This window comes from Malania oleifera, chromosome 9 (assembly GCF_029873635.1).
Source record: "Malania oleifera isolate guangnan ecotype guangnan chromosome 9, ASM2987363v1, whole genome shotgun sequence".
Lineage (NCBI taxonomy): Eukaryota > Viridiplantae > Streptophyta > Magnoliopsida > Santalales > Ximeniaceae > Malania > Malania oleifera.
In genome coordinates, this window is record NC_080425.1 from 64,361,438 (window position 1) to 64,433,526 (window position 72,089).

The window sequence follows — 72,089 nt, forward strand, 5'->3', positions numbered from 1 at the left end:
GGGTTCGATGTCATTATGGGGATGGATTGGTTGTCCTCCAGTTATGTTGTGATCGACTGTCATAGGAAGGTGGTAGTTTTCAGACCTTTTGGGAAGCAGGAATACGAATTCTTAGGATCGCGTGTGCGTCTAGCGCCACAAATTCTGGGCAGCACTACAGGCGAGGAGGCTACTCTTGGATGGATGTCAGGGGTACCTAGCTTGTGTGCAGGAACCGTCGTGGAATGAGTTGAGGTTCAAGGACATTTGGATAGTTAGCAAGTTTGCGGAGGATAGTCAGCAAGTTTTCGGATGTATTTCCAAATGATTTACATGATTTACCTCCAGATCGTGAGGTGGAGTTTACGATAGAGTTGCTGCCTGGCAAGGCACCAATCTCTAAAGCTCCGTACCAGATGGCTTCAGCAGAACTTCGAGAGTTGAAGGAGCAGTTGCAGGAATTATTGGACAGGGGATTCACTTGACCTAGTGTTTCACCCTAGGGAGCTCCAGTATTGTTTGTGAAAAAGAAGGACGGGTAGATGCGGATGTGCATTGACTACCGAGAGATTAACAAGGTAATTATGAAGAATCGCTATCCTTGACCTCATATAGATGATCTCTTTGACCAGTTGTAGGGGACGCGGGTCTTTTCGAAGATCGATTTGCGATCAAGATATCATCAAGTGAGGGTTAGAGTGGAGGATGTAGCAAAGACTGCTTTCTGAACCAGATATGGCCATTACGAGTTCTTAGTCATGCCTTTTGGGTTGACGAACGCTCCGGCAGTGTTCATGGATCTAATGAACAGGGTTTTCCATAAGTACCTGGATCAATTGGTGGTATTCATTGACGATTTTCTAGTATACTTGAGGAGTACGGAAGAGCACGTGGAACATTTGAGGTTAGTGTTAAAGATTCTGCTGGAGAAGAAGCTGTATGCTAAGCTGAAGAAATGTGAATTCTGGTTCAGTCAGATTGCGTTTTTAGGCCATGTGGTTACTAGGGATGGTATATCAGATGATCCTAGCAAGATTGAAGTTGTGGTCGACTGGGTAAGGCCGCAGGAGGTTTAGAGTTTTCTAGGACTGGAGGGTTACTATCGTTGGTTCATAGAGGGTTTCTTTAAACTGTCTGGACCTCTAACTCAATTGACTAGCAAAGGAGTACAGTTTGACTAAACTAGTGATTGCGAGCAGTGCTTTCAGGAGTTAAAGCACCGGCTGGTTACTGCTCCAGTGTTGACCATTCCTTCGGGGGATGGTGGGTTTGTGATTTATAGCGATCCGTCTCTGAAAGGCTTGGGATGTGTGCTTATGTAGCAGGGTAAGGTAGTAGCTTATGCCTCTCGGCAACTAAAGGAATATGAGAGGAATTACCCTACGTATGATCTAGAATTGGCTGCTGTTGTATATGCACTGAAGATCTGGCAACACTATCTGTATGGAGTGCAGTGTGAGATCTTCATTGACCATAAGAGTCTCAGGTATTTCTTCACACAGAAGGAGTTGAACATGAGACAGAGGCGGTGGCTAGAGTTGATTAAGAACTACGATTACACGATCAGTTATCACCCGAGGAAGGCTAATGTGGTAGCTGATGCGTTGAGTTGGAAGTCAGGACCTATGGCTGTATCTGCGATCGTAACTCAGTATCACATTAGACGGGATTTGGAGAGTTCTAGTATAGAGTTGGTGGTGGACGATCATTAGGCTTATCTTGCTGGTTTGGTGATCCAACCAACCTTGTTTGAGCGTATAAAAGTCACACAAGCTAGCGATGCAGAGTTGGCAGAGGTTATGGAAAAGGTACAGCAGGGACTGGTTACAGAGTTTAACATCTCTAAGGGAGGTGTGTTGAGGTTTGGGACCAGACTATGTGTTCCGAATGATGATGAGATCAGAAGGATGATTCTAGAGAAGGCGCATCATTCTCAGTATACGGTACATCCGGGTAGTACAAAGATGTATTGGGACTTGCGCGAGACCTTCTGGTGGTCTGGTATGAAGAGGCAGATTGCTCAGTTCGTGGAGCAGTGTCTGACATGTCAACAGGTGAAAGCTAAACATCAGAGGCCGGCAAGGCCGTTGCAGCCTTTGCCTATTCCGATGTAGAAATGGGAGCATATTTCCATGGATTTTGTGATCGGTTTGCCACCAACGCTTCACGGAACGAATGTTATTTGGGTGATCGTGGATAAATTGATGAAATCTGATCATTTCATACCGATGAAAGTTGGCTATCCTTTGAGTAGGCTAGCAGATTTGTATATGCATGAGATTGTGAGAATGCATGGAGTACTGGTGTCCATAGTATCAGATCGGGATCCGAGGTTTACTTCTCGATTCTAGATGAGCTTGCAGGAGGCATTGGGGATGAAGCTTACTTTCAGTACAGCGTTCCACCCCCAGACTGATGGACAGTCAAAGAAGACGATATAGATATTGGAAGATATGTTGCGAGCGTGTGTGTTAGACTTCGATGGTAGCTGGATACAGTTTATGCCATTTGTAGAGTTCGCTTATAATAATAGCTTCCAATCTAGTATCGGGATGACACCGTTCGAGGCTTTGTATGGTCGGAGGTGTCGATCGCCTTTGTGCTAGGATGAGGTTGGTGATTGTTAGGTGTTAGGACCTGAACTTGTGCAGCAGGTGTTTGAGAAGGTGGGTTTGATTCGGGAGAGGATTAGATCAGCTCAGAGTCGGAAAAAGAGTTATGCAAATGTTCGCCGTTGTGATTTAGAGTTCGAAGTGGGAGGTAAGGTATTTCTGCATATTGCTCCGATGAAAGGGGTGACGAGATTTGGCAGGAAGGGCAAGCTGAGCCCGAGGTATATTGGACCATTCGAGGTACTTGAGTGAGTGGGTCTAGTAGCCTATAGGATTGCCTTACTTCCAGCACTTTCGAGGGTCCACGATGTGTTTCACGTATCCATGTTGAGGAGGTACGTGTTGGATCCTTCACATGTTATTAATTACGATGAGTTGGAAATTGGGAATACTTTAGCATATGAGAAGATACCTATTTAGGTTCTGGACCATAAAGTTCAGAGGCTTCGTACCAAAGAAATACCGTTAGTGAAGGTATTGTGGTGAAACCACGAGGTAGAGGAAGCTTTTTGGGAACTGAAAACGGAAATACGCCGGAAGTATCCACAGTTATTTTGAGCACTTGTACATGATCCTACTGTGGGTTAGGATAGGTGGTTAGTCATCGGGAGTGTGTGTATTGTGAACTTCTGAGACAGTTGTATATGTAACCACGGTATTCCTTCGCCATAAGTGAGGGTATGTATGTGTATGAGTATGATGGGACTACGCTATAGTGGTCGCCAGTTTTCTCTAGAGTTGTGTCTACGTGTTTGATTGTATGAATGAGTTTGTAAATGAGAAATGGCAAATTTCGAGGATGAATTTTTTGTAAGGACGGGAGATTGTAAGAACCCGAACCGTGATAATTGGGTTTGAATAAATAAGAGAGGGACAAATTAGGAATTTGGCACATTTCGTCAACGAAGCCAAAATTCGTTGACGAAGCCTTTGTTCATCTCATCGACGAAATTCAGAGACTCGTTAATGAGGAGAAGCCGAGGAGTCTCGAAAAAATCGGTGATCTCAGATTCATCGACGAGGCCACCGATTCGTCAACAAAGTCAGTGAAAGATTTGTTGACGAGAATACCATTTCGTCGATGAATTGGGGCGGGTCAAAGGGCTATAAATAGAATTTTTCATTACTTCTTCATTAAGAAACTTCAATCCTATCTCTCTCTCTCTCTAGAACTCTCCCTACTCTCCCTCTCTCTAGATTTCTTCACCGATCATTGTTGGAAGGATTCTCTACAACTTCTACGGATCGAAATCTCATTTCAGAGATTTTCGGGTTTTGGCGAAAAATCGAGGTAAGGCTCGGTTTTCATTTCTGATTCGGTAGTTTTGTAGGTAACTATCTTGTGAGTATATTTTGTACTATGATTTGTAGGTTTTGGAAATCGGTTCGCTGTTTAGGGGCCTTGGAGTTTGGGATTTGTCATCGGGGAAAAGGTAAGGGGAAACTATGTTATATTGGTTATTTTTGAAATCGGACTCGGTGAAACTGTGGTTCACGGTCCTGTGTGTGTTTTGGCTACTCATTTGGGGGGATACAATGAGGAAAACTATGGGTTTTTCATTATTACAGTTTTGGGAAAAAGGGGGCGACGGGCTGCATCTCTAGTTTTGTTGAAAACCGAGGGTATATGTTGATTTATACTGTGATATTGGGATGGTCGTGCCTTGACTTTGTTTAAATTGTATTTTTTTGGAAAACCATGATTTAGATTACCAAATGGGTGTGGTTTGTTTGGTTATATGAGCATGCATGTGTGTGTGATATGTTGAAATGCTAGTAGGAACGCGGTTTTGAATTATTCCAAATACTGAGAATGTCTGGCTCTATATTCGAGGGCACATAAAATCACTGGCCATAGATTGGCAAGAGTTTCTAGCTCTATATCCGAGGGCGTGAGCCTATTCCGACATATCAGGGCGAAGGGTGTGGATCCACCAGTTATGCGCCGATACGATGCCATAGGAGTCGAGGTCTAGCCATGTGCCGATGGTGTCGTGTTCGCGGGTTGGCTACGGGCCAACGCCGTATGTTACGGGCCGGCTTCGAGCCGAAGGGTGTGACGACACCGGGCCGGCTTCGGGCCGAAGGGTGTGACAACACCAGGATTGCTGATCATGTGTATGTGTATGTGTATGGGTGCGTGTATGCACTGTGGAAATTAGTACTGGAATGCATTTAACTGCGTGTATGTTGTATCATAATAACACTCAAATGCCACACACCGATATAACATGCGTTCTTCCTTACTGAGAGGTGTCTCACCCCTGCTATACGTACATTTTTACAGGTCCTTCGAGTAACCGAAACTAGCTTCCCAGTGTAGGGAGCGTAGTGGTCGGTGTACTACGATTAGCGCTTGGGTAAGTGTTAGGACTGTATTTTTGGTGGGTTGCCATTTTGAGATGTTTTGGGCACCCGTATGTACGTTTTTTATAGAGCCTGTGTTCTGCTTTTGTATAGACTCTAGTATGGTACTGTACATATATATAGAATGACCTTTTTCTACTACGTATATGATTGTGTTTAGATGTGTTTAGGGTGCCTGGGAACCCCACGGGGTCGGACCCTCATCTATTGTACTATATCTTTGAATGTTTTATCGTATACAGGGATAAGTTAGATTACATTTTCACCCTTGGGTCCCATTTCGGGGTTCGGGGCATGACAAATACCTTTAACTATTTCTTTTTTAAAATTTTTTAAATGAAAACACTAGTAGTGACGGTTTCAAAACCGTCACTAATACCCCCTTATTAGTGATGATTCTCCCAAACCGTCACTAATACCCTTAACTATTTGTTTTTTAAAATTTTTTAAATGAAAACACTAGTAGTGATGGTTCAAAACCGTCAGTAATACCCTGAACTATTTCTTTTTTAAAATTTTTAAATGAAAACACTAATAGTGACGGTCTCAAAACCGTCACTAATACCCCCTTATTAGTGACGATTTGGGATAACCGTCACTAATACCCTTAACTATTTCTTTTTTAAATTTTTTTAAATAAAAACACTAATAGTGACAATTTCAAAACCGTTACTAATACCCTAGAGTCGTCGCTAATATTTTCCCGAAAAAATTTTAGTGCAAAAATTGTTTACCGCGCTTTTTTTTAGTAATGAAAGTATTAGTGACGGTTTTAAAACAGTCACTAATAGTGTCGTATTAGTGACAGCTTCTAAAACCGTCGCTAATGCTTAGACTATTAGTGACGGTTCTTAAAAACTGTCACTAATACCAACTTTTAGTGACGAAATTAAATTCGTCACTAATACTCTGGTCACTAAAAACCAGTTTTTTTGTAGTGTTAGTTCATCTCTCCTGATCTTAATTTAATGTTTAATCTTGCAACCTAGATACCTAACCTGACCATAGTTTACCATGACTTTCTTGAAATCGTCACCCCAAGAAAATCATACAAACCACCACGGAAGTCCTGCATCTAGACTACAAAATTAGACCTCAAATTCCCTTATCCTATACTTTAGTATTATTACTGCTGCATTCTAGAGTCTACAGAACTTAGCATCCTAGGCTCTAATACCAAGTTGTAACAACCTACTTATCTTATCATATAATAAAACATATTTAATAATAAAGTCAACCCAAACCCATGGGTAATGGGGACACGTCTGACATTCACAGCGGAAACCTAAGCAACGGTAAATGTAATCGACATTCATAAAGCCATAAAATACATAACACTAAAGTCAACTACATCTCAAAATACTGTGTTTATATACAATCTCCCAAAAATACAAAAATTATATACATATCTAGGAACTCACAATACAAATTTCCTGTTCCTAAATCAAAACTTACCCTCTTAGCGGGGTAGTATCAACTTATCTCAACGGTGGCCACGGTCGGCCAGTCTCTCTGGGTTTCTTGAAAATTGTTTAAGTTTAGGGGTAAGACACTTCTCAGTAAGGGAAATAAACCAAATACAGCTGTATGGAAACATGAACATATAATACTATAATAGATATACAATACATTTCATACGTTAGAAAACATTCATCATAACATACTAAATAATCATATACTTTCATAATTTCTAATAATTCATACTGATCATGAAATGTATGATATAACTAATAATAATGTGGTTTACCCAGGATGTATAGCTAGCTGATGTCATGTATTATCCCTCCATAACGGGTTGTGCAGCCTGAAGGCGGGACCCGACAATGACTGGCTGACCATTGCCGAGTAAAAAATGTCTGTAAGTACGATAGGTCCGCCACACCCTGGTCCGGACTGCCAGGTGGATGTATACAACTCTACACTGAAAGCCACATCGACTATCTATCTCCCACCCCCTCTACTAGTAGGAACGGTTAGCACAAGTCTGAATATAATAATCTGATCTGTATAGTTACGGTACCGTGCTCCGGTAACTGAACTGAACTATCATCCGAGTTCTGATAACATATAATACATGATAATATACTTGTCTAGCATAAATAGATTTATAGCATTTTCTGAAATAACGTACATACACATGGCCTTGCGCCAGTTTCTTTCATATCTACGACCTTGCGTCGAACATTCATAAATACAACCTTGCGCCGAAATCATACGTAAAACATGACTTTGCACCAGCTATCAATCACGGCCTTGCGTCGAGCATTTCATTCATATCATTCTGATTAAATAATTCATTTATCATGTATTTTAAAACCATAATGTATTGCATTATTGCATAGTTTCTGAAAACATACTTCATTCATAAAATTTGCCATAACATAATACTTTTCTTGTAAAATAATATTCATGCCACACAATGCTGAATAAAACCATACATTTCATTCTAAAATCGTATTTCCTGTATAACAGCAGTATTTTCCCAAATATGCATTTTCTCATTAAGATTCAAATATAATACATGCTTTCCTGAATATAATTCTATTAATCAATTAATAATAATTTTCATAGAAAAATAACTGCTTTAGTTTATTCCCTTACCTGATTACTTAAAAAAGAACCCCCCCCTAAAATATGCTAGTCCTGCCCCCGCAGGGTTCTCCATTCAATACCCTGAAAATGACAACTCTCAGAACTAAAATTCAATATTTCTCTGTGAATAACATTTCATGTAACTATGTGAAGAGTAAATTATAAATAAATAACCTTACCTTGATTCAAGGATAAATTTCAAACTAAGCCCACCGACGATCCACTCCAACAGATACGCAGAGAACTTCTCCAAAAGTATCGTGGTGGCTTCAGATCATCAAACCGGTGTAAATCCGTCCCAAAAACTTAGAGAGAAGGGAGGGAAAACGAAAAGGAGGAAGAGAGTGGGTTTTGGGTTGAATTTTCTGTGTAAAATCTAAGTTTAGAACTATTTATACACTGACCTTCTTCGACGAGCCACGTCACCTCTTTGACGAGGTCAAGAAGGCAAGTCGTCGATGAACTTCCCCCTCTCATCGATGAAGTTTAAAGTCGCCCAAAACATCCTCTCGGTATCTTCTCGTCGACGAAGCGTACCCTCGTCGACGATCCCACAATGCCACGTCATCGACGAAGTCTGCTGTTGCCCTCTTTTCTATTTTCATTTTCCTCTCTCTTTATTATTTAAATACCATTATTCTTTGGGTCATTACAGATATTGCAAATTCTTCTAAAGCCCTCTCTTGCTCAAACTTTTGCTTAAGAATACTACTGATATTATGCTGATCAAAAGCCTATGATTCTTGATTTGCTGCTGCGTTTCTCAATTCTAAGAAAGAACCTCCGATGATATTCATTCTTGAGCTTCATATTGTCTATTTGATATTTGATTAGAAGTATATTAGTGCTCTAACTTGTACTAATCAACTCTGTTTGAGAGTGTCTTTGTACACCAAGAATTTGTTCTTGTTCTTGTAGTTCTTTGACGATTCAAGGTTGGTTGGATTGTTGTACCGAGCGTGGGGTATCGCTTAAAGAGGGGGCTCTACCCTTAAGGAGATTGTAACAGTTTGTTCCACCCGGAAAGGAACGGTATAGTGGAATCCTTAGGTAGTCTTACACAAGGCAAGGACATAGGCTGGGTATAAGCCAAACCTTGTAAAACTCTCGGTCTCACTCTCTACTCTTTCTCTTTAAATTTCTGCATATATAAATTGTGTGGTGTGTCTTTGAGTGTAGGAAGCTAAAAGTTGAGATTGAGAAAAATTTTAATTTAGGGGAGTACGTTGATTAATCTTTTGCGAAAACCTTAAAGGGAGTATGTTGAGTAATTGTTTGTGGAAGCCTTGGTTAAAAGGAAGCAAATAAAATTTTAAACAGGGCTTTCATTCAAACTCTACTTTGTGTTTTTGTAAACGCTGAATATTGCAAAGCGTTGCAGCTTATACATTAGTATTTTGTTTGGTTGATTAATTGATTGTTTGGTTCATTGATTGTCATTGTACTGTGTTGATTTTGAATTATTGGGTTAGTCAAATTAAGAATTAAAATAATTTTTGTGTGTTTGTTGAATCTAATAAAGGTTGTGAATTTGTAAAAAGATTTAAAAAAAACTTTTAAAAAACCAATTCACCCTCTCTTAGAACTATACCTTAGTTTTCAACATCAAACAAATAACATTGTGAAATATTTTATGAGTATATAACAAGGAATAAATAAGGAATAACTATTCCTAAATTTAACCATGGGAACGTCTATTCATTTTTTATTGTATGTTGAATAAAATAATAAAGAACATACAAGGAGTAGCCATTACTTAAGTTTTCAAAATTTTTACTATATTTCATGTTGCTCCAAAGAATAACTATTTTGCGAATCAAACAAGCCGTTAAAAATTCACCTTGTTAAGAGTCTTGTAAAAGCTTTAAATAATAATGAAAATAAAAAATAAAATGTGTTGATTTTTAGAGTTTGTTATTGTAGGGATTTGGACTTGTTTTTTAGGAGAGGCGTTGAGGTGTGTTTTAACTACTCAAATTAATAAACTCGTGTTCTAAAAGCTTCACATTTGTAGAATATATGGCTGAATTAAGAAATTTAATTTTTCATTAAAACGATTCAGATAGTTTTAAATAGGAATTACATGAATTTTATTTGTAAATTAAAGATTAAGAAAACAAATCTTTCACGTGCATCCCACGTGCTTTCTCACTAGTGATCCAAAATGGTGCCGCTGCGGTCTGTTTCTTCGCACTAACAGCCTGCGAATTGGTTGGGCCGTTGAAGCCCAAAAGTAAAAGACACACAGGGCCCAAATGTTTTATTTCGTTTCAATGGGTGATTGGGTTGGACCGTACTCAGGCAGAGCTCATCGTTGTCCTTCTCTTTCCTTCTCTCTCTCTCTCTCTCTCTCTCTCCCTCCCTCTCTCCATTTCTTCAGTTCTCCTTCCGGCGGAGGCGTCGACTCTCGAACACATCTGGCAGCTCCACCTGACACCAGAGGCTGATCTGGTGATTTCTCCTTCTTCTTTCGTTTCATAAGGCTCTCTCTCTCTCCCTCTCTCTCTCTCTCTCTCTCTCTCTCTCTGTATGCGTCCTTGTGGGTTTATCTATCATTTGAATTCTCATTCTGTTTCACTGTTATTCTTCTCGAGTTTGCCATTTCTTGTAAGCATGAGTAACAACATTAAGAAATGCGCGAAACTATGAATTTTCTTTCACGTTGTTGTTTGTGAGCAGTTAAATAAGCTGTTGAATTGAGATATTAGGGTTTGCCGGGGGGTGTGTGTGTTTTTCTTTTACGGTTGTTGGATTTATTTGTCTGTGATATGCTTTTTAGTGTTGCTGACCTTTCATCCCTCTCCTTCGGTCTAATGTGGATGAGTTTTATTTATTACGGTGGTTTTTTTTTTTTCCTAAGAAAATGCTTTCTATTGGGATAATATTTGTTGGGAGAGCATTTTTTGTGCCTCATAATGTGTACAGACATTATTTATGACGTTTAACGAGTATATCTATATTTTCTTAAGTTACTTTTATCATGTTTAGGATCTTGGACTTTGATTTAGATTGCGTGGATTTAGATAAAATGCATTACAAAGCAGTACTAAATTTTGTGCAGGTCCATGCAAATCTAAATCTGATGCATGTATTCCATGTTCCCAAGCACAACCTCTACTAATTTAATAAGATCTCAAATTCCAATTTTGAGCCCCTCCAATGATCCCAGTAAAAAAATAATTGTGATTTGACAACATTTTCAATTTTTAAGTTATTTGAGTTTTAAGGACTGGTAAAAGTCGAGTATTCAAGAGTGGAATTGGTTGACTTTGCTTCATTGAGTTGTCTTTTAATTGTTTCCCTTTTCCTCCAGCTGTCTTCTTTTGTAAAGGTAGCATAGCTGTAAGAATCTTGTAATTTGCAATTCAAATCTTATGATTCATATCAAACCAATTCTAATCTAACTAGAGAATAAAAATACTAATGAATCCTTAGTGAGCCTATCAATTGACACTTTGAATTTAATGAGTCGATCTTTCACACAATTATGAACCTTATTAGAGAACCTAGTGGGTTAAAACCTCAAAATAGCCGTTCTTTTTTTTTTTTTTGAGACAATTGCCTTCCATTCATTCGCTATGTCGATTTTGATGTAGAAAAAGGGGAGAAAACTAGACTTTTTGTTTGCCTTACAAAACCATTCTTCACTCTTGGAGGAGTATAGTGTTCTACCATTGAAAAGAAAGGGTAGAACATTGGTTGGCTAAGGTGGTGCTTACATTTTGCTGTGGTGTTAAGAATCTTAAAAGGTCTGGCTGGCACTGTTTTTGTTTTTTGTTTTTGTTTGAAGTCATATTATGACTATGCACTGGTTTATATTGCCAGTTTTTTGTTTCTGTTGTGGTATTCTGTTGTTTTAAAAAGAAAATGAAAAGCATATTTTATGGTTTTCAGGTTGTTTTAGCAACAGGTTGCCACAATATTTTAATATCCATAATAAACTTTTGTGGACTAAATCATTCTTTTTATATTCAAGTTTTAATTAAAATAAAAATAAAATGACTGTGAATTTAAAATATAGTTGAAATTAAGATATCCATAAAATAAGATTGTCCTTATAGCACTAAACAAAAAGTTTTTAATTTATTATAATATTTTTAGTTTGTATTCTCTGTCTTTTTTATTATTTTAATTATATTTTTATTATCATTTGTATTTGTTTTTGGTTTTCATTTTTATAATTTTGGATACTAGAGAAACAGACAATCTCTAAGATTCATAGGTTGGTGATGTAGGACAAGAAGTAAGACCTTAGGAATATCCTTGCTGGAAAATAATTAAGTAGAGTTGGGTTAAGGAATTGTAGGGTTAAGTTAGTAGTTTATTATGTGTGTTCAATAGTAATTAGTATAGTATTATGTGTATTTGGGGGTTGTTTGTAATATTTGTGTAAAGTAGGGTTATATTTTTAATGTGATGTAGTTTTAGGGGTTTAAGTTTAATTTCATGTAAAAAGACTTTCTTATAAATAGTGTATGAAAGCCATATTGTAGACAGTTGTTGATGAATTTGAAGTGAAAGTGAGTCCCCTCCTGGGTATCTCCTCTCTCCTCCCTTCCCCTTCCTTCCTCTCTTCTAATTTCTCCATGGCTGCAAAACCTTGATACTGCCCCTGCATCATTAAACTCCTCAAGGTTTCCTTCCTTAAATCTAGACTCTAGGTTAACTTGAGGCTGGAGGAGCTGAACTGGCCTACTGGTCTGTTTTGGAGTTTGACTCATATTGTTAGGTTCTAGAGGAACCCCAGGAGTAGGAAGGATACCTTGGGCTGACCCTAGTGAATATGGGGAGTCATTAGGGTGCTTAACAGATGGCTCCATGTCTTCCTCAACAGGGCGTTTACCTAACATCTTCAAGACTTGGTCAAATTGTTGTGTGAGGTGCTCAAACTTTTGGTCCACAGACTCTTGAAGAGTGTCTAATTGGGTAGACAAGGACTGGGTGTCAGTGGGTGCAAGTTTGTTGGGGTCGGCCATTGAGAAATTAGAAGAGAGGAAGGAAGGGGAAGGGAGGAGAGAGGAGATACCTGGGTGGGGGGGGGGGGGGACTCACTTTCACTTCAATTCAATTCATCAACAACTGCCTACAACATGACTTTCATACACTATTTATAAGAAAGCCTCTTTACATGAAATTACACTTAAACCCCTAAAACTACATTACATTACAAATATACCACTAATTTACACAAAATATTACAAACAATCCCCAAATACACATAATCCTATTATTTTCCAGCACACACAAAATAAACTACTTAATAAACTACTAACTTAACCCCCGAACACACATAATAAACTACTTAATAACAATTCCTTAACCCAACACTTCTTAATTATTTTCCAGCATGAATAGACAAGAAGTAAGGCCTTGGGAATATCCTTGCTGGAAAATAATTAAGAAGAGTTGTGTTAAGGAATAGTGGGGTTAAGTTAGCAGTTTATTATTTGTGTTCAATATTAATTAGTATATGAATATAGGATTATGTATATTTGGGGGTTGTTTGTAATATTTTTGTAAAGTACGGGTATATTTGTAATGTAATGTAGTTTTAGGGGTTTAAGTGTAATTCATGTAAAGAGGCTTTCTTATAAATAGTTTATGAAAGCCATGTCGTAGGCAGTTGTTGATGAATTTGAATTGAAGTGAAAGTGAGTAACCCCCTGGTATCTCCTCGGCCCAAGTTTCATTGTTGCAGGTGCCTCACTGGCAGCACATGCGCCCCACGCGCCGGCGTCCTGCTACTAGGAAATTTCCATAGTTTTCTGCAATTTCCAGTATCACAAAAAATTGCCCAGCCACGATATTTTGGGTTTTCCCCACAAAATTTTGATCTGTAAGGAGATAATTTTGCTTGTGGATGCAACATATTGCATGCAAGGGTGATAATTTTGGCATGAAACCCTAGAAATTGTCTCTGGCAGCATTAAAAATCAGGTTTTGTTGCTGTAATATTTGAGTTTTCTTCGTGGATTTGTTTCATTTCAGGGGGACAATCAATATCAAGGTGAATTAAAGATAGTTTTTTATGAGAAATCGGGGGTAAGGTTTGTGGGAGATTATGTTAAAGGGATGTGATATATAGCTGCAGCATATGTATATGCATAATTCAACAACATGGTGAAAAATTATAGGAAAAAGGAATGTCATTTTCCAAACTTTGGGCCCAATTTCTAGCTTTTCAACGCCTTTCTCAAATGTTGAGAAAAGGTTTGCAAAATCATCATTGATGGAAGATGTCCAATGAATATGGTTTCCATAAATGGAGTCACTCTTATGCAGCTTCATTCGGAACCTCACCCTAAGCTTATGTGATGTATTGGGTTGATAACTCTATTGTACATGTTTATGAAAGATGTTTGGTTCCCATCCAAATGGGTGAATATTTGGCTAATGTTTGGTGTGATATCCTAGCTTTGAAGATTGGCCATGTACTCCTTGGTTGGATGATTTAGGTGTGAGTCAAGGACATGAGAACACATGTCTTTCACTATTATGGGAAGAAAATCGTTTTGAAGTCTGCTCTACCAATGAACTAAGATGAAGAATCAGTCATAAATAGTAAGCTTGAAGACACTACAAGAAAGGAAATCAATGTGTTTGAAGACATCCAAAGTCCTCCTATTGTAGAGTTTGTCATCCCCAATGAGTTCATTGACGCTGATTCTCAAGTCAAGTTTATGGTGCTGTCAATGGAATGTGGTTTCTTGCCTCATTCAAGTGTTGGCTTTCAAAAAGTCCAAGTTTGCTTCTCCCTTTTGATCCTCCAACATTTCAAAATTTGAGGCTGAATTTTTTCTAACTGGGGGAGAGTTGATGTAGGATAAGAAGTAAGACCTTGGGAAAATCCTTGTTGGAAAAATAATTAAGATGAGTTGGGTTAAGGAATTGTGGGGTTAATTTAGTCCTTTATTATGTGTGTGTAGTATTGATTAGTATAGGATTATGCGTATTTGGGGGTGTTTGTAATATTTTTGTAAAGTAGGGATATATTTGTGATATATTGTAGTTTTAGGGGTTTGAGAGTAATTTAATGTTAAAAGACTTTATTATAAATAGTGTATGAAAGCCATGTTGTAGGCAGTTGTTGATGAATTTAAATTGAAGTGAAAGTGAGTTCTCCATCCCCCACCCCGGGTATCTCCTCTCTCCTCCCTTCCCTTTCTTTCCTTTCTTCTAATTTCTCCATGGCTGCAGAACCTTGATGCTGCCCCTGCATCAGTTTTTGTTTTTTAGTAGTGTGTTTGATTATTTATTTTTTTACTAAAAAAACACTGGATGTATGCTATTTTTATTGTTGGTAAACACAAGAAGTTCAGTTGTTTATCATTTTTTTCTTGATTCCTTCCCTTAAACAATGTAAAGTTTATTTTTTTTCAAAAAAAAAAATTATTTTTCTTGAGTAATTCCCTTACTTTTTGTCATTTAGAGAATGCATACACATTAAAAACTATACTTTTTATCGTTACAATTTAAATGTATTTTGCTATTTTATTTGTTGTTTGTGTATCAATATATGCATGTCATCTGGAATTGACTTTGAAAACTTGTATTGAATCCAATGCAATTCAATTCTCAATTCCTAAAGTTGGATTTCATTTTGCAATTCTGATCTTGAGTTGACAACTATTTTGATATCATTTTCTCCTTGTTTTCATGTTCCCTTTTTCTTATTTTGGATCTATTATGAAAGCGGAAGGAGAAATTGAAGCATGGTTTTAAATTGCGGTAGCGGGTAGCGTAATGTAACGGTAATAGGTGTAATGGGAAGTGGGTGTAATGGCCATGAATTTTTTTGAAGCATTCACAACCTTGTGCATATTAGCATACTTGCATGTTTTAAGCTTTTAGCCCTTCTTAGAAAGAGTTTTAGTGTATTTCAGATCCTTTAGTTCGACTAAGTTATTTGGTAATGGCAACAAATTTACATTTGTTTTAAACCACCATTGATAGAAAAATTACGTGTGTGTGCGTATTAATACTTCTCATTCTTCTTAGCTGTGATAAATTCTTATGCGTGCTAAATTAATTAATAAAAAAAAATACATTATACACTCCATTATGTATTAGACACATAAGACATAAGAAATAATAAAAATATAAAATAGCTAGAAAAGAAAGAAGGTTGAAGTTGAAAAATATAGAACATAAATATCACATAACTAATATTATCAAAATAAAATATTTTCCTAACAAGTTAGTATTTTTAAATTGTTAATTAATGCATCTCTTGTAAGTATTTAAGAAGTAAATTTTGTATCATTGTCATCCTCATTATAATCTTTTCCCCCTCTCGCCACATGGTATAAGAATGATTTATGAAAGAGGGAAAAAGTGAGAAGAAAGAGTAAAAAATAAAATAAATTTTGTGATGTAACAGTCATGTGGCAGTTACATAACGGCTGTAGCGGCCTTTACGTAACGGTCGCAGTCCCTAACACAGCTACAGCCATGATTTTTCTTCCCACTGATTTCGCGGGTATGTAACGGCATCGGTAACCCAAAAAACCGTTACGTAACGGTTGTGGCCGTTATTTAAAACAATGAATTGAAGAGGTGTAATGCATAGAGTTAAAACCATGTGGGTAAAATGGAGGAGTGCTGCAAGCATGCTGGGTGATCGTAGAATACCATTAAAATTAGAAGAAATTTCTATAAAACATTAAAAGACCAACCATGCTGTATGAGTTAGAATGTTGGGCAACTAAGAATCAACATATTCAAAAAAGTAAAAGTTGCCGAAGTACAAATGTTAAGGTGGATGAGTAGTATAATGTTTAAGGGATAAATTAATGAATGAACACATCCGCAATAAGTTAAGTGTAGTGCTTGTAGAAGATAAAATAAGAATTGGACGGTTTAGATGGTTTGAACATTTGAAATGCAGGCCAAATAATGCACCAATGAGGAGGAGTGAGCTAGTTATTGTTAATGGTACATTGGTACTAGGAGTAGATATAGGCCTAAAATAACTTGCAATGAGGTAGTAAGGATTTAACAACTCTTAAATTAGTTGAAGAAAATGCCCTCAATCATGTGAATTGGCAGAAAATGATTCATATAGTCGACATGACATAGTGGGACTTAAAACTTCTTCTTGTTGTTGTAAAAACAAAGTAGTTGACATTGTTCATCTTGCATGCACTTGCAAGCCTCAATATGAAATTTTTGATCAAAGATCAGTTTTTTATTTGGAATCAAGGAACCACACTTTTTAATTTAAAATTATTTTCAATTTATCATTTTAAATATCCTAGTCTGTTCAAGAGTTATTTTCCCCCAATTTTTATTTATTGTGTATGTCATTGTGTCTGCAGCTCAAACCTTCCTCAGGTTGTTCTCAAGCCAAATTCTGCAATCAAGGATTCATGCCTCTTGGTTGACTTACTATTGTTATTTTTTAGTGAGTGTGCTTTTTGGGGGTGTTTAGGGGGAGGGAGGGATGGGGCAATAGCTAGTGAGCTGTGTTTGTTTCTTTTGTCTTGTTTAGAGTGGACAACAGTGGGCTGGTTAACCCCAAAGTTAGATTTGCAGCTTTGTGCTGAACTTGTAGACAATGAACTATGCTCAGTGTTGGTGGATTCTATTTTCCTGTTAGTCTTTTTAAAGCTTCTTGCATTGAAGTAGGCCAGGAAACTTTATGCTGCTGTCACATGTATTTCAGTGAATCTGTTGGTTTCCACAATAATGACTAGATGTGGTGAAGCATACTGTTTTGGGATGTCCTTTTGCATGCCCTAACTAGATTGAGAGCTATCTCATTTCAGCATTCTGTTTGAATTTTCCAAAACAAAATTCTCAATTTAAACTGGTCACCACAATTGTATCCTTTGCATGCTTTTTTCTCCTTGATATGCCATTTTATTTTTTGGTGCGGTGTGCTGTCAGCATGGCTTTATTTATTTTTTCATTTTTTTCTTCACTTATTTTTGATAGCAGATTACAATGTAATTGGAAATTTTGATTCTGGAATTCAAAATGTGGTTATATTTTTGATCATATTGTTTGTGAGCTGAGATATTTCAGCAAGTGTTTTCAATAACTGAAATTTTGTGAATGTCAGCTGATTTTGAAACCATGCTATGTCTCATTCCTTTTCCTAACTTTAGCCAATTCTTAGTCGACTTGCAGTCCTGTCAGAATTCTTGACTAATCAACTCCTGTAAAATGCACATATGATACTTAGGTTGGTACATTTTATAAAATATGGGCGTACAATTGTTGCTTCATGGAATATATATATATATATATATATATATTCTCAAAATATTGAAAATTTACTTAAAAGGTTAGAAGAATGATTTTTTGAAAAATTAATAATTTAGATTGAATTTCTTTTATTCAGTTTTGAATGTCACAGAAAAATTGCTGCTAGCGGCCAGTGCAGGATTTTTAGCTTGTCATGACAGTATGTTGATTGGAGGGACTTTCGGTGATTGAGTCCCAACTTTGTTACACAGCCAATTCATCCTACCTTGACTTCACTGTTAGTAGGTACCAATGGGGCTTGTAGACTTGTCATGCTAAACAACACATTAGCGCATCTCACTCCACTTTTGTTTCAGACCTCATTGCTTTTTTCATTTTAATAGGATTTTCACCGTGCACTCCAGAAATCACCAAAGCTTCTCCTACACCACTTTTATACAGAGCAAGGTTGTTAGAAATTAGAATTGGGATTCTATGTAGGATCATTGGGGTTCTGCAGGATTGGATTGTATGATCAGATTGAGGATGTACGGCTCTACTCATGATAATGATTAGCAAAATTGAGATTTGGATCGTAGGATCATATCCTAAATTGTTAGATCCTATTATGCAGATTTACTCAAACAATTCAGGTTGCATGCTGTATTGGGGTCATGTAGGGTGGGTAGAATTGTAGAATCGTGATTCCTCTTTGGGTTCTACCTATTCTACTTATTCAACTGAAACCCTTTTATGTTTTTGTGCTTTAAAAATAAGGCCCAAGTTGCATTTTAATTGGCCAAGAGTTTTCTATTGTTATAGAAGAGAGGTCTATTGTCCTATTTATCCAAATCTTCAAAATTAGGGCAGATAGCTCCTAGCATTTGTTCATAGAGTTCTCTCTATCAAGTGCTTGCGAAGATCTTTGGAGCTTGGTCCTTCTAACGTTTGATCAACACTAGATTACAATAATCAAATTTTTGTTAGTGTTCAACAAACTTTGCTGCTGTTGCAGTCTTGCAAAGAGCTCTGAAGTAGCAGTCTTGTCTAATGTCTTGATTAGCACCTGGTTATTCTTTGAAGATCGACAACCATGGAGCTCTTGAAGAGCTTCGAAACAGAGATCTCTTGAGTTTTGAAGAGCTTTGAAAGACCTTTCTTCTAAGTTCTCTCTTATTTTTTTTTGTTCAAAACCAAGCAAGCCTTGTTTCTGAGCACTGACAGGATAGCTTTTCTTTTTTGTCATCTTTTTCTTCTTCTTTCTTTCTCTTCTTCTTCTCTTTCCTTCTTGTTCTCCATCTTCTCTTATTCTTATGGTCTAAATTCTAAATTTTTGGTACTGCGATAAGTGACGAGTTATGCTCTAATTATAGTGATTGAAGCTTAGTAGCTTACTGCTTACAGCACAGCAGTTCATTCAACTTCATTGAATTAACTTTAATTTGTTACTTTTTTTGATTGCTTTCTTTGTTTTGTTGTGAGCTTGTGATTCCAAAATTTGCTTACTTACTAACCAAGTCCTTGGGCTTAAGGATTGTCATAAAATTCCACATGCTTGTATTTCTAACATTTATTTTATGTTAGCAAATTTCTCAGAATTGAGATCCTATGGAATGTGGAGTTCCAAAAGATCGGATTGTCGGGTCGGATGGAGTATCAAAATCCTATGGAGCGTTGGGGAGGGTCCAAAAGATCGGATTGTAGGGTCAGATCAGGTATCACAAATTTCTACTTGCAATGTAAAATAAATACTAAAAATATATGTATGTGGAATTTTTGACAATCTTTAAGCCTAAAAATTTGGACAGAAGTTGAATACATTTTAAGAAAGCAATCAAAGAAAGGAACTAACAAAATATGCATAATTCACTGAAGCTAAATGAACTGCTTCTCTTCTATTACAATTAGAGATATCATGCATCATAGTATCAAAAAGGCAGAATTCTGACCATAAGAAGAAGTTGAAGGAGGGAAGAAAAGAAGAGGAAGAAAAGAAAAAAAGAAGAAAAAGGAGAAAAGAAGAGCTCTTTGCTGACAGTGTTGCAGTGTTGAGAAACAAATTTTTCTTTTTGATTTTGAAGAAAAAATATGAGACAACTCAGAGAGGGAAGGTGTTTCAAAGCTCTTCAAAACTCAAGAGCTCTGTTGTTTGGCGACCATGGTTTTAAATCGCTGTAGCGGGTAGTGTAACGTAACGGTAACGGGTGTAACACGAAGCGGGAGTAGCGGATATTACATAATGGGAAGCGGGTGTAACGGCCATGAATTTTTTTGAAGCACTCACAACCTTGTGCATATTAGCATACTTGCACTTTTTAAGCTTTTAGCCCTTCTTAGAAATAGTTTTAGTGTATTTTGAATCCTTTAGTTCGACTAACTAAGTTTTTTGGTAAGGGCAACAAGTTTACATTTGTTTTAAACCAAAATTAATAGAAAAATTATGTGTGTGCATGCGAATTTATACTTCTCATTGTTCTTATCTATGATTTATTCTTATGTGTGCTAAATTAATTAATAAAACAAAATACATTATATTCATTAATCTATTAGATACATAAGATATACGAATAATACAAATTTAAAATAACTAGAAAAGAAAGAAGGTTGAAGTTGAAAAATATAGAACATAAATATTACATTACTAATATTATCAAAATAAAATATTTTCCTAACAAGTTAGTATTTTCAAATTGTTAATTAATGCATCTCTTGTGAGTGTTTAAAGAAATAGTAAATTTTGTATCATTTTCATTCTCATTATAATCTTTTCGCCCTCTCGCCACATGGTATATATTGAGAATGATTTATGAAAGAGGGAAAAAGTGAGAATTTAAAGTAAAAAATAAAATAAATATATATTGGCGTAACAGTCCTGTAGCGATTACGTGACGGCCGTAGCAGCCTTTATGTAATGGTCGTAGCGGCCTTTACGTAATGGTCATAGCGGCCTTTACGTAACGGTCGCGGTCCGTAACTACTGCTACAACCATGATTTTTTTTCCCACCGATTTCGTGGTGTGTAATGGTATCAGTAACCCAAAAAACCGTTACGTAACAGTTGCAGCCGTTATTTAAAACCATGTTGGTGACACTAGTAGGAAAGTCAAGATTGATAAAATAATACATGTGCAATCATATGTGTTTTTTGAAGCTGTGAATGTCTGCAAGCGTGCAACTTTAAAGAAGAATGTGCTATCTAGACTCTAAAGGTCCCTGCATGACTGCAACTTCAAAAAGGTTAATTGAACACCAAGAAATTGATTTTTATGATGTATTTGGTGCTGATCAGACACAAGAAGGATTGAACTCCAAAGCTTTCTCCAAGTTGCTGCCAATAGACATTTTTGAACAATTCCCATGTGTTATTTTTCCCTAATTTTGAAGATTTGGGCCAAATTGGCAAACAAAACTATCTTCTATTTCAAAAGAAAACCATTTGGGTCAATAAAAAAACATATTGCGCCGTATCTTGAAAGCTTAGAAACAGAGAAGGCCATTCTGGTTGAGTAAATAGAATCCGTAGGATCACAAATAGAATGGTGATTCTGATATTATCGATTCTACTGCAATTTTGTGGCAATTCTATCTGATTCTGATTCAGCGTGCGACCTAATTGTGATCAGGATTGCAATTTTGATAACCATGATATAGAGTCATAGAGAACAATACTGTCCTAGATCTTTCCGCCATTTAGCTCATTGAACCTTCCGACTTCACTCTATGGCTTGTGATAAAGAAGCATGTCTTAAATAATTCCTTTGAACTCATTTCATATATTCTGCTTCCTGATATCATTTTTTACATTACCAAATTCTTTTCTTACTCTTTCCATTCTCTGAATTACTCTTTCTGGAAACTGGCGTCCACCCTTCAAACTGAACTCCTTGATATCAATTTCTCCCTACTTATGAGCTTGAGCAAGCCTGCGTCTTCTTTAAGAGCTGTAGGGGAAAAAAGGTAATTACAGCCAAGTGGGCAGTTCGAGCAATGTTAGGGCTTATATTTTTTCCTTGCTCCACTGCTAGGTTTTCTAGAAGGGTGGGCTGTGCTTGTCACTTTAAAAAAAGTAGCATGCTTGCATGGTGTTCAGTAAAATTGCTTGATTTTATAATTCTTTTGGTTCCTGGAATGGAATAATCTGAGAGTAAAAGAAAGGACATGGTACAATCCAATATATAGTTTTTTGATAGGTTAAAGTGGTGAACGAAAGATTGTTTTGCAATATAGTTTTTTGACAGGCTAAAGTGTTGAACAAAAGATTGTTTTGCTTTGAGTTTTGTTGTTTAGACAATTGCCAATTCGTAGGCTGAAACAGCGAGGAGAATTGTCATACTCTGTTTGTAGTTTGTTGACATTGAATGGAGTCCTAATCTTAGAATAGTGTTGAAATCCATTTCTCTTCCCTTCTTATGTCATGGTAATAAAACTTAAAGAGGAATAGGGTTTTCTAGTTTGTTATTTCAAAAGTGGATGGCTGGAAATGGTGATTTGATGGGTTTGGATCCATTGATGATAGATTATAAAGTTTGATACGAAATTATAGTTTTTAAATGCATAAGATGCCCTAAGGCACAAAGGGCACTTAAAGCATAGTCTTTAGGTGCAAGTGTATGCCATTGCCTGAAGAATATTAGTTGGGCATCTATTAAAAATCTGTTTAAAATGCTTATATAAAAATGTTCAGTTTGCAGGAGAATTGTACTAATATTTATGTAAATGGTAGTTGCAGACTCTACCAAATGCTGAATGCTCTAATAGGTCAAAATAAAGTCAATATTCAATTATTGGGTTACCTTGTTGTTTTAGGATCTTAAGTTTATCTTTTTTTGTGGTTTTAGATAAAATTTATACTTTTTTGTCTTAGAATCTAGTGTATTTGACCAAAACTTGAATGTAGATCTGATGAAGCTTTTTTTAAGAATAATATTTTTTCATATATTTTGATCTTTTTAATTGTATTTTGGTGTGGAAAAAATTTAATTTTTCGGCTAAATTATTTATTTCTTTTTTCTCAAACTTGATTTTGAGGGGATGTCTTTAAATATATAGACATATTGTCTTAAAATTTTGACTCTGAGATTGTAAATTTTTTTTTTTCTTGGGGATATGATTTTTTTACATATTTTAATTGAAGTTCAATATGGGATAGTTCCTTGTGTTCATGTAAAAATTTTAACATGTAAATAAGTTTCTGATTATGCTGGAAGAGGATTCTGCTTGAAAGTAGTGATATGCATCAGGCCAAAGACATGCACCTGGGCACCTGGGCTTGTGTGGGCACAGGTTGCCTCGCCTGTGGTTACCCTAGGCACAATGCTTTGTGCTTGAGTGCACCATGTGCTGCAGATGTAGTTTTAACAACTATTTTCTTAGATTTGTTTATACTTTAGCTTGTTTTGTATTATAAATCTGGATATGGCTGAAACTTTATTCTTTTTAATTATACTTAAAAGCATTAATGTTCTGAAAAGAGGAAGGAAAACAAGCACATATTATGATGTGTTTCTCTGTGTGTATGTGTTTCATTTATTTACTCATTGAATTGAGATATATTATACATATTTTTTGTGAGTTCAAAACTATTTTTAAGACAAGGATAAATTTTTTTTTAAAGGTTGAGATGCTTGGCTTGAATTTAGATCATCTGATGATACTTGATAGGCCTGGTTGTCTTGGTGATTTTCCCAATTTATCTTTTTTTTTTTTTAATTTATTTATTTTTCCATTTTGTTTATTTGTGTTCAAAACTTGCAAAACTCTTCAATCTGTTTCATGCCCAAACTGTGCTTGCCCCATTGTTCCCCTGCGGTAAATTCCAACTATGTGCAGGACTTATAAGCTCTTCACCCCCAAACCAGAGGATGCAAAGGAACCACTCCAAGAATGATGCAGGGGCAGCATCAAGGTTCTGCAGCCATGGTGAAATTAGAAGAGAAGAAGGAAGGGGAAGGGAGGAAAGAGGAGATACCCAGGGGAAACTCACGTTCAACATTAATTCAAATTCATCAACAACTGCCTACAACATGGCTTCCACACACTATTTATAAGAAAGCCTCTGAACATATGAAATTATGCGCAATACCCCTAAAACTACATTACATTACAAACATACCCCTAGAATACACAATTACCACAAACAAGCCCCCAGCATAAATAATCCTAATACAAGCAACTACACACATACACTCAAAACAACTAAATAACTAAGCACATTTGGGTTTCAGACCCAATAAACCATTAACCCTATTCTTTGACATAGGCCTCTTAATTGGGTTCAAATGATCCATCCAAGTAGCCGCTTGTTGTCCTACATCAATTCCCTCCTTCCAAAAAGAACTCAACTCCATTGAGTTGGGGAAAGTACCAAGGAGTCCATCACCATGAATAGAATCATCTCGTCATAAGGAACCAATAGTATGCTTCAACATGGTGAGTGGAAGAATTTGTGACGACATCAACTTATACTTCTTTTTGTCAATGGAGAGAGAATAAGAATTCTCATATCCATCATGCTTCAGCTTCCTATCAAATGACCATGGTCGACCCAAAAGAATGTGACAAATTTTGAGAGGAAGGAGATCACATTGCACTGTCTCCATGACGGAACCAATCCTGAAGGTAAGTAGCGATCTTGGACCTTCAAGTTGGTATTATTCACCCAGGCAATTTTGTATGGTTTGGGATGAGGCTCAACTTCCAAATTTAACTTCACAGCTTCTTCAGAAACTACATTTGTGTTACTACCAGGATCAATAACCCAAGTACAAAGTTGTTTTTGGCATATTACTTGAGTTTGAAAGATGTTGGTCCGCCTCTAATCCTCTATGTCTTTAACCTTGTGCGAAGAGAGCATATGTCGAAGTATTAGGCAGTTTCTCAAATTGCCATCATCATCTAAGTCACTTGGCTACTTGAGTATCATCATCATCTTCTTCTTCTTCCTGTTCTGCCACAGCCATGAATTGGTTAGGACATTGTGCAGCTTGATATCCAAAACCTTGACATTTAAAGCATTTGAGTGATGATAAGCTCGGTATTAGTCTGAACACCTTTACCCAATTGCTCAATTGTCTTCTTTCGTACCACTCCACTAGTACTCTTTTCAAACCGAAGGGATGATGTAGCTGTAGGAGGATTGCGTTGCATGTCCTCCTCAATCTAAGTGGCAACCTGTGTTGCATCCCCAACTGTGATGAGACGACATGCAGCAAGTTTGGAGGCAATGGCTGGCTTCAACCCTTTTCTGTACAAAGCTATCATAACGTCCTCTTTCCATTCTATATTAACACAAGTAGCCAAATGATAGAATCTACTAGTGTACTCCATCACTTTCGTTTCTTCTTGCTTCAAATCAAAGAGCTGGAGATGAACAGGCTGCTGATAATTGGGAGGCACAAATTTTGTTCCTGCATGGCTCACTTCATCTCATCCCACATTGTAATCTCACCAAATCTCCTTCTAAAGATTTCCCTTTGTTTAATCCACCAAATTTAAGCAGTTCCCTTCAATTTTGATGAAGCAAAGTGCAAGTTTCTAGCTTCATTCATGTCATGCCGTCGGAAATAGTACTCCAAAGAATATACTGAATCATCAAATTCATCAGGAGAACCATCACCATTAAAATCAGAGACTTCTAGTTTAATTCCCTTACTCAAATGATTATTTTGGCATTCACACTACTCAAAAGCATGAGGGACAGCAGCCATTCCACCATCTTGTTTGGTAGGAAACTCAATGGGCCTTTTACCTAAGGCTGCAACTTCTGTTGTTAGCCTATTCTAAGCACCAGTAATAGTCTCCAAAGCATTTTCCATATTTTGTACCCTACCGGATAAGAACTCCACCTTTGCAGACAATTCAACTTTGGTCACCATGATGCACTTATATGAAGCAAATCACAAACTTCACTTTCATTTATTTAAGAACAATCTTAAAGTCACCTTTAATCTTGAGTATCATGCAAAAATGAATCAAATTCACTAGGAAAACTCACAAATAGCAGTAATAAAACCTGACTTTTGATGTGGGCAGCGACAATTTCTAGGATTTCATGCCAAATTATTGCACTTGTTTACACAATTTCAAGTTAGGAACCAAAATATCATGCTGCAAATCAAAATATCATGAGAAAACACCAATTTCTTCTGGCTGGGAACCAATTTCTTGTGATTCTGGCAGCAGGAGGGAAGTCCGGCAGAACGCCACTCGCAGTCTCCGGCACGTGGGGTGCATGGGCCGCCAGAAATGATGCTCTGATGATGAATTTCCAGGCGAGGGCAGATCAGGGGTTGGGGAATACAGTGGTGGTGGCTGTATGTCAAAATAATTCCAGAAATGGTTGATTGGCAGCTGGAGAAGTTTGGCTGGCGCATGGGGGTCCTCTGGTGGTCGGACGGTGATGAAATTTTGAGGGGAAAGGTTTCGGGGGGTTCTGTTTTTGGTGGTGTGGGTGGTGTTGCAGGATGGTGGCTGGAAGGTGGAGTTTGAGGAAATGGGGACACAGCTGGAATTTTCTGTGAAATTCTAAATCTGCAGAGCCGCTTTTGGTTTTTTTTTTTTTCAACTGAAATTTCAGAAAGGAAATGATGAGACGGGAGGGTAACCGAGAAGAAGAGATCAATGGAGAGATTGGAAGATGAAGAAGAAGAAAAGAGGAAGAAGATGGAAGAAACAGAGGGATTAATTGCTGGACAGAGACTGCTGCAAATAGAGGAGACCGCAACAGAATTTAGAAGTCAGAGAGTTGAGAGAATTATGGGAGAGAATTAAGAGGAGGAGAAGAAGAAAAGGAGAAGAGAAATAGGCAAGAAGAATAGGGCAGACTGCTGCTGGGCAGCAGGGAATTATATGGACAGGACACGAGATCAGAAACAGAGAAGAAAGAAGAAGAGAAGGGAGAAGAGGAAGAGAAAAGGAGAAGAGTGAGGGAGATTGGGTGGACTGAAATGAAAGAATGGAGATTGTGGCAGGGGCAGCATCAAGGTTCTGCAGCCATGGAGAAATTAGAAGAGAAGGGGAAGGGAGGAGAGAGGAGATACCCGGGGGAAACTCACATTCAACTTCAATTCAAATTCATCAACTGCCTACAACATGGATTTCACGCACTATTTATAAGAAAGCCTCTGAACATATGAAATTACACACATACCCCTAAAACTACATTACATTATTAACATACCCCTAGAATACACAATTACTACAAACAAGCCCCCAACATAAATAATCCTAATGCAAGCTACTACATGCTTAAACAACTAAATAGCTAAGCACATTTGGGTTTCAGACCCAATAAATCATTCACCCTATTCTTTGACATAGGCCTCGTAATGGGTTGAAATGATCCATCTAAATAGCCGCTTCTCATCCTACATCAAAGAATCTTACAGAATCTTTATAATTAGTGAAAACCTTGTACACATGATTTACAAAATCTTTCTTATTAGTCAAGACTTTGTAGTTAGGTTGAAACATTCTGCAACTATGATTAATTGGCACAAATACCAACTAGATTTAAATTTCATTGAAATAGAAAGATTGATGTGGCATGTAATGGATTGGATTGCAATTCAATAAAACACTTCATCACTGGACAAAAACTGGAAGTTAAACTAATATAGAACTCTTAGTACATGGGATGTGTGATGAAAATAAAACTTATTATATTGAAAATTTTCTAGTGAAGATAAGCCTTAATAGAAAACTTATCTTCAAAATCAAATGACTACAAATATGGATATGGAAGAACCTGAATCCTTTAAGTTACTGAATACCACTGTATTTGATCGTGGAAACTGATAGTAAATTGATTTTATTCTATTTTATTCACTTTCCAATTTGCATGAGTTACATTAGTTTGGGCTCTATTATCATTTTTAGTTTTGGCCTCAATTTCTCTAGTAAGGTAACCTTCCTTTTTTTTTTAATTATTATTATTTTTCACATTGACCATCAACAGACTCTGTAACTGCTGATTATCTGGGATTATTATTATTATTATTATTATTATTTTTTTTTTTTTTGTGCCCAGCATGTAAGTTGTTTTTACCTGCCAATCTCTCTTCACATTGAATCAGAATGGAGTTATGGTAGGCATGTGCTGAAAAAGGCAGTGCATGAAGGCATACTTATATTGAAAATATAGTGGCACATATATTTATGAGAGAATGATCAGATGCTTCCTAGACTTAGAGGAAATTATTGATAGTAGTGTAGGTTAATTTTGGAAAAGGGGAAAATTTAATGTTGCAATCTGTTAGATTGCCACTTCATCTACAAATTTGAGCTGTTAGGTTATGAGCTAACAATGTATACCAAGTTTTAACACTTCCCATAATGTGCAGTCTGATAGCACATAGAGAGGCAAACAAATGATAAATAACGCACGTTGCAAGGTATATAGTAGGTTTTAAACACCACAAAGGCAAGGTATACGGTAGGTTTTAAACACCACAAAGAAATGCAGGCAACAAAACTAGAACCCAGGACCTTCTGGAGTTCTGGTAACAACTTTGTTACATTACCACTTTGCCTATAAGTTGTTAGCTTGTGGGCCAACACCCAACAATGTATGTCAAGCTTACCTCCTATTTCCAGGTCTCGCAATCCGTACATGTTCACTTGATCCAATCCCCTGTGGTCAAGCTTCCTTCTTGTGCTTTCTTATCTTTTTTGTTTTCGATAGAAAAAGAAACATATTAATTGGGAAAAAGCAATATGCAAAAAAGTGGACAAGATATCCTCTTGAAGAGAGAAAATAGCTTTATTCTGCTGAAAATCCTCAAAACTTGTATCCTTAAAACAGCCTGCACTAAAAGCCCAAAGAGATGCTGCCAATTGAATTGTTTCCCAAAACAAAGTTGAAGACAGCTTTTTACCTGTGAGAACAAGCACATTCCTGTTTGCTTTTTATTTATTTTTTATAATTAAGTAGAAAGAAGAAAGAATTCAATACTGATAGGCAAAGCATACAATTTTGTGTTATTTGCTTCTGACCAAGCAGAATCACCTCCTTATGTTTTTCAGGTTCGTTGTTGAGGATTTGCCATATTATGGGTGAATCATTTACAATTCAGATTAGCAGCAACCTGGTCAATCGGCTTGTTGATGATGGTGAAAAGTTGAAAAGGAAGACAAAGAAATCTCAAGCGAAAATATCACGTGAAGTTCAAAAGTCCCCAGCTAATGTACGAAACAGGGAGGAAACGCACAAGGGGACTGCTGCTGCCGGATGGCCTATCCAGCCTCCATTGTTCCTGCCAGTACCTCCTTCGCCACATTCTGCTAATGAAGAGTTGGATGGAATCCGATCTGTCCTTCAGGAAAGTGAGAGAGTTTTGGAAAGGTTGCAGAAGCACGAGGGTGACATGGTACAGGAAGTAACACAAAGGGCCAAGGATCTCCATGATAAGGAGTTCAAGCTTCCTTACCATAAGCCAATGGCCTGCTTGGCCGAGAAAGATGCTTGCTTGGAGTGCTACAAAGAGAATGCCAACAATGCCCTAAAATGCGCCCCTCTGGTTAAAAATTTTGCAGATTGTGCTCGCAGAGTTAGGCAGCTGGTGGGATCCCCAGCAGTGGAGGCTTCATGAAAGATTTTTGTATTCCAAAAAAAAAAACAAAAAGGGCAGTGAAAGCTAATTGCTGGTCTGAGCGGCTCTTCAATTATTCTTGTGGTGCGAATAAGTTGAACACTAGTTGTTCTTGAGTTCCATCCTATCTGCTCTGATATTCTCATCCACACTGGTGTCAAATATTTTGTTCGTCTGCATCCCTACTGTCTTTGTTTGCCATGGATGCGAGTTCATGTTTTAGGCTTTTGTGTATAATGCTAAAAAGCAGAGATTCGTTGTTCTCTACTTTAAAATTTTCACTAGTAAGCATAAGAAGCTAAATAAATTTTAAGAAAGCAATAAAGGTAAGCAACTAACAAAATGAGCATAATTCATTGAAGCTAAATGGACTGGTTCTCTATTATTACTTTTATAATTATCTCGCGTGCTAGTATACAAAATTTAGAATTCTAACCATAAGGAGGAAAGTGCGTAGTAAAACCTAATTGTTGGTCTGAGCAACAATTCAATTTTTGTAGTACAAATAAATTGACCACTAGTTCTAAAGTTGCATGCCATCTGCTCTGATGTTGTTATACGCGCTGGTGTCTAATATTTTATTTTTCGGATCTCCCTGTGGTGCTTGTTCGCCATGGGTGTGATCATGTTTTACACTTGTGTGTATAATGCTAAAACTACAGTTTCCAAGTTCTCTATTTTAGAGAGGTTTAGACCAGCACTCTTGGAGAACAGACATGAACATTAGACTATCTTATTTATTTATTTATTTTTTAAAAAAGAAATCAAATTTTTTTGGAAGTGTAATTAAATAGAGATTGCTGTTGGTTCTCAATGGAGTGCTAATCCTGTGAGAATGGATTAAAAATTTGGATTTTACTGAAATTTTGAGGATCTCATGTACAAAAAAATTGATTTTGATTTAAAGACGAATCGGAAATTTATAAATTTTGGAAATTATGAATGAAATTTTGAAAAAAATCAATCGATGATTGTGAATAATTTTTTAGAAACTAATGAAAAATCTTATGGTTCTCTCTTTTTTCAGTTTTTAAAATTTTGGTTGAAAATTTGAAAATTACTTGAGCAAAATGAAAATTAACACCAATTTCTTTTCGAATTCTCCTGAAATATGAAATTTTTAGGAAAAATTTCTGAAAATTAAGACTATATGATGAGGATTGGAAGCATGATGTTCAAGCCTTGTGTTTGAAACTGTATTAATTTAGAGAAGATATAATATAAATTTGTATTGAATTCAAATTTCTTGTATTGAAAAACAATCTATGTTTCTACCCATAGTATTGTGGAGACATTTAAAGTTTTGAGGAGTTTTTATATTTACGGGGCCACCAAAAAATAAAAAAGAAAAGTGAATGGATCATGTGGCAGTTTTTTGACTTTTAATTTTTTCTGGTTGAACAATTTTGAGGATGCATAAGTAAATACATGAAATAGAATAAGTATCATGAAATATATTATAAAATGGAAAACTATTACAACCATGGTTGCTATATATGGTTGCTCTATCAGCATAGACCAACTTTAGAATATAACCATTCAAAGAATTAGCATGATAGGGTTGACAGATTGATGTCAATTGAATTTAAAAGTTCGAACTATCACCTACTTTAGATTTGAAGTAGTATAGGCCATTCTATAGATCTCCTCTGAAAATCTGCCAAATAAAAATATTTGATCTGCTCTGAAGAAGAATGCCAGTATGCATAAGATAAAGAAGAGAGGGACTTATCTCCCATTTAACATGGTTTTCAAGAGTAGGAATCCTATCTTGAATTCCAAGCTAGGCAATGAATGTATGTTTTGGAGTATATAATCTTTTTGTACCATATTGCATTAGCCCAAAAAGCAATATTTAGTTCCAAGAAACATCCATACTTATCTTACTGAGAAATAACCAATTCTATCAACATCCCAATGAACTCTAAGAATATAGAGACATCTTTATCGGACTAATATGATTAGGCATCCTTTAAAAAAAAAAAAAAGGATAGCAAGTCAGGAGAAAGGACAGACTACAATGGATCTATAGTACATAATCTTAACTTACATTTTTGTAAGAGACTAGTTCCTCTTTGCAAATCCTAAAGAAAACTAATCGAGGAATGCTTTAGAAGAAAAAACAGACTCATGAATGAATTGAAGACCAAATATTTGAATGCAATAAACCAAAAAATGCTAATTATTATAGGATTGAAAAGTTGACAAACCATTGCCTGCAAAGTGTTTGTAAATGCATGGATAAATTTATAATGGTTTCGCCTCGACTCTAGCACCCCTTAATTTGTTGGGAGCGAATACATGCAACCTATAGAAATTCTTTAACCCTTTGTTATGAGGATTCTTAGATTTGGATTTATGTAAATTTAGATAAGATGTAATACAAAATTGTATTGAATTTCATCCAAATCCATCCAAATTTAATCCAAACTCTGAAATTTATGCTCCAAAATGCAACATAAGAGAATAGATTCACATTATTCTGTAAACAAATGCCTTATTCCAATCTTCTATCTTTCTAAGGCCTAACCCCTTTTACAAAGAGGCCTACAAATATCTTCCTATTTACCTTTACAACAAGTTAAAACCCAATTATTCTTATGTCCTAGAAATGATTTAAACTTTTTTCTCTAGCTCTTCTAGGGACTTTCTTTTTAAATGCAAGTTCAAAACAACAATATGCACTTGTTGGCCCTAGAGTCGAGTCTAGGGGAGGGAGGGGGTGAATGGAGTTTTTTTGTGTGTGTGCATATTTTAGCTTTTCTATACAAAATAGTAAATATTTGTAAGATGCAAACAATTATATCACAATATAAATAATATAAACCATGCACAAAATATAAATTAAAGAGTATAGGGAAGAAAAGTTTGACAAATGATATTAACGTGGTTCAGCCCCTTGTCTACGTCCACGCCTTGAGACACACTCAAGGATTCCACAATCCATTATAAGCCTCCTTCACTGGCAGAGAAACCTTTACACATGGGAACAAATCATTTTGCTTACCTAGAACCTTTCAACAAGATTTACCAAGAACCCGTGCAATCTGGTTCACCAAGAACTTTCACACAGGAACCAATCCCTATTGGTCACAAAGAGCCCCAAACAAGGGAACCAATCCCTTAACCCTTGGTTCACAAAGAACCCTGCTTACAAGAAGAAAATGAAATAGAAACAAAACTCCTTAAATGAACAGATATTTAATATAATACAAACTTCACACAAATCTCTCAAGTAATGAATCAACACAAGATTTAGAGAGCAAGAGAGATTTTAAGCACTTAAGATGATGAACTAAATGCAAAGTACTTGTAAATGATATATATTACTAAAATCAAATGTTTAAACTAATCTTTGGACTTGTATTTATAGGAAAATGGACAAACTAGCCGTTATATGGCCGTTGGAAATTTAAAACAATTAAATATATTGAGAACTAGCCATTTTATGCCTGTTGGATTATGAGTCCCGACGCAGACTGTCGATGGTTTCCCCAAATTGTCAAAGGTTTCCTCCAAGCCAAAATCAATTTAGCTTAGTGTTTGAAACCGTCGAAGCACCTGGCTAAAAGCATCGATGGTTTTGCCCTGTTTCAATCCTTTGGGTGCTTAATCTTGATTTAAACTAATTCGGGACTAAGTATATAAAAGATTATAATATTAACAACGTTTAAAACTTGTCCCTTATGAAAACACATTCGAGTATAGGATATTTTCATGTAAATCATGATTTTGTCTTTTGAAAAACTCTTAAATATGAAGCTTATGATTTAGTGATATTCTATATGCCTCTATGTACCAGTATGCTCATGCAATTGCCCAAATCTTGCTAAATAAACTTGCTTGAATCAGAACTATATGAGTTACAATAAACACTACCTCGGACACTCCCCATTATGCATATGAATTTACATTTTCTTTGATGGCTATGCTCGAGTCTATTCGACTGATTGTCCACTTTGATCTTTCCTTCTTGAATGTCCACTCGATCTTTTCCTATGAGAATGTTCACTTGATCTTTGCACTAAAACTCATATCTGTGTGATTTCACTAATTATACCTGCCACGGCTTCGTATGAAAATATTAGTTTAACTTAAAACCACTAATGAGTTGTATCATCAAAATACGACAATTAGGATCATGTAACAACCAATCATTCCTTTTTGATGATGACAAACCATTGTTGTTCTCATAGGATATAATTGAAAGCTCTCCCTTAATTTATGCATACAATTTGAACAAGATGTAATTTTGCTCCCCCTTACTATATGCATATAAGAAATAAATAAATCATTTAATTTCATATTCATTGAAGCTATGCAATCTTTCAAACTAGAAAGTTCATTTTATATTAAAACAGAAAGAACAAATTAACTAAACTTTCATTAAAATAGATTAAGTAACAAATCTAAACTTTCATTAAAACCGTTTTAAGCAATACTATAGATTTGTACTTAATACACCCACCTATAGTTCCCATCCTACAACACCAACCTACTTCCCCCCCTCTGATCATCATAAAAAAGAGAGGAACTATTCTTTTAGCTTAAGAAGCTCTAGGTGATAGGAGACATGTTCTCTCGATTAACCACTAATGGGAAGAAACCATAATCTACGATTAATCTCCCTAAGATTCAATTTTATGTAGAAAATATGCTGACCATGCATATTCAATAAATTTTACCATCATATGTTCATATGACTAAGGAAGACATCTCATGTCCATAAGAGGTGGGTTTCTTGGGCATGCTTATGAGATTTTAATCAAAAGTAGATGACCTAAGTTGTTCATCTTAGAAATACAAGGTTTTTCAAAAGATTTCCATTGTAACCCCCAAATAGGCTAGTTAAGCCCTTAACCTTTTACTTTGGAATGATATCTTATGGTTTCATGCGGAGATTAATAACTCACTAAAGCAATTGACAATTTCATTCCTTTCTAGTCCTAAAGAACAAGTCTAAGTGTAGAGCTTGAGAGGGTGTGCATGCTATTTTATCACATAAGATATAGCCAATACTTTTAAAAGAAACCAATCAACAAAGATATATATAGTTAAAAGATCATATTTGATTTATCATTTAAACTCATCATATTGGCTTAATTTTTTAAAGTCCCCAACATAGTAGTCAAACAATTATTACGCATAAACTGAGATTTTACACCTTGAGTGCTATTGTGACAAGTGTTTCTAATTTTGCACTAAATAAATTCACTTAGTCGTCACAATCCCTTTTTACCTAGGTATGGTTAAATCTACCTAATTCCTATTAACTAATCCTGTTGGGCTTTTATAGAGCCTAGTTGTGTTTTAATTTGGATGACGACTCGACCTATATTTAATTAGAGATTTCTATCCTAAGGCTTAGTCCATGGGGTTCGGGGCCCCCGGGAAAATTTTGGAGCCCATTGGGAACGGAACCCTAAGCGCAACATATAAAAGGGATTACTTTCGAGTGATTAGTGTTGGCGTTGTTGTACCTGCGAGAGAGCGAGAGTGAGAGCATTGTATTGCCACACTCTCTGTGTTTTCTTCCTGATAATATTGAAATCCCTGCAACTCCGTGGACGTAAGCAAAATTACCAAACCATGTAAATATTGTCTTGTGCGTGTGATTGATTTTTTCTTTGGCGTTATTTTTCTCTATTTTTGTTTCTCACGGGTTTCAGGAATTTGTTCGTTATTCCCAACAAATCCTAGGTTCTAAGGAAGCAATATTCTAAAAATTATGTAATTCGTTTTGGCACCAATTCTTCCTTGGGTCCCAAGGGGTTTTTTTTTTTACTACCTATTCTAACTTTCTTTCTTTACCTCTAGCACCTCTAATGGGGCAAAAGTAACGAATATGACTTTTTCTTTCACAATATAAGCAAGTTTTGTTTGCATGTGAAGGTTTTGTCTTATTAACCCTATTTTTACTTGATGGGACATAACCATGTTATTTAAAAGAGGAGTCATAAATGTAAGAACCCAACTCGAGATAAGTGTATTAAATAAATAAGAAAATAGAAGGAAAATTTAAAAAGTAAAAATTTGTGGGGTTCATCAACAAAGTTTTTTGTGCAGCTCGGCGACGAAATTCAGTAGCTCGTCGACGAGGAGATACTGAGAGATTTTGGGAAATCTTGAAATCTCAGGCTCGTTGACGAGGCCACCTTGACTTCGACGAACTTCTTTCTGTGGCTCGTCAACGAGGATGCCGTCTTGTCGACGAGGCTGGTTGGGTCAAAGACTTATAAATATCTTTTAGCTTTACTCAATGAAGAAGAAAAAAACCTCTCTTTCTCTCTCTCTTTCTCTCTCTAGGATTTCAAACTATCTGTTGCCAAAATCAACGATCTTACGTTACCACGTGAATCAGGAGGAGAAGTTCTATGTTTATAATGGATCGAAAATTCGTTTCGCAAATTTTGGGGTTTTGACCCAAAATCGAGGTAAGAGCTCGATTTCATTTTCGTTTTTGTAGGTCTGTAGAGAATAGTATTGTAAGGAAGTATTGTTCTTCGTTGTTTAGGTTTTGGTGCTTCGGTTCGTAATTTTGGAGCCGTAGAGTTCGTATTTTGGTTTTTAGGTTAAATTAAGGGGATTCTGTTTATATAAGTTATTTTAGAAATCAAGATTGGTAAACATGTAGTTTATGATCGTATGTATATTTTGGCTACTTATTTGGGAAAATCTATCAAGTGAAAATGCAGAATTTTTGGGTTACAGTTTTGGAGAAAATTTGCGGGTTTTGGGTATCATCTCTATTTCTATTAAAAAATCATATGTTGTATAAAACTGTATTAATGAGATGACCATACCTGTATTTGTATTAAACTGTATTCTTGAATTGAAAACGATATGATTTGTTGTATACTCAAATAAGTGTGGAATGAACTGTTGTATGTAAAATATTCCAAGTTTTGTAAAACAACTGTGATGACTAATTACCGTTAGCTGGTGGGTATAGGAACATGAGTTCCAAAATTGTTCCAGGTTTTATGAAATTTGTCATGTCTCGGCTAATTACCATGGGCAAAAGCCATGTCTCGGCTAAATACCGTGGGCGAGAGTATCCGACTCTATATCTGAAGGTGTGAAATATCACCTGTTTGTTCCGGTTGGTCATCGATGGGTGTGAGTGGACACCGTATTAGTAATGATATCGTCGTGGGGCTTCATTTATTGCAGGGTATCGGGTACTTGAGTGTGACGACACTGACCGTATGTTTGGTATCGTATGTACTGGAATTGGATTGTGAAAGTATTGGAATTGTATCGTGTTATGTTTTATGTTGAAATAACAATTGTATGCCACACATTGATATAACATGTTTTCTTCCTTACTGAGAGGTGTCTCACCCCGAATATACAAATATTTTTTTCAGGTCCTTCGAGTAGCCAAAACTAGCATCCTAGCGTTCGGGAGCGTGGGTGTTGGTTAGCTACATATAGTACTTGAATAAGCACTGTTTTTGTAACTGGGTTGTCATTGCTGGGTTTTGTAGACACCCGAGGTATATACTGTATTTTGGAGCATAGACTCTAGTCATGTATAGACTTTGGTATGGTACGTTGTATGTGTTAGAAAGAACAACTTCGCTGCGTATTTGATGTGTATGGATATGTATGTGAATGTGTGTAGGGTGTACGTGTACCCCATAGGGTCGGGCCCTTATTCAATGTAGTATCATGTATGTTTTAATTGATATAAAGACATGTTAGGTTACTAAATTCACACTTGAGGCCCATTTGCAGGTTCGGGGTGTGACAATAACTCAAATTCCTTTTGTAAGGGCTATTTCTTTTTACTCCTAAGAATTTATTGGAATTTTCTTTTCCTCTAATAGTTTTACCATGATCTTCATCTTTCTTTTTGAAGAGAGTATTTTTTTAAAAAAAATATTTTCAATTTAAATTTTCAAATTTTCTACTTCTACTTGAAAAATTTCATGGCTTTTTGAGACATATTTAAGAACTCCTCATTTTTATTTTTAAGAAAATCATTTTCTTCTTTCAAAGGGGATTCCCTTTGTTTAAATAAAACAAGCTCATTCTCAAGATTTTTGTTCTCTATTTTAACCAAAACAAGCTCCTCAAATAATTTAGTGCACATATTTACTAATTCATCATACAAATGTTTTTAGGATCAAGTGCTACCGGTTCTTCTAAAACCAGTTGGTGGTAGAAGAGGTGCAACTCTATTTCCTTATACGGCAGCGTAGAGCCCCGCACTAAGTGTCAGACGGGCATGAGGGGTTGCACCATGGGGATGGTGCCAACGGGCTGGCTTGCCATGCCATTGCGATCCTTGGGTAGACTACTGGCCCCTATAAAGCCAACAATCTCCCCCCCCCCCCCGCCCCCAACAGCTACCTTGGGGCACTCGAACTTGTGGCCTCACTCTTATGCTAGTTTTCAGGATCAAGTGCTACTAGTTCTTCTAAAACCAATTGGTGGTAGAAGGGGCGCAACTCTATTTCCTTATACAACAGTGCAGAGCCCCGCACTAAGCGTCAGGTGGGCATAAGGGGTTGCACCATGGGGATGGTGCCAATGGGCTTGCCCGCCACACTATTGCGATCATTGGGTAGAGTACTGGCCCCCCCAATAAAGCCAACAACATTGAAAATTGAAAATTTTGACCTTGGATTGGTTGTAATTTGGCAACAAAGAAGAGGTATTTATGTACCCATGAATCAATCTTGCTTGAAATTTTATCAAGGATGATATCTATCATCATCACACACCACACACACACACACACACACACACACACACATAAGTTACTTAATAGGCAAGATACCTTCAACTACTCTAAAGCATTGAATAATGGTTGTAGACACTCTAGTTTGTCTAGGGCATCATATAAAAAAATTAAGAATTTTTGTAACCTGTTTTGATTTTCTAATTCTTAAAAAGACTCCAAAAATGGGTTTAAAGGGATTTTAATATTTTTGCAAATAGATGTGTTCTTAGGGGGTTAATAAAATTCCACTTTTTGAAATGAAACAATAAGGCTCTTGGGATCTAATGTCTTTCCTATCCTATGATAGGAGATCTTATGTAGGTCCCTTATTTTTCCTATTGTGGGTTTTCTTGTCCCTCATTCTACTAACTCATCAAACTCTCAAAGAAAGTGGACTTGCCTCTCAATTTCACTTCCATAGTCTCTTTTATCCTCCTAACTCATTGATACTTGGTAGTGGGATAATGTGCGATGGCCTATCCTCATTTGAGTACCATCTTTTGAATTTGAGGCAACCAGAGCTTTCAAATTCTCCCATTTTGGAGAATCACAAGCTCGATAACGACTGTTATAGATGAAACATCCAAACTTTTGAGGATTTTGGGAAGATCCCTTTATTTTTATTTTTTCTATCACCCTTTGATTTATCCCTTTTCTTCCCCTTCTCTTCCTTAGCCTTTCTTTTATCTTTGCCTTTCCTTGGATTGTCCTTTAAACCCTTGGTCTTAATGTTCTCTAAAATCAACCAATCCATTTGCTGCTACAATAGTTTTAGGGTGATCTTTCACCCTTTGTCCTTGAAGTTTTATATAAATCAATAGTTGTACAATGGACAGAAAGCTAAAAATTTTTTCTTCCTTTGACATATTCTTGACATCCAACCTCAAGGAAATAATTCCTTCAAAGAATTCTGCATATACAAGTCCATTTACTTCAATCATTTAAGGACATCTCTTGCAACCCAAATAGTATTACGAGGAAGGATTTGATCTTTCAATCATTCTTCAACGTCTCTTGCAAGTCTCAATTTTGAGGTTTGCTTGCATTTGCATTGTACTCAATCTGAGTGCACTACTATGCATGTTTTAGCTTTACCTAACTGATACATTGACATTGTTAAAACCATTTCATTCTTTTGGAATATGGGTTGCCTTGAAGTATTGCTCCATGTCCCATAAGATATTCTCAAGATTTTTTGCACTCCGACTTCCTTTAAAAGACTTTGGCTTGTCGATTTATATCTTATAGGATGCCTCACCACCACCTAAACTTGAGGAGATGGCTCTCTTCACAATAGTAATCTCACTATTAACAAAACCAAGTCAAGTTATTCATGATTTCAGTGAGGGTCATCATGTTATTTAACAAGGTCGACATCTTGTCTTTTTCGGCAGCCACAACATCAACATGACATTACATCATCTTAACCAATTCTTTGGTTAAACACTTGCACTATAGTATCAATGGAATTGCATCATCAGTCAGTGAAAACCCAAGGAAGTTCTCCAATTGAACCACTTTATCCTTCTAACCTAAGTCCTCTATTATCAAAATAGGCTCTAACAATTGTCACAAGGTCTAAGTTTCCATGTCTTCCCTTGACATTGTGATGGCACCAAATTTTACTTGACTAAACCAATGACATATATGATCTAGTTCATTGGCTTATCCTACAAGTCTATAAAGAAAGTTTAATATACTGAAGGAAACAAAGTTTATAAGAGTGACACCTCCCAAACTTTATTCTTATTTAAGATAAGGATTATCCACTCAAGACAAGTGTAGGAACACTATAGATGGATTCTGCCTCTAATGTCCCATGCCTCCTCTATGTGATTCTACAGTTGACTACCTCAACTGTCTAGGGTTAGCAGTGGACAACCCCAACTGCTTAGGTTGTTCTGAATGTAGCTAGAATTTGTCAGTAAGGAATAACCGACTATGTTTACAAATATGTGGTTAGGAACATTGCCATATGTAAACCCTTGAGTTATCCTTCAAACAAGCGTGCATGTGAGCCCCTATAATGAAAACCATCAGGTAGCGTCCTATTTCATCAACATGTCAACATTGTTGTCTTTGTCATTGATACTACAATCAGCATGTGGGTCAACCCCATGTGTCATGCATGATTTCTCTTTAATCATGTCTTATTCCACACATAAAAAACCACCATATATACATCATTGAGGCAGTTGCCTTAGGCCCATGTTAACCATTCGACAATTTCTACTCAAACTAGCCACTATATCAACTTTGCCCCGACTCTGTCCATCTTTGACCATCCTAAGTATGTTTGCTAACAACTTAGCATCCGTGTGATCTTTCCTTAGCAACATATATAGAGTTTTAATTCACCAAAAGCCATAAGATAACTTATGACAACCATCTTCTACTATTGCCTTGGCACATGAGTTAACAACGCCACATGCCTTGACATGTCAGTAGTGTTCAATGATCTTGTAATGGGATATTCAAAATCCACCCTTTATCATGATTAAATTGGCTGCTAGTGCCAAAACTTGGGCAAGGTCTTATGCTCATTTTTCTTTTTGGTCATGACAGTTATGGTAATTGGACAACAATTTTTCCTCTGAGAGTTACAATTGACCTCGCCCTCATAATCTAGGCACATGTGGAAGCTCCATCAAACCATCAACATGTGGTAGTTCCACAAAACCATTAATTTTTTTTTTTTTTTTTATCCCTTACATGGGATGCACATGTACGCTATATTTTTTTTCTCATGCATTTTCATTTTCCCCTCATCACAATCATATTCCGAATCTAGGCGGTAGACTCTTGATAGGATTTAGACTTTTGATGAACTCCCAAATTGGGACAGAGACTCTTAGGAAGACTAAAATGTAAAATGAATCCCAATGTTGGGCTAGCTTTCAGGTCCTATGGAGGATTGAAATGTGATATGATTCTCAAGGTGCAAACCCTTGAAAATATTAAAATATTTGATTAAAATATCATCAAAGAAACATGTTCCATATGTATAATTAATAATATGTTTTCATTAAAATTTTAAAATTAGTTAATTCTTTACCTTTTTTTTTTTTTTTTAATTTAATTAAATAATTTTTTTATGTGCAATATTTTTGTCTAGTCTACTATGAATATTTAGTATTCTATACAGTAGACTTCTATTTCAAAACATATATATATATATATATATATATATATATATAAATATTTTATATTTAGTATTCTTTACATTTTGTTTTTCTATTTTATAATTTAACTAAATAATTTTTTATGTGTAATGTTTTTGTATAGTCTACCATGAACATTTAGTATCCTATACAGTAGACTTCTATTTCAAAATATAAATATTTTATATTTATATAGGGCTTGAGTTACAGGATAGGAGGAAGCTCATTTCTCATCCCGTACCCTTCTGACCTAATTTAAGATTTGAATTTCAACTTCCAACATAGAAGTCCCAATCTTTAACAACTAGAATTGACACTAGGAAACGGTGTTGGAACTCTAATTGGGATTTTATTAGATCATTTGTATTGGTTTGGGAAAAAAAGGTAATACAAAATCAAATTGTATTGAATTTTATTAAAATTCGTGCAAATTCAAATTTAAGATCAAAAGTCAATCCATGCAACACAACTTTAATACAAAAAAATAATTACTTAAGAAAAATGTTTTGTAAAAATATATTTTATATAATTTATGAATATTGTATACAATATCTTTATTGAAATAGCTTTTATTCTTGAATTTTCATCCTTAATGTGTATTTTGGCTCCTCCCTACACATAAAATTCTGGTTTTATTCTTGAACATACCTATAATATAAGAAAGACATAATAGAGATGATCCATGTACACAATTTACGAACAAGTGTCATGATTTTATCTTATATTTGGAGAAGTCTTAAATTTAGATTTTATTATAATTGAATAAGATGTAATATAAAAATTTATTTAAATTTGTCTAAATCCACCCAAATCTAAATTTAATGTCTGAAATTCATGCTCTCAATTGCAGATTTAGTATTTGAATTCAATCAAAAAGTGAGTAAAAAGCTCAAACTAGCTTCTCGAAACCCATGATTTTGTTGTTTTGCATTGGATCCTTTTCAACACTATAGACACCCCATTTTGTCCGGGGCTTATATAGCAAAATTTATTTTTGGCTAGACTCTAGTGCCCATTTGGGTGTTTTTCTTAGTCCAATTTTTGGAATTTATGCGTAATTGTGTAAATATTCATTAATTCAATAAAATGATAAAATATAGAAAAAAAATTTGAATACAGAGAAAATGAAAAAAAAAAATATGAATACATTAAAAATAAAAAAAAAAGGAAAAAAGAAAAGAAAAGAAAGGAGAATCTAGTGGGCTAGCATCTTTAAACCTGCAAGCACAAAAGTTCAAAAAAAAAAAAAAATGGAATTAGACATGTGAGATTGCATAATTAACATGTGGGTAAAATTAGAATTTAATGCAAAGTAAATTAACCCATTCAATATAAATTTGATAGATTAGTTAAATTTTGATTAATCAAATCAAAATTAATGGAATGGTTCTGGCAGACCTATAAATATTGAACTTCAGAAAGGTAATAGACAGACACACAGATAGAGAAGGAAGAGATGAATTGCTCACTAAAAGTTTTAAAAGCGAGAATCGTGAAGAGAAGGCTAAGTGTTTAAAATTGAGAAGATGAAGAAAGATAAAAAATCAAGAGACTTGAATTGTAGAAGTGGTGAAAGATTGGTAGTGAAGAATTCAAAAGGTTTAAACAAAAGGAAGAGAAGATTGCAAAGTGAAGAATTTAGAAACAGATAGGTACTTGCTAATTTTTTATTTCAATTTCTTGAAATACTGAATTTTGAACTCAAGATTTTATAATTAGAGCTTCAATTCAAACAGAATAGGAATTGAAAATTTTCTTAGAATATTCCAAATAAGATTCGAGTATTTGACCCAAATTTGGAATACCTAGACTCGAATACCTAGATCCAAATAACCATACCCGATTACCCCAAATCCGACTTGGGGAGTCGGGTCAATTTGACATGGGTCCAAGACAGGTGACCTAAATACCTAGATTGTATTCAGATTGAATCCATGATCCAGGTCAAACTTGGACTTGGGTCCATTGATCTTTTGATTAGCAAAACACATATGATTATGGGCACTAGCCCAAATCCATATGAATCCAAGACCCAAGGTCCTATTGGGCCCAAATTAGTTTAAAGCCCAAAGTTTCAAACCAGGCACAATAAAATTTGTTAGGCTCAACCCAATTGATTAAGCCTCCATTGAACCCAAAGCCGATGCGCAAGAGAAACCTAAACTAAGCCCGAAGCCCAGTCAAATCCGAAAGCCTAGGCTTAGCTGGTTCTAGCCTAGCCTAACTAACCCAACCTAACTGAACCCCAAGACTCAATTAATCCACAATCCAATTAGGCCTCTCTTAGCCTAATTTCTCGGCCCAAATACATGCCCTAGTACCAACAACCAAGGCCTAGTTGGGCCTGATCCACCTAAATTCAATTGACCCAAGGCCCAAATTAGGCTTTACTCAGTTTGGTCCTAGCCCAACAAGCTTAAACCTAACCTGTAACTTAACTTAGGTTTAACCTAAAATACTAAGTTCCTAACCTAACTTTCTAACCCTAGTTCAGACTAAACTGAACCTCAATTTCCTTTTGTTGTTGTTGTTGTTTTTTTTTTTTTTTCCCCAGACAATGAAAAAAAATGTACAAAAAAAGAAAAAAAAAAAACCATAAAAAATCGGATCTTTACCTTTGGTTGGTCTATGTTTAGATATGGAAAATAACGGCAGAGAGCTTGAAGCTCTTTGCCATGGCGTGCATTATTTAACCTGCTAATGAGAAATAGAAGAAGGAGGTGATCGAGAATAGATCAAATAAAAAGAAAATAAAGAAAGAAAATTGAGAAGAATTGAAAAGGGGATGGGGAAGTTTACTTAGACTTGTTGTTGACAATGACTCTGGTTTTGGCTTGTGGTGAGAGAGAGAAAGAGCTTTGAGAGAGATAGAAGATAGTGAGAGAGAGAGAGAGAGAGAATAAATTGAAGAGAGAGAAGATGGAGAGATAGAGAAAGAATGAGAGGAGGATTGAAGAGCTAGAGAGGGAAAGAGAGTTCGGAAAGAGAGAGAAATCGAAGAACAGAGAGAAGGAAGTAGAATAGAGAGAAGCTCGAAGAGAGAAGCAGAGAGAGAGAGAGTAGATTGAAGAGAGAGAGAGAGAGAGAGAGAGTAAAGAGAAAAGAAAATAAAAAAAGGGGTTTTTATATTAATTAAGATTTCAAAATAAAAAAAAAAATAAATAAAATAAAAAAGTAATTAATGGGGCACATGGCGTGTCTAGGACCGTGCGCTTGGGCAGTGACATGGTGCGATCTTGATTGTCCAATGTGTGATTTTTCCAGACAGTCGGATCGCTGCCACGTTAACAATCCATGTCGCCACTGCTGGCTAACACGTGGCAGCCCGACTATACTTGGGTTAACTCGATTTGACTCGGGTCAATATGAGTTGATATGTTGACTCGATTCAAACTGGTCGAGCCGGTCTACTCCGTTCCGAACAACTGATTTATTTCTTTAATTTAAAAATTTACATTTAATTGATTTTTAATTTCTGAAAATTAGGAAAAAAAAGTAAAAAAGTAAAAAAAAAATTAGGAAAAATATAAAAAACAAATAAATAAATATTTGGATCATTTTGACTCAGACAATAGAAAAATGGAAAAAAAAATATTGAAAAAAAAATAAAATGGCAAAAAAGTCTTTAAAAATCATAGAGAATTGCAAAAAAAATTGTTGGAAAATTTTTAGAAAATTCTTGAAATATTTTGGAAAAACGTAAGAATGTTTTAAAGACTCGTTTTGCTTTGATTTGATGAATTTTTATTATTATTTGTATATAATATATTTTTTGTGTGTATCCCAATGCTTAAATAAAGAGTTAAGAGATGTTTCAGACCTTACATATATTAATTATGAGGGGAGTTTATCTAATAAGAACCTCTCTTTTAGAGGTCTCATTGGATATTACTAAATGACACATTATGTCACATTTTCTTTTAAAGTTGTAATATTTATTTGCTTTTTAAAGGAGTTTAATTAAAGACAACTAAATTTAGTTTAAGAATAGTTCATGATTAATTATGTACTATTAGTAGAATGAGCGTGTAAGAGGGTGCTGGTACCTTCCTCTCGCATAACTGAACTTTTAATCACAACTGTGGTAAAAGCAGATTAAAACTATTAGTTTCTTAACTTTATGATTAGTTTAGAAACCAATCAACGAGTAATAATTAACTGAATTAATCACACTTAGGTAAATAATAGGTCAATGAAGACTTCATTGAACCTCTCGTCATTTCGGACCCTTCTACCAGAGGTTGCGACAAATATAATCATAGAAAAAAATAAAAATAAAAACAAACATGTGTACCTGCAAAAGCACACACTCTTAAGGGCAAAGAAAAAAAAGACGATAACTTCCTTTTTGAGGAAAAAAAAAAAGAAAAGAAAAAAGTTCTTCACTAGGAAACAAAAATAAAAAGACGTATACCGAACCCAAATGATGGACGCCTTTATGCCCACGGCGCGTGATTATATATATATATATATATATATATACAAACCGTGTCAAATGGGATAAGTGATTTGATAGATATACAATTCAGCTTGAGTGGACTACAGATCGATTAAGCATGCAGGCGATTCATTCATCTAAATTAAGACCCACTAAGGCATTTTAAGTAACTTTCATGGTAAGCTTGAACGTGGAATTGGGGGTGTCCACAAAATGCTACCTACTCCATCGGCCGCACCGCAGCAACCTTTTCTTGACGCATGCAGATGGAGTTTTTTCTACCAAAATATTAAAAAAAAAAATACAAAAATACAAAAATATAGAAAATTTACAAAAAGATATACCTAACCAACTTTCAAAAAGTCGGTTTGGACTCTGTCCGCCGCACGGGAGCTCGACATTGAGAAATGTGTACTGTACATCGAATTGAACTCGACATCAAAAGGTGTGCGCCGTACACTGAACCGTACTCGACATCGGGATACATGCATTGTATATCGAGAAATGTGCATTGTACATCGAATCATATTTGACATCGAGAAATGCGCACTGACATAAAAAAACGTGAACCGAAGATCGAACCGTACCTCGACATTGAAAAACCCGAGTTGCACATCGAACCATACTCGACATCGGGTTACTTGCACCGTACATCAAACAGTACCCGGAAAAATATTAGCTACGTTTTTTTTAATATATAATTTTTTTTTAATTTTTTATTGGTAGTTTTAATTTATTTAATAAATAAATAAACAGAAGTTATTTTTAATATTTTTTTAAAAAATGAATAGAAATATAGTGAAATTACTTTATTTATTTATTTATTAAAATAAATTAAAACTACCAATAAAAAATTAAAAGAAAATTGATGTATTACGAATTTTGAATAAAAAAATAATTAATTTTATATATACAAAATAATAAAAATAATTACATTTATTAATTATTATAATTTAATTTTATTTCCCTCCTGCCATTCACCCCTCTCTCCAGCTGCTGAGTAGCGTGTCCCCCAACCCACCCACCCACCCACCCTCCCTTTGTTTTTTGACTTTTACTTCCCCTGACACCACACCCCTTAATGCCCTTCCACCTCTCTCCTCGGTTCCGTGCGGTTGACAGAGATGCTGACATTTTTTTCTAATTTTTAAAGCCCAAACTTGAAAAGTCTATTGGGTATATTTTTGTAAATTTTTCACATTTTCTATATTTTGGTGTTTTGTGTTTTTTATTTTTAATATTTTGATAAAAAAAACTCCTCAAAGATGATTCTATTAATTAATTAACTAAATAAAAGCCCTCAGTCAATTGACAACCCCTCCAAACTTGGCGGGCTTCTCTTTGCCCTCTTCTCCCAACACCTCACTTGTGCAGGCACAGCAGCTAGAGCTGTGGTCTTCAGCGTCCGTTAGTTATTTAATTAATTATTTTATTCGGGTTTAGCGAAACACTCGGCACTTCATCAACCATTATTCTATACCTTTGTTTATTTATTTACTTTTTTTGTTTAAAATTTGAGTGACAGTTCTAACATAAAAATTCAAATCTACCTTTCTCGCCACCACAATATTTTCTAAATCTAAGAAAACAAATGCATCAAACTATGAGCGAGTAGTTGCTCAAATCAAATAAAAGGGCATTTAGACTGGTTTATAAAATAAATGAGTGATTGTCAAGTTCTTTATTTTTTTATTTTATTTTTTGATTTTCCACAAATTGTTTGAGTAAACGAGTTGAGCGTCTCAGTAAGATAAAGATTTACTTCTCCAAATTTGTAAAAGTCCATTTATGGTTTTAATAGGCTCAACATTCAACCTTTATAGAAGTCAACTGACTAAAGATCTACATGCATAAGAGTGGTCCTAAAATAAGATTTACAAACCAATCAAATTGTTCACGATCGATCTGCTCATGAACTCATAAGAAAGTCATGTTCAATTTCATGTATTTGTATACATTTGTATTTGTATGTCTATTTAATAAATATGTTGAACCTCTCAATATGTCAAATTTAATTCATCTGTGTTGTGAAAAATTTTTGTATGGTTGTGTTTATTGGTTTAAGATCTTTTAGATGTTTGTTGATTAAATTATTTAAAGATTTGAATAAGAGTGGGGATAAAAAATGTTATTTACTAGCCATCACTTTGCTCTCTTTTGATCTTCATCTTTCACTCTTTTCTTATTCCTTAAATTTTCTACTTCAAGTGTAAGCAAACGAATTCAAATTCAAAATTTGCTATAGCTAGAGGATCTTGATGTGATAATATTGCTACCACCCCACTCCATATTTTTAAGATTTATTTTTACATTTAAATTTGGGCAAAAATAGTTTAACAGTGAATTAATTGACTAGGAATAGTGATATAAATGACAATAACAATAGTAATAATAATAATAATAATAAAAGTAAAAAAGCAACGGTTCAACTCATGCATCTCCAATGCCAGGCGTCAGCGAGAAAAATTCATATTCAAACTTAAATTTCCTCTTTGCCTTTTACTCAAGAGTATGCTCGTATAAGACTCCAACCTTCAGGCCAGACCTTTCATCCAACCTCTGAAGTCCAACAGACGGTTGCAGAAAACTTCCCTCACAGGCTGAACGATTGGCAAACTCACTGAAAAAGTTTGAATATTCTCACCTTACCCACATTATTTATAGCAAAGCCCATGCATGCATTTTCCTCACCTTCATCCCCTACTGATTCTTCTTCCATACTCTACAACACCAGTACTGAAACCATGTTGGGCTCAATTCGAGCAGATTTTGGCTCCAACAATAAAGACGTCATTCCCCAAGTAATCATCGGCGTTATTTCTGTCACTTTACTCTCCCTCATCTGGCTTCTCCCCAAGAAGTCCAAGAAGACTCAAACGGCGCCGTTGCCGCCGGGCCCCTACTGCCTGCCGTTGCTCGGCTACATTCCGTTCCTCGACACCCACCTCTGCCGCTGTTTCACCAACCTCGCCGCCGCCCACGGCCCCATCTTCAAGCTCTGGCTAGGGACCAAGATGTGCGTGGTCGTGAACTCGCCGGAGATGATGAGAGAGGTGATGCGAGACAAGGACCAGACGTTCGCCAACCGCGATCCTACCATCTCGCAGCGCATCTTCTCCCACGACGGCAATGACATCGCCTTTGCGCCCTACGGCGCCGACTGGCGGCTACTGCGGAAGGTGGTATTGGTTCCTTGCTTTTTTGCTACTTCAAGTCGAAATCGCTTATTTGTACTTCATTTTATAGAGTAAATTTTGTTTTTGATGACATGTCTCATCGAGAAATTATTAAATACGTCGAGTGTATACATATATTTTATTAAAACAAACAAATTTTATATACATGGTGAAAAAAATTATATTAAATCCAATTAATATTTTTTTTTCTGTTCAATTAGTTTATTAATTTATTGTAATTATTTTTCCGCAGGTGTTCGTGAGGGAGCTCCTGAGCAACGCCAACCTCGACGACTCCTACGCGCTGCGGCGGCGGGAGGTGAGGAACGCCGCAAGGACAGTATACGGGAAGGCGGGGGCGCCAGTTGATATTGGGGAGTTGGCGTTCCTGACGTCGTTCGACGCGGTGACGAGCATGCTGTGGGGCGGAACCCTGGGCGCGGAGGAGGGGAAAAGTTTCGGGTCGGAGTTTCGGGAGGTGGTGATGGGGATCGTGGGGCTGGTGACTAAGCCGAACGTGTCGGACTTTTTTCCGGCACTGGCGAGGTTGGATTTGCAGGGTATAGAGAAGGAGATGAGGAAGATAATGTCGCATATCGACAGGATCTTCGATTTTGCGCTGGACAGAAGGGTTAAAATGGATATGGGGAAGCGAAGAGAGGGTAATGGTGGAGAGGATGGAGGGAAGGATTTCTTGCAGTTCCTGGTAGAACTTAGAGAGCAGGAGCGTGCTACTGGTGAATCCATTACGCTCATGCAAACCAAGGCCATGCTCTGGGTAAGTTTAGTTTTGCAAGCACGCTGATGATCATTCCTATTTAATCATTACCAATCAAAGGTTATCTTCTTTTTGTTTGAGTTTTTTTAACTGTTATGAAAATATAAGGTGACAATCTCAATTGCATGTGCGTTCTACTGCACACGTCCATTCCCTCTACAATTAATGATTAAAAATCTAAAATTTTGAAATGTTTGTGAGAATTGTTATCATAGGCAATATATATTATTTATTAGTGTATATATTTAAAAAATAATAATATTAGCATCAATAATTAATTAACATAAACTACAGTAAGTAATTATTTCTAGATATTGATTACTTTTTCTCGTGTTGGTTAGAAATTTAAATTGTCCTAGAAAAAGTACATCTAACATTCTTACTATTTTTTCCATTTTAAAAAAATATATTCAAATTTAAAGATTTCTAACAAAGAAATTTTAAACTTTAACATAAGAATTTTTCCAGAATTACTTTTTCAATGAGAAAATTTTGAATTTTAATTAATAGAATATTTTAAAGATTTTTCGAGAGTTACTTTCTAGCTTGAGGATTTTAATTTTAATTAGTATAATCTTTACACAATATTTTACGAAATTTTTTGCTATGTACGTGGATATGGCAGGACATCGTGGCAGCCGGGACCGACACAACAGCAACGACGGTAGAATGGGCCATGGCCGAAGTGATGAACCACCCAGAGATCCTACAGAAAGTGCACGAAGAACTTGCGAGCGTGGTGGGTCCCAACAACGCAGTCGAAGAGTCTCATCTGTCCAAATTAACATACCTAAACGCCGTCGTTAAAGAGACTCTCCGGCTGCACCCGGCGTTCCCCTTCCTGATCCCACACAGCCCCAGCGAGACCACCGTCGTGGGCGGCTACACCATCCCCAAGGGCACTCGGGTCTTCATCAACGTCTGGGCCGTCCAGAGGGATCCGAAAATTTGGCCTGACCCGTTGGAGTTCCGGCCCGATAGGTTCTTGGGCAGTGACGCCGGCAGAATGGACTACTTGGGCAAGAACTACCATTATCTGCCGTTTGGGTCGGGTTTGCGGATATGCGCCGGGCTTCCACTGGCAGAGAGGATGACCATGCACTTGGTGGCTTCGTTCTTGCACTTGTTCCAGTGGAGGTTGCCAGAGGATGCATTGAAGATCGATTTCGAAGAGAAGTTTGGGATTGTGATGAAGAAAGCAATTCCTCTGGTCGCAATTCCGACGCCCAAATTCTCTAATTCGGAGCTCTATGAGTAGTAATTGGAACGGCAAAAGAAGAATATTATTATTTACGTTGTGTGACTTTAGTTTTTCATGTGCCGGCGTTGTGTGATAAAATTAAATAACAAAGGCTTTTGCCTGTTAACCATGATTATAAGCATGTAATCTCAATATAATTGCTGCCAATTGTATGAATGAGAAAGTAGTTGTGGGTGGTGTTTTCTCTCATTCATTGGAGTGTTCGTTAAGCCTTGGCTCACTGCATAACATATTGATGCTAAATCTTTCCAGATTGAATGAGTCGGGTTTCAGTAAACCAAAAGCAATCAAACAGAGATCACCAATCTCTTTGGGAGTTTCAGCACATATAATTTGAATTTAGAGCACTTTCAAATTTCAATTTCCCGTTCTACACTCATACTTTTATTAGAATAGGAGCATATCCCTAACTCATTTAATCTTGTCTTATTGAGAATAAGATAAATGTATTGTGCAAACATCCCTTATTGAATAATAAATGAAACTCTTTTTTTTTTTTTGGCATTGGTTTTTCGTGAGGTTTGACAAAAAGATAATGATATTCCTTGAGATGATAAAAGATTTAAGGCTCTCTCCTAAGATTTCAAGAATTCTACGGAATCTCCCTTGACATTGCCAGGACGATACAAATTTTTTCTTCTATTTTGTAAAAAGAAAATTTTTTTAGGAGCGATATTTTATTTTTTGGAAAATCTTAGGGGATGTTTGTGTTATTTTTGAAACCTCTAAGGAGGTCTGTGACATTTTTGAAACCTCAAGGGAGGTCTCTATCTTTTTTCCAAACCGTAACTCAGGAGAGGTGAGTGGCTCTTACCTTTTTTTTTTTCCCTTTCTAGAAGGATTTTTAGAAAAGTGATTGTTAGGGCAATCCCTATCCCTTTTGCTTATAAAAAAAAAAAAAGAAACATTCTCAAGGAGTCTCAAGTTCATTCTATTGAAAGCATATGACACACATACATGTTAGAAAGAAGGAGGTTCTATTCCTTAGGGAATTCATGTATATACGTTAGTTGAAAGCTAAGGAAAAGAGGGAGGCTTTGAAGATTCTTCAAGTTTGTCACTACTAGTGTTTAATAATTTTTTTTTTATTTTTTTAAATAAAAGAAATATTAGTGACGGTTCCTAAATCTGTGTCTAATAATTGACTAATAGTGACGGATCTTTAAATTTGTCACTAATATTGTAAAATAAATTTTTTAAAATTTTTTTTAAGTAAAAGAATTACTAGTGACGGTTCTCTAAACCATCACTAATAAGACACTAATAGTGATAAATATGCAGAACCGTCACTAATACTTTGAAATTTTTTTTATTTATTAATACAATAATAATAGTGACGGTTTATTAACCGTCACTAATAAGTCCCTTTTACTGACACATTGAAATTGTCACTAATACCTCAAGAATCGTTGCTAATATTTTCTTGTGATAGTTTTCGTGCAAAAAGTGGTTTCCTACGCTTGTTTGAGCGAGAGAAACTTGTTTTTAATGAAAGAGATATTAGTGAATGATGAAATTTCGTCACTAAAAGTTTAATATTAGTGAAGGATGAAATTTCGTCACTAATACCTGAACTATTAGTGACTGTTTTAGAAAACTGTCACTAATACTAAACTTTTGGTGAAGAAATTTCATCCTTCACTAATGCTTCTGTCACTAAAATCCAATTTTCTTATAGTGGTATGATTTAATTCATGGTTCTCTATGAACATTAAATTGTTTTCTTAAATGTTATTTGTAATTCATATATGCCTACTCTTTATTATTTTCATCTTGATTCTTATATCTTAAATATTGAAAATTCCCATAGAAACTTGTTCTTTGATTGTATGATTCTAGATCATTTAGCATGAAAATATGCCTTATATATATATATATATATATATATATATATATATATATATATATATCATACTAATGCATGTTGAGCCTTGATTTTTCCAAGCCCAACAAAGGTTCAATAAGTTATGGCTGTAGGACTACAAAAGAAATGATTTTAGTGGATGAGCAAAAGGGACAAGTATTTTAACTCGTTCCTGGAGTGGGCATATTAAGTGAAAATGGAGATGACTAAAGAGTTGTCCCTAAATTTGAAGTTACAATTATGAAATGGACAACTCCCTATATGGCAAATTTTAGAGGATTTTCATTCAATTCCCTCCAACATCACTTCACGATTAAATTGAGTGCACACAACTAGGGGTGAGCAAACGATCGGTTCGGTCAAATTCGGTTAATTAACCGAATTAACCGAAATTTTCGGTTAATGATTTTTATTAACCGAACCGACCGAATAAGAGATGTTAACCGAACCTCACCCGACCGAATTACCTTTTCGGGTAATTCGGTTAACCGAATTTATTTTAAATTAATTATTAAAAATAGATTATAATTATAACTTTTTTATCAATTCTGGGGCTCATTTATTAATTTTATTAAAAAAAGATATTTTGCTTCTATTAATTTTATTAATAAAAAATAATATTTTACTATTAATCTATAAAAGTGGAATTTATAAATCCTGTTTTCCAGATGATATGCAATCATAGAAACGGAATGCATTCCCCCTGGTGACTTCTAGTGGGGTTACTACAACTCAATTCCATAATTCTAAGAGAGCAATGGACATGACCTCATCATCTCATGGCTTTCATTTGTGGGAAATGACCTGACTGTGTTATTGGAACATTCATCACAAAGAATAAGTTCCTCCTTGCATCAAATCCCATCAAATCATCAATTAATTGGCCGGAGATTATTTCTATATTTTTCATTAAGGTGGCATTGTGCCACCACCAGGGCATGGATATGTGGTGCATTTATTTTGCAGGCCAACCTTTGGACAACAATTTATTTTGCAGGCCAGCCTTTGGAAAACAGTTTCTGGAGGCAAGAAAAATGTAGGCACAGGCGCACAGCCGCACAGAGACACGGTTAATAAAACTGCCCCCGCCTTTCCCCCATCCCGCGTATATATATATATATATATATATATATATATATATATATATATATATATATATTATTAGTTTATATTTAAATTTTAATTTATTATTATTTGGGGTAATTCGGTTAACCGAATTAAAATTTCTCTTAACCGAACCGATAACCGATTAACCGAAATTTGGTACATCCATAACCGAACCGAACCGACCGAAATTGATCGGTTAATTTGGTTAATTCGGGTTTTCCCGAATTATGCTCACCTCTACACACAACAACTTCTTCTCTCTCTAGAATTTTTGCCTTTTTTCCTATGAAAAATTTCCTTGATTTTCCCTATCTTAAAGTTTTTCTAGGGCTAAGGTTCACATGCAACTGCTTCTTGTGAGCATATAGTTTCTTGACACGCAACAACATCTTGGGATCTTGCATACGTACACAATAAACATTATGCTTTAGGCTAACTGATAGCAGCCACATACAAAAACATTATGCTTCTTTATTCAAAAGCATGGAGTTGATACTTTAGGCTTAAGACAAGTCGTTCTATAAATTGGAAACACCCAACAACAATTATGTATCGTGCATCTTTTAACGATTGGTTTGTTTTCACATGCATGAGTATTAATATTATATATGTGCACATATGGTATTTTCTTGTTCCTTTTTTCATACATTGAGAGTTTGAAATGTTGTGCTGGGATTGTTGTGTGTTGATTTACACCATGTGATGTGTTCATAATATATTTTGAATGCAGAAAAATCTGTTTAGTACATAGAAAAATCAAAAGGTTTGTGTTTAGAAAATTCAAGAGGTTTGTGTTTGCTCATAAAATTCAGCAATAGTTATATGTCTAAGAGAATTAATTATTTTGCAATGTCAAGAAAATGTACCTATTCCACATAATGAGTGCTTTATGTTTTGAAAAGACAAGATTTCAAAAAAATCATCAGAATGTTAGTTTATTCACAAATCAACGTTTGCATTTTCAAAAATTAGAGTTTGTTAAGAAACCCAACTGATGGGGATCAACATGCCTTATGTATCCCTTTTACTGATATGATGACACATGGACGACCTCCCGATCTCCACTCCTTTGCTGACATGGTGACACGTGGACGACCTCCAGATGTCCACTATTGTTTATATCTATTTTGCAGGAACACATGGGATTAATTGAAGATCATCTACTTCTTTGATGGAAGATTGTTTTTTATGTGAAGACTTTGCTGTTGTGTTAATTTATATTTTTCGTGTATATGTTATTCAAGATTACTAGGTGCTTGAAGACCATGCTTGAAGACCCAAGTGAAGTATTGAAGCAAAGTCCAACTCAAAACCCATGTGGCCCCCACATGGCTCCAACGGGTCCCACACGGTTTTAGCCTCCTTTTTGGAATGTGTTTAAATTTCAAATTTGAATTGTAATAATGCAAGACAACTAAGCTTGACTTGTGTGCTTATGAGTTGGAGTTCCTTGTTTTTTAGTAAGTATTAATTGTGTTAGGTTAATAGTTGTTGAAAGTTGTTGAGAATTGTTGTTGAAAGTTATTGAGAGTTGTTGTTGAAAATTGTTGAGAGTTGTTGAGTGTTTAAAGCTATGCCTATAAATAGCTTTCTTATTGTAAGAACAAGAGAAATGAAGTTGAAGTTGAAGAAGCATCTCTTTGCTTGAGCTTGTAAAGCTTGTTCCTCTCCTTGTGAGTGAGTAGTGTGAGGCTACGGCGTTCTCTCCGGAGATCAAGTGGTGAGAGACCACTAAACTATCCAACGACTCCATCAACCCCTCCTCCATCTAATATTCTCACGGCCCCCATCAACACCACATGGCCAGCATCTTCATACACCCACACGACGATCATCATCTACACTTCATTGCTGTGTTCATCTTGTGATTCAAAGCTTGTACAAAGGACCAACGGTATGACCTAACTATGTGTGGAACAACGTCAAGTCATCCAAACCAATATCTTGGTAACTTCAATACTTGTGTTTGAATCTTTTTATATTTTGTGAACCCTTGCTAGTAGATTAAAATCACATCTTTGAATAGCCCATTTGATCCATAGATTGCAATATTGGTACTTGCTAGTTAAAATCAATTGTATGAATATTAGTTTGCTAACATAGAACTTTTATTCTTGAATCTTTGAAATAACAACTTTTCAGTATATAACTTGATTCCTTTGTGAAAGAATCAATCGGGACTTAATTGTTGGACAAGTCATACACCTTTTCAAAATCCTTGAACATGTGAAATAAAACATGATTTATTGTGTTTATGTTCGGATAATTAAATTCTTAAATTAAAGTGTTTAAGTGTATGTGCTTGTGTGAGGGTTGAATCGTAGGACATAGGTCGACCTTTCCCATCCTACATCACCAACTAATCTACGGGAAATACCTATAAGATCTATGAACTGTGAGATGGGTTTGAGAGTCTGGTTATGCATAAGGAAGGTGTTAGGCACCTTACGACATCTGTTCTATGAATGGTTATTGCCATTTAATGAAAGTTTGTCCTATGTTTCTAAGATAAGAAGGGGATAAAGGAAGAATAGATGGAATATTCCTCTTGTGTGCCCAAACTGAACATCATGGGTGATGTGGTTTCAGAAAGGAAGGGGGAGGTCCAAAGACCTTCCCATGTTAGCCCAAAGGCTTAAAATGGTAGCTATTCAAAAGGGAATGTGTTTGTTTCCCCCAAACAACATCAATGACAACATAATTCGGGATGGAAAGGTCAATTCATATTTGATGGAAAAATTGGCCTCAAAATCCTTAAAAGACGAGGCTAATATTTGATTTGAAAAACCATTCAAGTTTGAATCTTGAATTAAAAGGAAAATTAGACCAATTGAGAATTGAATTTTTTAAAAGGGATCTTGGATATATGATTTGCAAGATTTAAATTGAGTTTTGCAATGAAAAAGGAAATCAAAATTTCAACTATTAAATGCAATATTCAAATTAATAAAAGCGTCGTTGTCCACAAAAAGTAAGAAGGAAAAAGGGAAAGGAAACATATGCAAGAATAAAAACCCTAATTTACATTCTCATTTGCTAGAAGGTGAAAATATAACCTAGCAAGATCCTTTCTCATTTGCTCACCTTTTTTATTTTTAAATTTTTTTATTGCCTAGGGAATCTTCTTGATTTTTCATTCTTATTTTTGGATTTTTCAAAATATTTATTTACATTTCTCTTGGACTTTTATCTATGCTATAATGGTAAATAATATGGTATATAATAATTTTAATGACCTCGAGAATTAAACAGGGTCTCATCGATGAACACAGAGAATTCGTCAACGAGAACATATGAGGGTTTCGTTGACGAGGATATGTCTCGTCAACGATAAGATACCAAGAGTGAATTTTTGATAGTCTGAAATTCGTCGACGAAAGGTTTAGGCTCAGCGACGAACTTCTTCAGCGAATCGTCGATGAGATGACGTGTCTCATCGATGAATCCGGATTTATAAATAGTTGAAAACTCGAATTTTTTGTAGAATTTGGCATAGGAAACTCTCTCTCTCTCTCTCTCTCTAAAACGTCCCACTCCCCCTTCTCTTTTTGATCTTGGATCTGTTACTCACCGGATCGACTATTTGAGGCCACCATGACGCTCTTGGGAAAGTTCTTTGCAAGTCTACCAGAGCAGATCGTTGGTGAGAATGATTTGAATTCCATTCCAATTTTAGGGTAAGACATTTTATTCAGTATTTGTCTTTTCCACAGTTATAAGAAATATAGTATACGAAGAAATAACGACATTTTGTTATGAGAGATGTGGTTTTCACGGTATTGAGTGGAGAACCTTGCGGGTGTAAGGCCAGAGTATAGTAGGGGCTTTTCAGGAACTAGGTAAGGGAAATATACTATGTTAGGAGTTTTAACAAAGTTTTTAGAAAGTGTATGTAGATATATATATATATATATATATATATATGTATATATATCAGTTTATTATCTAGTTATACAGAATGTGAGTTTTAATGTTTGTGTGGTCTGAGTAGATATATACATGATATAAAGATTATATAGTTTTTTCCAGCATATCATGATGTTGACCTTATAGGTCACGCCCTGGTTTTGATAATGACAAATACTCTTGTATTTAATAAATATCTAGTTCATGTGCAGGTTCATATTAGCATATCTTCAGTGACACGTGAAGGCTCAAAACTTGAAGACAATTTCATACTCTTAATTGTAATAATTTTCAGTGAAATTTGTCTGTAATAGTAATTAGGGTTTTTCGGTTTGTAATAAGCACACACATCACATGCATGATTTATTTTGTAAGTTCAAACCGAACCATGAATGAGATAGAACCTTAGGGTGCACCTTCGGTCGATCGACACCGGATTTTTTCGGTGATTTCAAATTGGACCCCAAGTGACCTTAGGACACACACATATTTCACATATGTTTATTAGACATTTGAATAGGACTTGTTTGGGTCAATACGGGACTGAAATGCACACTTGGTGCACTTTCGGTCGACCGGCCAAAACAGTTCATTTTTGGCCTGGTCGACCGAACCCTACCTGGGTCAACCGTTGACCTAGGTCCCGGTCGACTGAGACCATGTAGTTCATTTAACCCCGGTCGACCGAACCACCTGGAAGTCAACTTTTTGACCTCTCGGTCGACCGAGCACTTTTGTACTCCAACTAACTGGTCGACCGAAAGGTCTCGGGAGAATTCCCAGCGGTCTGGTCGACCGAACCACTCAGTTGAAAAGGGCCTGATCGACCGAACCTCGGAATTTTGGAAAATCGCCCCTCCTCGGTCAACCGACCACTCAGTTCAAAACACCCCTGGTCGACCGAACCATTTGAGTCCTAGTCGACCGGACCTCTCGGGTTGCTCCTATTTTTACCGCGGTTAATAATTTTTTAAACAGGGTTAAATTGTCTTAAGTGTCATTAAACTTTTCCAATAATCCCTAATAAGTCCCCAACGGTCAAAATTTTCAGAATGTCTATATATACTCCGTCATTTGATGGATTAAACACGGATTAGCAAAAAGGATTAGGAAAATCTCTCTCAAGCAAAAATACCTCCTTGTGATCCCTATTTGCTCATATCTTTCCTAAAAGCACTCTAGCTCACTTCTTCAAGTTTGAAAATCATTTGTACATGCTTTGAGTGTATATTCAAATAGGTTTTGCTCTCATTGTTTAGAGTGTTTGAATCGATTTTTCTCTCGAGAGCATAACTTAAGTTTTCTTAGGAGGGTTTGCTAATAAGCCTACTCTAAGAAAACTTGTGGTAAACTTCTGAGTGTTGCATTATCATTGCAACATCTTTGGAAGTGTGTATTTGTTTTGATTTGAAAAAACATATTTCAAGCTTACTCAAATATCTTGTGAAATTTATTGAACAATTTGTGAAAAGTTATTTGTGCTTGTTACACTAATCTTTGTGGTATTATTTATACAAGTACATATATCATTTGCCGAAAACAAAGATTATCTATTTTGCAATCCAAGCATATACACATTTGTATGATTGACACATTTTATTGATTGATAATGTTGAGGCTTGTTTGATACTCTGTATGAACACGCCTGACTGAATATTTTGAAGTACACAAATTATTATTATTGACACTCTCACGTACTTGCTATACTGATAGAAAATATTGTTGAGAGTTGACATATTTAGACTACACAAAGCTTACATTATTAAATCATCTGTGGTGTTTTGTGTTTGTGCGCATTTGTGGTACAAATCCGATTTACGTGAAAGCACTATTGTATTGTACCTTTGATTGTATATCTGAGAGATTCCAGGCGTGGCCTGAGGGGGCGGTAATCCAGTCCGGTAAGGATTGGTGTAAAGGTTGAGGTCAGCCCTGTGGTAATTTGACCTGGTTTGTATAGGTGCCGCTCCACCCGTTTAAGTGAGCAAGGTATTATGATAATCCTTGTGCTGGTTAGCCAAGGCGGGGACGTAGGCAGTTGGCCGAACCTCGATAACATATCTGCGTGTCATCTTCTCTTTACTGCTTTCTAGTGCTTGTATGATTGTTTAAACTGTTTTATTTAATTTATGGTATATTTACATTATGTGCACTAGATTGACCCTAGGCTTGTGAACATACTGCTGCTAGGAGGAATACCTAGGAGATAAAATTTAAAAAAATACCAATTCACCTCCCCTCTTGGGATCACGGTAAAGCTAACACATGATTTACAGTATGTACAGATATAGACAGATATACACAGATATTTATACAGACAGATATAAACAGATTTTATTTAGTTCATTATATTACAGTATTTACAGAATGCCATCTTTTCTAATACTAACAGACAGATTATACAGATAGATTATACAGACAGATTATACAATCAGATATATAGTTATAACATCAAGATGCTACAGTTATGATATTCAGATATTATAGTATTTACAGTACATAATTTGTAGACACGCTATTTTTTTCCGGGTCAAATACAATAAAATTATTTTTACTATTATTATTTTGCTTTTATTATTATTAATATTATTATAATATTATTATTATTACTTTATTATTATTATTATTATCATTATTTTTAAATATTACTATTATTATTTTTTTATTATTAGCAGTATTTTTGTTATCATTATTATTATTATTTTTATTTTTATTATGATTTATTATACTTAGTAATGCTATTATTATTAATATATTCGTTATTTTCAATTATTATTATTAGTAGTATTATCATTATTATTTTTCATATTATAATTACTTTTAGATATTATTATTACTACTTTATTATTATTATCATTATTATTATTATTATTATTATTATTATTATTATTATTACCATAAAAGAAAAAAAAAAGAAAAAAGGATTTTAGGATTTGGTTTAACTTATATAAGAAAAGAATAGGCCCAAAGGACACAGCTGAGTGGGCAGAACAAAAACAAAAAAATAAAAAACCCATCTTCTTCATCAAGCTGCCCTCGCCTCCACCACTCGCCAGCTCTCTCTAACTCCCTGTTCTCTCTGCCTCCCTCTCCCTACGCCTTCCCCTTCCCTCGGCTCTGCCCCGGCCACCACAACCACCGCGAGACACCACCGCACCAGCTCCCCTCCTCTGCAACTCAGCCGTGAGTCCATGGTTTTAAATAACGGCCGTTACGTAGCGTAACGGCCGATACGTAACGGAAATCGGAGGCCCCGAAACCGATACGGGCCGATAATGCGATTCGGAAAAAATTCACGGCCGTAACGGCCGTTATGGAGGCGTAACGGCACGTAACGGCCGATACTCCAACGTTACACTTCGTAACGTCTGTTACGGACCGTTACATGGCCGACAGGTCACAGATTCGAAGGCTTTCTGCTGTAGGCAGCAAGCAGCAGCGCTGCTTTCCCCCTCTCCCCAGTCCCCACACCCATCTGCCATTCAAAGGGTAAAATGGAAAGTTACAAACTGAACTTGAAAATTTGTTGGCGGAAGCAATAAGAAGGCTTCGAAGCCTGAGAGTGAGCACACCGAGGCTACCGAGCAGATCTACTCATCTTGCAGTTCCAGCAACTTGGCGAGTCACCGGCGACGGCGATAGATCTGCAGCAGCTCCGCCAGTCGTCGCAGTCGGCACCTTCCTCCGCCAGTCGTCCAGTCGCCACCAGCCAGCCTCTCGATTTCAGCTTCGGAGGCTCGGAGCTTGGAGTCATCGCTGCTTTGTGCTTCGCAGTTCGCAGCCTTCGCTCCTTCGAGCTCCTCCGAGTTCCCTCGAATCCCTCCCCTCTCTCGGTCTGACTCGACTACCAGGCCCAGCGTATGAGACACTCTAACACTAACACTCAACACCCACAACACTTTTCATTTATGTTTTTTTTTTTTTTTAAATTATATTTTGTTGTTCCCACAGCACTTTTCATTCTGTTTTTTTTTTTTTTAATTATATTTTGTTGTAAAATAGGTTTGTTAAATTGAATTAAAAAAAAAAGTAATTTAATAGAATAAAAAATTAGAAATCATTAATAATTATGTAAAATAAAATTTTCTTAATTTATAAATATTTTAATTGTATTATATTTTTTGAAAGATAATTATGAAAATTAATTCCATGACATAGCAAGCAATTATTAATAGTATATAATTAATATTTTTTAAGGTTAGTAAATAATTAATATTTACCAATAATAATTGAAGCCTTTTTTATAATAATATTTGAATATCAATAATCCACTGCTGCATTCACAATCTAAACAAAGCATTAAAATAATGTATGTACACAAGACATCCATGTGATGACATTTTATATTATCTAGGCTTAATTGAGCTCTATTTTTCACCATTCTTAAAGAATTCTAAGGAATACTCTGCACAATTATTATAATATTTAGTCTTAGGATTTGCCAAACTTATAGAAATAAAATTAATTCATGGCACCAATTGGCTAACATACTATTTATGTCAGCTGGACAAAGTGGTCATTTTGATAAAGAAGATATCATATTCACTCCCATCTATTGAAAAAATATTAAATAATATTCATATTATAAAAGAAAAAAAAATTAAATAACATCTGTCACCCATTTTATGTTACATGTGTATCTACTTGCCATTTCTTGAGTAGGGTGACCCTGTTTATTAATATTTTTTAAGTTTTAAAACATCATTTTGACCTTAAATTTAAAATTAGGTAAAATAAATGTTTACATCTATTTTTTGTTTTTAGTTATCAAATAAAGTAAAAATTGATAACTTAATAAAAAAAAAATTAACCTAATAGTTAATACATTAATAAATCTGATTTTTACTAATTACTACTAGAATTTGTAGAAAAATTTAATTTTAATCCATATACTGAGAAAATGCTTAAAAAATTAAATAGTCAATTTGTAATGTATGGATCTCTATTTGTGATGCTATGATGTATATGAAAGTAGAGCAAAAATCTTTTTCACATGTTAATTTCTTATAGTTATAAATGAAAATAAAATCAAGCTATAAAAAATAATGAAAATATCTTTTTAAAGATAAAGGAATATATTTTTTTTGTAATAAAATATCTAATATTTTATAATTTTTTTTATTTAAATATAAAAATAATAAACATTACTTAATATTTTTAATCAAATATTATGCTTTATTTTTACGTAATAAGTATTTAAAATTAGGACTAGTTAGTACTTATTATTTAATATTTACTAAATTACTAATTATATTATTCCCGTCATTGTAGGAAGGTTGTAACTTTGTATTTTCTTTATATTTTGTGTAGAGATCATCAAATTAAGTCTATCAATATGTCACGTGATAGAGGAAATGAAAACTTACCTAGTGAGGATATTGGATGACATTTTGGTACTGCGGTAGACGGTAATAGACATGTTATTATGTGTAAGTTATGTGGGAAGATAATCAAAGGGGGCATTACACGCTTGAAACAACACTTGGCACATAAGAAGGGTCAAGTAGCTGGATGCTCAAATGTGACCACACAAGTAAGAGAACAAATGATGAAACATCTACAACAGTATGCTGAGAAGAAAAAAGATAAACAAAAAAGGCAAGAAGAAGCAGAAGCCCAAATTAGAGGAGATTTTGAGAATTTGAGCGATGAAGAAGACTTGGAAGAAGAAAGTATGAGATTTGCTCGACAAGAAAGCATGCGATCACAACAACAATGGGAAGAGAGACAAAGATTTCGAGCAAGAACAACTGGAAGGGGTAATATTTATGAAGAGGGAGGTGGCTCTGGCAGTGGTGCTACCAGTGGTTTCAATAGAGCAGGAGCTCGATCTTATAGTGGTCGAGAAGCTGGAGGTAGTGGACGACAATGGATCAATCCTGATGCCCCTGAAGCTAGACTAAAGGCAATGGATCCTATTTTAGAAAGAAGCAAGAGTGCGAAACAACCAAAACTCAACACAAAGCTACTGAAAGGTTTAAGAAGTAAATTAGGAAAAGCGGTTGGAAAATTCCTAATTTATAATCGGATTCCAGCGAATGTAGCTGACTCTCCATTTATGCAGCCTATGCTTGATATTGCTGCAGAGGTTGGAAAGGGGGTGAAGGGTCCATCACCCTATGAGATATCTGAAATTTATTTGGAGCAAGAGTATCAAGAAATGAAAAATTATATAGTTTCTTTTGCTGGAATTTGGAAGGAAAGAGGTGTAACACTTATGTGTGATGGTTGGTCAGGACCAACTAGAAAACACATTATAAACTTTTTAGTTTATTGCGATAGAGGCACCGTGTTTCATAAATCAGTTGATGCCCTGATGTGCCAAGCAGAACAGCTGAATATTATTTCAGGTAATTTTCTAATTTTAATTGTATATGCAAATAGTATTATGGACTTGCATGTTTTTAATTAAATAGTAGTAATTATTGAATCTATAATTTCATTTCAAATTAATGGATGAGGTGGTTGAAGAAATTGGAGAGGAGAATGTTGTCCAAGTAGTGACTGATAATGAAGCTGCAATGAAGGCAGGAGGAAAATTATTAATGCAGAAGAGGCACAATCTCTATTGGACAGCATGTGCAGCTAATTGCATAGACCTTATTCTTGAAGATATTGGTAAGAAAAGTAACGTGAAGAAGGTCTTAGAAAATGCAAGAACAATAACCTCATTTATTTACAATCACACATGGACAGTGAATTTCATGAAGAAATTCACAAATAATAGAGAGTTACTTCGCCCTGCCATCACTTGATTTGCCACAAATTTCATTGCTTTGGAGACTATTGTCAGGCATAAACAAGCACTAAGGGAAATGTTTACATCTGATGCTTGGAAAAACTCAAGGTTTGGAATGGCAAAATCAGGCCCAGCATATGATTCAAAGAAAATTATCTTAGGCAAAGAGTTTTGGCAAAAGGCCTCTGATATAATTAAAGTGCAAGAACCCTTGGTGAAAGTTCTTAAATTGGTTGATGGTGATGAAAAACCAACCATGGGTTCATATACGAGGCAATTGATAGGGCGAAGTTGGTCATTCAAAAAGATTGCCGGTTTTACAAAGACTATTGGAAAATTATTGACAACCGGTGGAGTTTTCAGTTGTACCAAGATTTGCACGCTGCTGGTAAGTGTAAATCAAATACAATTTCTTATTATTTTAACTTTTAAATTATGCATAGTTGCATTAGAAAACTATTGATTAATATGTTTCTAAATTTAATTGTAGGGTATTTTTTGAACCCACAATTTCTTTATGGTGCCCCACCCTCTCCTGAAATTGCTAGAGAAGTCATGGATGGAGTTAAAAAAGTGATAACCAAGTTGGTACCCGATATAGATACTCAAATTCAGGCTATTAATCAAGTAAGTATTGGTTCCATTAAATTGAATAATGAATTGTTCTAGTATTCTGTAATACTTTCAAGAATAATTATTAATACATCTAATTAATTAATTATATTTCACAATCATCATTTTTTAGTTGTTGCTATATCGAGATAGGCAGGAGACTTTTGGAACCCCGTTGGCTCAAAGGGCAGTGAAACAAACAAATCCTGGTAAATATGGCTATATAGCTAAATAATGGAGAATTACTCTATTTTCTCTCTTTGTGTTCAAATTTGACTTTTGAAATACACTATACTAACATAAAACTCTTTTTAATTATTCATGCAGCTGAATGGTGGATTCATTATGGCTTGTGTGCTCCTGAGCTCCAAAATATAGCAATTAGAGTTCTTAGCCAGACCACATCAGCTTCGAACTGTGAGCGTAATTGGAGCACCTTTAGCCTCATCCATACGAAAACAAGAAATAGATTAAAGTACATGAGACTACAAAAACTTGTTTTCGTACATTACAACATGAAGTTAAAGTTAAGACGTACAATGAGAAGAAGCCAACGAGAAATTGAAGAGGGTTTCAATCCTATCAATTTGGACTACATTTTCGAAGAAGATGATCCTTTAAGTCAATGGTTAGAGGAGAGAGAGACACCACTACTCGACGGTCAGGACAATTCAAATTGGTTAAATGAAGAGGTTGGTGGTACTACAGAAGGAGGTGATCAACCACCAATAAACGCGCATGATGATTCAGGTTCAAGCCCTGAACGTACACAAAGTGATGACAATCTTGGTTTGAGCCCACCAAGTGATGATGATGGTAATAGTGGTGCTGGAGCTGGGGTTGGGGGGGTGGCAGTGGTGGTGGTGGAGGCGGCGGTGTAGAATATAATTATGGATATGATACAGGGACATCATTTGGAAGGGATATATATCCTTCTGATCCTTATGGACTACAAGACATACCTGAAAATTATGACTTGGGTATTCCTCCAGGGAACCAATCTTCACAACCCAGGAGAAGGAGGAGTGCTCGTGGTGACCCTAGCGATTCTACTGAAGATTCATATGGTGTGGTTCGTAGTTTTGGCGACTTTGGTTTAGATGGTTCATCATCACAATCATATGGATCTCATCCAGCATATCCACATTATGCATCTCGTGACTCACATTTTTATCCCAGTGGATCAGGAATCTCAGGATCTAGTGAGTCTTCTTCTATACACTACCAGAGCCAGCCCCTGCCCCAACTTATAGACATTATTCAGGAGAATTTTCATCACCAGTACATTTTCAAGAGCAACAACAAAATGATGCAAACTTGGGTTCATTCAACTATGTATTTCCACAAGGATGGGGAGATAATTTCCCATCCCAATCTCAAGATACAGATGCAAATTATGAAGACCCTCCACGTCATTCTTTTTTGTGGTGACATGTGTTATGTTATAAATTTGTAATATTGTATTCATGTATTTTCAACTATTTATTGATATTTGATATTAATCACTTTTTAAATTCATGTATGTGTAATGTGTATATTGAGTATTAAGTCTATTGAGTATTGATTCATTTTTAGTAACTTTATGACTTAAATTAATTGATTCTTACATTTCTACATCTTTTTACTCATTAAAGTAATGTAAACTATAAAAAAATATGCTTTTTTTTGTAAACAGCGCACTAAAATTAATATAAAAATCATAATGCCTATTAAAAAGTATTTGTAGGTTGAATGAAAGCCTTCAAAATTCATTAAAAATCATGTATTAATGGATTTCATGCTTATTTTTTAATTTTCGCATGGTTGTACATGCGTGAAAAAAATTCACGACCGTTACGCCCGCTTCCCGTTACGTAACACCCGCGTCTCCCGCGACCCGCGACACCCGCGACCGTTTCGCGACGTTACCCGCGACCGCGATTTCGAACCTTGGCCGTGACAGCCGAGCACCCAGCACCACCCGGAGCTCCTCCAGACGCTCCACCATCCCGGCCACAACAGCAAGCCACAAACCTCCACCGGCAGCTGCAGCAGAACAGAGCAGCCTCTGCAGCAACTCCCTCTGCCCAGCAGCTTCCTCGACCTCCAACAACAGCTAGAATGCCAACAGCCTCCACTCCGCCTGCCTGCACAGCTACCACCCGAGAGCCACTCCAGGCGGCAACATACACGCACACATAGCAGAATGGAGAAGAGGCAATTGCTGACAGAGCCAACAGATAGCTGTGAGCTGTTCACAGTATCCCTATCAGCCGTCGCGATGAAGGAGAATTTCTTGTCAATATTATGGATGAATACATGTACCCCCGGCAGAAAAGTCGTCTGTTTTCATGATGATATGCTTACGTGAAGTTAGTTATACTTATACCCTGTTTTTAATATGCTGCTGTTGCTAACACATTGTCACTGTTTGTGGTTTGATGATGATGTTGTTTTGATGCCGAGTGTTCGTGATTGATCGTTGGCAATCTTGTACCAATTTCTGAGCTCCGGCGGTACCCCCATGGTGAGTCCCCTCTACTCCCCCATGCACATACTCACCTTATGTTTTAAAGTTTAAATTTTCTTTGTTTTATCCTTGTTATATATATTAAAATTGTTAATTGAAGTTTTTTTTTTCTTATACAATCTTGTCCTTGCAGGGATTAATATTCATTGTGTATGTTTAAAAATTGATATTGTGATATGTTTGTTTGTTTGTTTTTTTTTTTTTGTTTTTCCTTGTTTTCTTTTATATGTTGATCGTATTGTTATTATCATTCTAATATTTAAGGTGTTTATATTTACTGTTTTGGTCATGCATTTGATTTTTATCGTTTGTGTATTTATTAAACGTAGTGATATTATTTACCATTGTAAATTCAGTTTTATTATTTAGATTATTGTCATTGTGTAAATTTAAGTATTTTCTGTTTTATCATGTTCATTGCATATATGGGTTTTGGATTTATTATCATTGTATTGGTTAGATATTTAGGGTTTTTGATTTATTGCATTCACATTGTTAGGTTTGTCTCATTGTTATTACATTATTCATCTTTATTATTTATATTTAATTAGGGTCTTGGATCAATTATTGTTGAGTGTTGTTTACATACTTATATTGTTATTGTTATTAATCACATTGTATATTATTGCACATTAATGTTAAGGTTAATTCGCTGCCATACTTATCCTTGCATATCTATATATTGATTTTAGATTCAGGTTGTTTCTAGATTGTATAGTTTACATGTTAATTACAGGATTAATTTGTTTCTTTAATTATTTCCATATTGTACATGTTTTCATTAATTATATGTTAATATTAAGGCAAGTTTAGTATTATTAATACATGCGTATTATTAATAATAGTATTATTGTCATAATTAGTATATACACATACATATGTATATTTTTAGAGGTGGGCTAATATTATATATCCTCCAACGTGGTATTATTATTACTATCATTTTTGTGCAAGTACATATATATATTAGCGTGTGTATAGTTACATGTTAGAGTATGTGCTATTTATTATTATCATACGTATATATACATGTGCCGAGTTGTTATTATTATTATTATTATTATTGTAGATCATTACTATTATTATTATTATTATTATTATTATTATTATTATTATTATTATTATTATTATTTTATGAGCATTATTTTATTTTTATTTATTATTATTATTATTATTATTATTATTATTATTATTATATTTTTGTTATTAAATATTTTTGATTTTTCTATCCCTATGATTTTAATGTGAGAGTATGAGCTTTCGAGTTTCACGTACCTTTAGTTATGAAGGAATATGTATATATTTATATATTACGTATATTTTTGTATTATTTATTTATTTATTTATTTATTTTGCATGTGTATTGGTAAATTCACTAGAAGAGTAATTTTAAAGACTTTTTAAATTAACTTAGGGATAATTCTAAATTAATTAGGTACCGTTCGTAAGAGCGGGTGCGTAGGGGGTGCTAGTACCTTCTCCTCGCGTAACTGAACTCCCGACCCCAGATTTGGTAACGCAGACCAATTCTACCCTTAACGGGGTAGTAATTAAGTGTTGTAACCACACTAAAAGGTTAGTGGCGACTCCATTTCTATTTTTTCCCTGAAAATTTAAACTATAATTTTTATTTCGCCACCCTGGGGCACACACTCTCCGGGATGTCGCGACAGAATTATAGTGTTATGGTTATTTTGGAACATGATGAAAACAGTAGAAAAATTATAGTATTATATATATGATATCAGATCCCTGTGAAAATATTACAGACAAATACAGATTACAGAGCACAGTACCATTACTAATACAGATAGAGTGCAACCACATATCTCAGATAGTGTGTGGGTACCATCAAATCGTGCTCGGAGTGGATGCAGCTCCCTAGTTCGCTGAGTTGAGGGTGCCGGTTTGATGAGGTAGTAGTCAAACTCCACGCCTAGGAGTGGATGCAGTTTGGCAGGACTGAGATAGTGTAGAGTATAGTGACTTACCTAGAGGGCCGACCAGCGTTAAGTCCCACCTATGAGCCACACAATCCTGTCATGAGGGGTGCCAAATCATGATATACAAAATTCCAGGGAAAAAACACAATTATATATATGTATACAGTTTTACAGTAGTTGATGATTATAGTATATTATTACCAGTATGAAAAGTAGAAAATCAGATGACACAATTATATTTTAAGCTATGCTTAATTACATTAAGTACCTTGTACAGATTTACTATTTATACAGTTTCAGATGTTATTAAAATAGTATGCCACTTAGTCGCCACATACTAGTAATAACATATTTTCACTTACTGAGCGTCGTCTCACCCTCTGACTTTAACATTTTTTAAGTGAGCCAGTTAGGTGAGCAGATCAGGCTCGCAGATAGATCGAGTGACTACTTGTTTGCCCTGTATATAGGGTAAGTTTGTACAGAGTGTTGTATTTTGGGGTAGATGGTATAGAAGAGAGATGTAAAATATAACTATGGTATGGAAATACTGAATTCTGGTATTGTATGTATTTATATGGCTGTATGATTTATGTTTTCCACTGCATTGGTATGTTTATAGTATTGAGGAATACCCTAGTGCCCTCTAAGGCCTAAGATTACATAGCAGGGTATCAGAGTAGTTCATATGTGTTTATTTTTTATTTTTTAAATGATCTAATTTTTCAGGTCATTACAAATTTGGTATTAGAGCCTAGGTTGTTGGGTTCTGCAAACTCTAGAGTATAGTGGAAAACAATACGAGAATTTAGGAAATGGAATCTTAAGAAAAGTTGAACAGGGCATTGGTGAAGTTGATATCGGGGAAATTAGGATGAAAATTTAGGGTTTTGTTCTGCAGTTTGGAGGTAGAATTTCGGGTGATTTCTATGATTTTCCTAGGGTGACGATTCTAGGAAAACCATAGTAAACTATCGATGATTTCTATTTTCATGCAGTAGGGCTCGACCCTAAATTAGTAATGAGAGGTTAGGAGTATTTTAGCTAATATAGTATCGTAGGGTGCAGATACTCAAACAATTTGGTAATATTGCAAGATGGACCCAGGAGGTAGTAGCCCTCACGCTAGTGGAGATAACGGAGCTAGTCCTTCGGGTGCAGGAGGTGGGGATTCAAATGCTGTGCTACATAGTATGGCTCAGTAAGTTATGGCTGAGATTGCTTCAAGCTCCAGGGAGTAGGGAGGTCCATCACTGGCTCAGGGGTGTACGATAGAGAAATTTATGAAGATGAACCCGCCGGCATTTTCAGGAGCAGCTGACCCTATAGTTGTGGAGAACTGGGTGTAGGAGGTAAAGAAGATTTTGACAATACTTCACTGCACCGATGAGCAGAGAGTCTTATATGCTACGTATAGACTGGGAGGGGAGGCTGAGAGATGGTGAACAACCACTAGATTGTTGGAGGAGTAGAAGGCTATTACAGTGCCGATGACTTGGGCCTGATTCAGAGACATTTTCTTTGATAGATACTATCCTGCCTCGGTCAAAGAGGCTCAAGTACAGGAGTTTCTAAGTCTGTCCTAGGGATCATTGATAGTCCAGCAGTACGCGGAGAAATTTATCGAGCTATCGCGTTTCTGCCCCTATATTGTTCCGAATGAAATTAAAAAGGCTAGGATGTTCGAGAGGAATATGAGGCGAGATATTTATAGGCAGGTAGCAGTATTAAGGATATAGGATTTCTCAGAGTTAGTTGACCAGACTATTATAGCAGAGGAGAGTCTGCCGAGAAAGACTGAGTGCTCATATCAAATTTAATATTGAAAGATCAAGGATTATTGAAACTCGGAAATAAAGAGAACTCAAAGCAGCAATGAAGAGTCAAATATGTAGTTAGGAAATGTTTTGTAAGTACTTCAAGTATATTTCAAGTATGAAATTTTTGTTGAAGCTCATTAGGAAAAAGAGACCTAGAGACCTTATTGTAAACTTGGAAAATATTTTTTAAAAGAAAATAAATTAACATCCCAAGAAATGAGGAGCAAAGAGAGTTAGTTCAAGTATACTTTTAAAACCAAAATTTTGTCTTGATAGGAGCTTGACTAAACTTGTTAGTCAGCTGCCAACTTAAGGGTTTTTAAAATACACAGAAAGAAGGTTGTCAGACTACTGCCTAGACCTTGATAGGCGCCTGACGAGGTAATCTGAGAAGCTTGTCTGGGTTTCATCAAGCTACTGTCACCCTACTGCCTGTTTTTTAAAATTGAGAATTTTAGTGACAAGCGCCTAACCACAAGGTGGCAGGCGACTGCGACCCTACTACCTATGAAAATAACCTGTGTATTTTATTGACAAAGACCTAATCAAACTTCATCAGGCTACTGCCATGAGGTAGATTTCAAATTTTATAACCAGAAAATTTTTGAAAATTACATTTCTTGGGGCTCACACACTTGGTTAAAACTTGGAGACCACTCCAAGTAAACTTGGGGAGCAAGTTAAATGATTTTCTACATCTATAAATAAGCTTCAAGAC

At 35.6% G+C, this 72,089-nt stretch overlaps 2 protein-coding genes across 4 annotated transcripts; both read left to right on the forward strand.

Moving 5' to 3' along the window:
• The first annotated feature begins 9,807 nt into the window (after nucleotides 1–9,807).
• LOC131164616 (uncharacterized) lies at nucleotides 9,808–29,593 on the forward strand. Of its 3 annotated transcripts, none has more exons than XM_058121924.1 (3): nucleotides 9,808–10,001; nucleotides 19,323–19,453; nucleotides 28,761–29,593. In XM_058121924.1, exons 2-3 carry the CDS (start codon nucleotides 19,387–19,389, stop codon nucleotides 29,324–29,326), a joined length of 633 nt encoding a protein of 210 aa, XP_057977907.1. In that variant the 5' UTR covers nucleotides 9,808–10,001; nucleotides 19,323–19,386; the 3' UTR covers nucleotides 29,327–29,593. The 3 variants fall into 3 exon arrangements, with proteins under 3 accessions (XP_057977907.1, XP_057977906.1, XP_057977909.1); XM_058121923.1 differs by having other exon boundaries at nucleotides 9,816–10,001; nucleotides 19,335–19,453; XM_058121926.1 differs by lacking the exon at nucleotides 19,323–19,453 and having other exon boundaries at nucleotides 9,833–10,001.
• An 18,613-nt stretch (nucleotides 29,594–48,206) lies between these two features.
• On the forward strand, nucleotides 48,207–51,060 carry LOC131164251 (labd-13Z-ene-9,15,16-triol synthase, chloroplastic-like). Its single transcript, XM_058121299.1, has 3 exons — nucleotides 48,207–48,835; nucleotides 49,086–49,610; nucleotides 50,236–51,060. The coding sequence occupies exons 1-3, from the start codon at nucleotides 48,329–48,331 to the stop codon at nucleotides 50,866–50,868; spliced, it is 1,665 nt and encodes a 554-aa protein (XP_057977282.1). The 5' UTR covers nucleotides 48,207–48,328; the 3' UTR covers nucleotides 50,869–51,060.
• Nucleotides 51,061–72,089: the final 21,029 nt, after the last annotated feature.

What these genes read in the sequence shown, in the direction of transcription:
- LOC131164616 (XM_058121924.1), top strand. Translation starts at nt 19,387, where the DNA reads ATGGAGTATCAAAATCCTATGGAGCGTTGGGGAGGGTCCAAAAGATCG. An exon ending in GGATTGTAGGGTCAGATCAG is followed by an intron (nt 19,454 to 28,760) that starts GTATCACAAATT and finishes TATGTTTTTCAG; the next exon opens with GTTCGTTGTTGAGGATTTGC.
- LOC131164251 (XM_058121299.1), top strand. Translation starts at nt 48,329, where the DNA reads ATGCATGCATTTTCCTCACCTTCATCCCCTACTGATTCTTCTTCCATA. An exon ending in ACTGGCGGCTACTGCGGAAG is followed by an intron (nt 48,836 to 49,085) that starts GTGGTATTGGTT and finishes ATTTTTCCGCAG; the next exon opens with GTGTTCGTGAGGGAGCTCCT. An exon ending in AAACCAAGGCCATGCTCTGG is followed by an intron (nt 49,611 to 50,235) that starts GTAAGTTTAGTT and finishes TGGATATGGCAG; the next exon opens with GACATCGTGGCAGCCGGGAC.